The 70,125-nt window shown below is 51.5% G+C and overlaps 1 protein-coding gene across 2 annotated transcripts; it reads left to right on the top strand.

The window, feature by feature from the left end:
- Nucleotides 1-21,205: 21,205 nt before the first annotated feature.
- Nucleotides 21,206-54,553, top strand: OLFM1 (olfactomedin 1). Of its 2 annotated transcripts, none has more exons than XM_056505296.1 (6): nucleotides 21,206-21,757; nucleotides 35,122-35,271; nucleotides 41,443-41,598; nucleotides 43,833-44,052; nucleotides 49,927-50,033; nucleotides 53,840-54,553. In XM_056505296.1, exons 1-6 carry the CDS (start codon nucleotides 21,692-21,694, stop codon nucleotides 54,512-54,514), a joined length of 1,374 nt encoding a protein of 457 aa, XP_056361271.1. In that variant the 5' UTR covers nucleotides 21,206-21,691; the 3' UTR covers nucleotides 54,515-54,553. The 2 variants fall into 2 exon arrangements, with proteins under 2 accessions (XP_056361271.1, XP_056361270.1); XM_056505295.1 differs by lacking the exon at nucleotides 21,206-21,757 and adding an exon at nucleotides 32,800-33,300.
- The last annotated feature ends 15,572 nt before the right edge of the window (nucleotides 54,554-70,125 follow it).

Raw genomic sequence — 70,125 nt, 5'->3', positions numbered from 1 at the left:
AAAATTTGGAGGGGAAAAATAAAAAAAAAAAAAAAAGAAAATTAAAAATAAAAAAAAAAAAAAAGGGAGGGCAGGAGAATGAACTAAAATGGATTTTCAAATCCACAGATTTTGCATTTTCCTGAGCTGATGCTGCCCTGACTCCCAGGCTCCCCTTTCCCTGGCTGTGAGGTGCCACCATCCCTCGCTGACAGCATCTCTGGGCCCGTGGGGGGTTTGTGTTTTTTTGGAAAGAAGAGTTTTTCCTCGTGCAAATCTCAATTTTGACTCATCCTGCAAGATTTCCTCCTGGTTTTGTCCATCTGCTGCTGCTCAGGTGGTTGGAATTGCTGCTGCTTCTCCTCGGGAACACTCAGAATCAGGCACAGGGAAAACTTGTAATTATGGGGGAAAAAAATCAAATTTCACCAATTCTTCTTGGATTCCTCTCCCTTTCCTTCTTCTCTTTGTTTCTGAGCCATTAGCTGTGGCACTGCTCATGTTTTTCCACTGAAGGCCAACATGAAAAGCTTTTTTCTTTTTTTTTTTCTTTTTTTTAAGTGAAACGTGTGATTCCCAGGTAACAGCCCAGCCTTGAAGCTGTGGGTTTAAAAAAAAACACTGAACACCTCATAAATCACAATAAAAACCCTACCAGGGATCAAAGCAGCTTGGGCAGATTATTTAACCTTGAAAAAAGGAAAATTCAGGAGAGGTACTGAGGAAAATTCCAGGTGGGAATGGCTGGCTGGAGATGGGACTGAATCCACGTGCCCAGGGCATGGAATAAAATTCCTTTGCCCTCTGTATTTTAAGGTTGGGATGGATTTTTTTGCTCTGTGTATGTGAGATGAGGGATAACACTGGATTTACTTCTAGTATTATTTTTAGTAGTAGCAATAATGATAATAATAATAATAATAATGGTAATAATAATGATAATTATAATGATAATTATAATGATAATTATAATTATGGTGATGATGATGATAATAATAATAATAATAATAATAATAATAATAATAATAATAATAATAATAATAATAGTATAGAACTCTCCAAAGCAAAATGGAGCCCAGACCTGTGGATATAAAAATTCAGGAGTCCCCGAGGCTGAGTTTTGGGGTGTCACAACCCCACTGCCTGCTCTCCATCCTAAAGAAACCTGGGAGTGAGGGCAGTGCTGGCTCTGTCTCCACCAGCAGCAAATTCCCAGGAGCTGCTTCTTCCCAAATTCTCCCACCCAGCAGGAGCTCAGCAAACTGGGAGAACTCCTCCTGGCAAAGCCTGATGTCCCTGGGTCACCTTTTTCACACAGAACCTGTTGGGGTTTTGCTGTAAAACCCCAAGAAAATGCAAAAGAGGGGCCAGACCCCAAGGCTTGAGCTTGATTTAATACTTGATTTTATACTTTTTATACTTTTTAATACTTGATTTAATAGCTGCAAACATCCAAACTCTGGCTGGGGCTGGTTTTAATTAAAATGATAAAATAGGGCAGCCATGGGGATGAATTACTGAAGGAACCTGTGATATTTCCCTCCAGCCTGTTTAATTAAAAAAGGCAATGCATCAGGCCTGAAGGGCTTGTCCCCTGTGCCAAGGCAGGAAGGGCAGGGCTGGCACAGCCCCTGTCACCCTCTGTCCCCAAGGCCACTCTGCCAGCTCCAGAACCCTCCAGTGCCTCCACCTGGCTGCTTTTGCTGCAGTTTTTTCCCCTCACTGCCCTTTTCTCTGGATAAATTCACACTTCCCCCAGGCTCAGACGTGTGAGATGCTGAAAGGAGGAGGAAAAGCAGGGAGTGACTCCTGTGCCCAGGTGCTGCTCCTGGGTGGCCAGCACTGGTGACAGGTTGGTGACAAGAAGGTTTTTTTTCATCCTGTTTGATTTATTTGCCTTCTGCATCACCTCCAAGCTGGCAGGAGCCAGCATTTCCAGCCCCAAACTCATTGGGGTCTTAAATATTTTGTTGGTTGGTTTTTTTTTATTCTTGTCAGAATCCTATGGCTTCTTCCCAAGGCAATTTTCTGACTCTTTTTTTGGGAGCAGAACAGTTTCTCTGGATAAATAATTCTACACCTGCAGCTTGACACCCAGCTGAACCCCAGTGCACGAGCTTGAGCTCTCCAGAGCCACCTGCTATTAAAAATCCCCATTTTCACCTCCACCTTGGCTCTGAACTGCCAGGATCAGCTGGCTGAAGGCAGCACATCCCATCCCTGCTCTCCTGCTCCTGGATGTTCCCCCAGCCCTGACACCCCTGGGTGTTGCTCCCTCACTCATTTCCATGCAGGAAAGCTCTCTCAGGTGGAGGCAGGGGCTTGGCAGGGCTCCATCAGATGGCACAGAGTGTCTCGTGGCTCCTGCACCACGCTGGAGGATGAACTCATCTCTGAGTCAGGCCAGGCGTGGCTGCCAGAGCTCTGCAACCATGGTGACAGCGTGGAGGTGCTGGGATATTTGGGGCAGGAGGTAATTTTGGCATCTCCAAGAGAGGAAGGGGGATCTGCTGGTGTCTTGGTGTGAGGGACAGGTGTCTGCCAATAAAGGCAGGAGCTTCTCTTTGAAATGGAGAATGTAAACATCTTCCCTCTAAATTATTATAATTTTGAAGTTAAGGGGCTCTCAGGCAAAGATATGGGAATTAGCAATAACAGTTCTTTACTAGGAAAATTAAAATAGCAATGCAGTATTACACAGAACAATCCCAACCCTGCCAGAGTCAGAATCCAAGCTGACACCCGTCAGTCAGTCAGGGTGTTGGCACAGTCCCATTCAATGGTGGCTGCATCCTCCTGCAGGGGCAGATGTGGTTCAGCTGGAGCAGTGCTCCTGGAGAAGGTGCAGTTTCCTCTGAAGCTCCAGGGATGATGTGCAAAGGTCTGGTTTTCCTCTGGAATCCAGTGGGAAGAAGGTTCCTTGGTGTCCCAAATCTCAGTTTTTATCTGGGTAGGAAAGGCTTGGCTCCTCCCCTGGCTGGAGCATCTCCCATGGGATGATGGAATTTTATCAGTCATGCCCTGGGACTCAGTGGCCATGAACAGGAGATATCTCCTGGAGGGAGGATGGGCTGTGGGAAGATAAAGATGATTGCCCAGCTGGTTTAAAGATGGCCCATGAGCAGAGAATGTGTGCCAGGAGATCAGGGGCACTGCCCCAGCTGGGTTAACAGATGGGACAGAATTCACATTGCTGGGCACATCCTGTGTTGAACCCAAGACATGCCAGAGCTCTGCAGCCATGGAGGTGCTGGGATATTTGGGGCAGGATGTAATTTTGGCATCTCCAAGAGATAAAGGGGGATCTGCTGGGAAAGGCTCCTGCTCTGGGGGTTTGGGGGAGGGAAGCTGTTGGGGTTTATGGTGACAAAAATCCATGAACGGCGCCTTGGTGCCCAGCAGCATTTGCTTTTTTATTTATTGATCACCCTTAAATGCTCAACAGAGGACTTTTCCTGCAGGCCAGGGGCTCTGATGGGGAATTACACCCAAATGACCCACTTGGACCTTGCTGGTCACATTAAACCCATCCCTGAGTGCCACAAGTCCCACTTGGCACAGAGGGGTGAAGGAAGCTGCTCCTGGAGCTGGGAATTCTGTGCCACCAGTTGATTCAGAGATGCTGAGCCAGGTCGATAAAGAAGCCAGGCTCCAAAAATGGAATTAAATAATTATTCTCACTTTCTTTGACTCCAGGAAGATCCTATTAGAGCAAAGAGCCTGGATTACTGGCTGGCTGACATTTTCCTCTGAGCCTGTCTCCACATTGGATTTAGCTCTTTTATCTCCTAATCCCCAGAGCTTTTTAATGTAGAAAGTAATGGCATCTAAAGACAAATTTAATTTTGACAAGTAATCTGACTTCCTTTCCTTTTCTGGAGCCAGCTTTTAATCCTGTTTGCTGTCTGAAGCTGCATTACATGGATGTATTTCAAATCCTCTCCGCTCCAAGATCTTTCAAAGGAGGAGAAAAATAAGGGGAGCTGCAAGCCTGGGAGCAAGGAACAGTTCCTTATCAAACATTTCAAACATTTCATTGCTGCTGCTTTCATTAACCCCTGCACTCCCCTTCTCTTGGCTCTCTGATTCCTTCTCTCCTCCATTCCAAGGGATGGAATCACCCAAGGAATGGGAATTCCAGGTTTTCCCAGCTCTGCAGTTTGTGTTGGCAGGCTGGGGGTGGCCCCTGGGTGCAGAGGCTGTGACCCCTCAGGGGATGTCCCTTTGTCACCAACACACCCCAGGATGCTGCACTGGGCACCAGCCAAAGCCAAAACACCCCTAAAGCAAATTCCCAGGCACAGGAGGGTAATGGAGATTTAACTCTGATGTCAGCAGAGAGAACAGAATTTTGTGCTGTTATTCCTTTTCTCAGGTGCCAGAGGAGCAGCAATCAATTGATCATTGATTATTTCCAACATCCCAACACCTCACCCTGTGCTGTTGCCCAGATTCACCCAACCCTATGTTTGTTTGAAAATCTCAGATGTAAATAGAGTTTGTCCTCTTGAAAAAAAAACCTTTTTTTATTGCTTGGGCCTGTTGTCCTCTGCAGAGCCCCTCTGCAGGCCTCAGCTGATTCCAGCACAGAAACACCAAAACCCAAAGGTGCAGCTGGAAAATGAAATGTGTGTCTGCCTCATCCCAGCCTGGGTTAAACAAAAACACCTCAGCAGAAGCAGGGATGGGCTGGAAATGCAGGGATTTGCAAATGTCAGCAGGGAGAGGAGGAGGAGGAGGAGAACTTGGGAGCCTGGCAGGGATGGGGAGGATTGGCTCACACTGAGCTCAGAGGAGCTCAGAGGAACAATGGGGTTTGCTGTGGGGTTTTTGGTGATGGAGAAAATTGGGGAAGGCAAATCCCAGCCCAGGTGCCAGCACATTCCATCAGGGAAGTGTGCAACAGCTTCATTCAGCAAGGGCTGCAGCAGCAGGAGCACTGCCCTCTGCAGCTCCTGAGGGCTCCTTCCCCTCTCCTGAGCCACCAATCCATCTTGCTCAGGGAAATGGATGGTGATGGAGAGGATTAGCAGAGCTCCAGGGGTGCAGGAGTTAGGAGCAAGGGAAGGACATTTGAGCTCTCTGAATTAAACAGAGCTTTTCCAACCTCTCTTTTTTGTTTTTTTTTTTTCCTATGGACAGCCCCATAGAAAATGGGCCATGCCCTACCTGCATCCCCTCAATGGACACAATGAGGGGCTCCTGGTTGGAAAATGAGGATTAAGAGTAAGAAGCTGCTGCCCTGGTGCAGCTCTAACCACCCCAAACTTGATGGCCAAGCCAACATCTCCACCATGGACCAGTAATTTGGGTCTGTCACTGCTCTGTTGCTCTTTGTTCATCCCAAAAGGGAAAAGCAGGAGCTGCACCCACAGAGATGCTCTGCCTGGAGTAGGGAATACTCTGGTGTTAGGTTTTTTTGGGATATTTTTTATTTTATTTTATATTTACACATATTTATGTACACAAAGACCAGGACAGGAATGCTGGAGCAGCTGTCTCAAAGCTTTATTCCATCACAACCATCAGTCTCATTTCACAGAACCAAGCAAGGGAGATGGAACAGCTTCAGCTGCTGGCACAGCAGACAAAATTCTCTTTGTCACAAACTCTTTTAACAATTTTCTAGCCAATAACACAATATTAAAAGCTGACAAGTGTTTGCTCAGGCCAATTAATAAAGCCACACATACATCTTGCTTTGAACAATGCTTGCTTGTAATAGCTTAAAGAATGGATAAAGCTTCATTATTAAAATTACATATTTCTACTCTTGTTTAACATATTTTCCTGACAGCTCCCAGCCCTATTGTTCCCTGTCCTTGCATCTTCAGCATTCCTGCATTTCCCCACTCTGAGATTTGCTTTCACACATCTTGCTGAGAGTTCTGTACCTTCACTATTCCCCACACACTGGGAACCACAGCCAGCTGAGCCAAAATGGGAATTTGGGCAAATTGGGAACTCAAGGCACCAAATCCTCGTTTAGCAGCTCCCACTGTTAGTGCTGGAACCCACAGTCACAGGATGATCACATGCAGGTGCTTTTATTGAAGAGCTCTGGGAATCAGGGGCACAAACCCAAATCTGACTCTGACATTCGAGATGGACATGCTTTTATACCCTTTTCATTATATAACTATATATTAATTATTAAACCCATATTCTTCTATTGTATACATCTCTTATCCAAGCATGAATTCTTGTAATTTTCTCCAGGTGCCCCAAACATCCTTTCTTATAATTCTTGTTATGATTACATCATTTCTCATTATTTTTATTATGATTAAACAATAATTATTTTCAATTACCAAACAATCATATCATTTATCATATGATGATTACGCAGGTGCAGTTTCACATGATCTAATAAAGACAAAGCTCAACATTCATTCACAGGCCTACCAGACCCAACCTTTCCTTCCACCCCTGAATCCATTGTGCACAATTCCCATGATTTTAGAACCATTTTATCCCTCTATCACCACCTTGGCTCCTCCTAGATCCACAAACCAGAGCCCACTGGGATGCTGCCAGAGCTGCCTGGTGCACAGGGCTCTGCACAGGGGGATGTGACAATGCTGAGCCCTGGCCATGTGTTTTGTCAGGGGATGAGGAGCAGCTGAGCCCAAACACCAGGCAAGGCTCATTTCCCTCACCAGGCAGATCGCTCAGGCGTGAGGCTCTGCATGAGTGACCCCAGCCAGTGGAACAAACACAATTCTTCCAGAAATGATCTGAGCAATCCAGCTCAGGCAGTGAGGAGAGGAGGGGGAACACTGTCCCAGTGCTGGTTAATGTTTTTTTTTCCTTGTTTGGGTGTGACATTTCCACCCAGCTCACATGTGGAGCTGGGGATGATTCACCTCAGTTCCAAACCCCTTTTGTCACAGCCAGCCCAGCCCCCAGCTTTTGGAGCTGCTTCTCCAAAGCTTTTCCAAGTGTTCTTTAGCACAGACCAAACTCTCTCCCTGTGTGATGTGTTCTTCCCTCTGTGAGTGTTGGGAGAGCTGAGGAGCACCCCATAAATACAAAAAATCAGCTTACAGCATTTAAAAACCTGGAATAGTCCAAGGCAGATTTAGAAATAACCCATTTGTTTATCTCTAATAGGTGAGGGTCATTATAAACTGTTTGTTTTTTATCTCACTTGCTTTATCCAAACACAAAGCTCCCAAAACATCTCTGCCCATGGGGAAACTGCAGGGAGGGACCTCATGAGGATGTTCCTTTTCCCTGGGAGGATGGGGAGGCCCTGGCACAGGTGCCCAGGGAATCTGTGGGTGCCCCTGGATCCCTGGAAGTGTCCAAGGCCAGGCTGGACAGGGTTTGGAGCAGCCTGGGACAGTGGGAGGTGTCCCTGCCCATGGCAGGGCTGGAACAAGGTTTTTTTAAGGTCCCTTCCAACCCAAACCATTCCATGATTGCAATAATTCAGCAAAATTCAGGAAAATGATAACTGGGGTAATAATTCTGCCTTGCACCTCCTGGTTTGTGTTTTCAGGAATGTGGCAGGTAGCTGGGTTGGGATTTCAATCCATCTGCAGCAAATAGAGATTTCAGCTGGACAGGTCAGTGCCAAGCTTCTACAGAGGACAAGCAGTGGCAATCAAGGGTGAAATGGATAAGAAATAGAAATATTTTAGATGAAAACCAGAGGATAACCCCCAAATCATTGCTGATCCAGGATCTGTTTGCCATCAGTGCCTGTGGAGAGATCCTGGGCTCTGGCTGGGATATCTGACACTTCCCCAGCTGTTCAATAACCATGCAGTGACCAGGACCAGCCAGCCCCAATGCCTGCAGCTGATCCAGGGATGGAATGGCAAATCCAGGGATTCATCAGAGCAGGGCTGTGAAAAGGAGAGGCCACTGCCTCTCGGGACAGATGGAGAGGAAAGGGAGACAGCAGGAAAAAGCCACGACTGCAGCCAAGCCATATGGCCAGGCCCCCATCCTCCTCCCCTCTGGCATTGGTGCCAAAACAGCACGTTCTGTGGAGCTGAGAAAACCCTGCCAGGGCTGGGACCTCACCCTGGCACACCCAGACACGTCCCTGTGCTTGTGGGAGCAGTGACAGACAGCAGAGCCCGTCCCCTCCATCCACAGCTGCCTCTCCATCCAACCTGGCTCTCCCCACCTTCTCCTTGCCTCTTTTTCATTTTTGTTGTAATAACTAGAAATATTCCCATTCACCTGGTTGAGTCCAGGCTTTACAGATTTCCCCGGGAATCTCTGGGGAGCAGCAAGGAGCAATATTTGGATGGGAAACTCCTGTCCTGCAGCACTGACACACATTTCTGCAAAGCTCTCTGGAGAAAGGCTGGGAAAGCCCCTCCTGCTTGTCCCCCCCGCTGTTATTTAACGATTTTCACGCTTCATTAATGCAATGGCAGCGCTGCCACAGCCTGCCCAAAGCAGCCAGGAGGGTCCTGCTTGACCTGGGCCCTCTGCTCGCTGCAGATGCCCCAGAGGATTTGGAAAACAGTGATTTGAAGTGATTGAATCAGATAAGGACATTACTCAGTGCAAATACAACTGGATGCAAGCATTTAATTTTTAAAAAACACGGCTCTTCCCAGTGCCTTTGAGGCAGTGGAGCAGCAGTTCAGCTCTTCGTGGCCTCAGCTCTTTATCCTCCCTGAGGACAGGGAAGGGAAGCAGGACTAGTGAGAAACTGGAGAGGTTTTGGCAGGTGGCTTGGCTGGGATTGCTCTGGAATCTCTGAGAGCTCTTCAGGTGCCACCCTGGGGTTGTTTTGGGTGGCCCTGGGCTGCTCCCCCTCCCCAGGGAAGCTGTGATGCTCCCAGGAAGATTGCTCCCAGGATAAACCATCACTGGGGGGATTTTTTTATTTGGGTTTTTTTTATTGCTCCTTTTGGGTTATTGGGGAGCGAGGGGAAGAGGAAAAGGAGATGGTTTGAAGTGATGGTTGCACCATAAACAGCAGCAGCTTTGTCTTGGTTTAGTTTAGGTCTGGCAATTCTAATATACTTAATTTCTGTTGCGAGATAGGATTAGGAGCAAAAACAAGGCAGGCTTAAAACTTAAAAGGGTATAAAGGAAAAATTTTATTAACAACACAGAGAAAATAAGAAATTCAGGATAAGATTTTCAGACCACTCTTTCTTCCCTCCCACCTGCCACATTTTCTTAACAACAACATACAGACACTTCAGCCAGTTTTTTACTAAAGTTTTTTTTTCCACTTTGCTTCAGGGAAAGGAGTTTTTTCTTGTTTTGCTATAGGGATTTTTCCCAAGAGAAAAATAAAGTTCTAGGCTGTCAATTACTAAATCAGTCTTCAGTTAATTCACAGAGGAAGTTCTCATGGAAAAACTCCTGAGTGTGCCCTCCACTTCAGGTTGCCTTCAATGCAAAAACAGCACAAGAAACCCTGTACAGGATCCAGGATTGTGAACACACAAGGGAATGATGAGAACATTCCCCAATTCTCCCAGGCTGAAGATTCCCTGGCACAGCTTGGGTGGCTCTGAGGAAACATTTCCCTCCTCAAAGTTTATTAAAGAGGCTCCCAAAAGGAGAGGGACAGGTCCCTTGGGGACATCAGCAGCTCTGGTTCCACATATTCAGATGTTTTCTTTGCCTTTTTCACCCCAAATGGGAGCTGGACCCCAACAATTTGAATCCCCCAAAAGCCAGAACTGGTTTCTTTACATCCTACAGCCACTCCTGCATTAATCTTTCTCCCACCCCCTAAATCCTTTAATGATCTACACAGCTTTTCCCATCTGGGCATCTCCTGATTATTTCCACACAAACCCCATCGTTCCAGTCCGTGTTTCTGGCTCCCCAGGCTGCAGGAACCATGGCTGGCTGTTCTGGCAGGCAGGAATTTCCTGGGGAAATAAGGACAAGGAGACTTCACCTCTGTGCCAGCTCCACCCCAGGATCCCTGGCACCATCAGAGCTGGAGAGGGATTCTGAGGTTATTTCCTAAAAAAAAAAAAAAAAAAAAATAAAAAAAGAAACAACAAAAACAACCCCTTGGGGCTGGATTGAAAGCCCCAAGAGGAAGGCTCCATTCTCTGACACCTAAAGGTGCAGCCTGCTCGTGCACACCAAGGGATTTTCAGTCTGGCTTTGGGATGGCAAAAGGCTTTTCACGAGGAAATGAGATGGGGAGAGTGGAGCCAGCTGTCCCTGCAGCCCTGGGAGGATGTTAAAGGCACATCCTGGTGGGTCTGAGCAGGGAGTGAGTTTGGGATCACCCCCAGCAGCTTCTGGCTGGCTCTGAAAGGCAGCACTGAGCCCACTGCAAAGGGCTGCAGACACTGGAACACTTCTCCATCACCCCAGTGTTTATTAATTGCAATATTGGATCTTGCTCCTTTTCCAGCAGGTTCCCAGCAGCGGGCACACAGCCAGCTTGGCTCTGGGTTTGTTTATTTTCCAGCTAATGGAGCAGCAGGAGCAGCTCCAGAGAAACTGGGAATGTCAGGAAGGCTCTGTCCTGCTCCCACAGATAATTTGTGACAGGCACCTGGCAGACAGTCGTTAGCACTGTAATTAATCCAGGCATGGAAAGCCTCAGCAGCAGGAATGCCCTAAAAGCACATTTGCCCCCTTGATTATCTCTGGCTGCTGGCTGGGTGGGAAAGTTGGAAAGAGGGTAAAAAAAACCACACAAAAATTCAGCTGGAGGTGGCATCACTGTCAGGTGTCCCTGAGTTCAGAGTGAGAGTCCCAATGGAGCTGTGACCAGCTCCCTGCTCATCCCTGGCTGTCCCACACTCAGATTGGAGATAAATCTTTTTTTTTTTTCTATAATCCCACCACTCACACCTGCACTCCCAGCCCTGCTGCGTGCTCTGGGAGGAAAAAACAACCAAAATCTGGAGAGGGAAAATAAAAAGGGGCAGGAGAAGGCCAAGAGTGAACTAAAATGGATTTAAAAATCCACAGATTTTGCATTTTCCTGTAGTTTGATTTCACCTCTGTGGGGTCTGCAGGGCAGCCCTTGCCTTGCACCAACTCCTCCCTTTCATCTCCTCGCCTCCCTCTTATTTTTAAATATGCAAATGCCTCAGAGGAGCCTTTCAAATTCCTGGCTGCAAATAGATCCGAAGAGCTGTCGAGCTTCTGAGAGGCTCCTGCCTTCCCCTAACCCAGGGAACAGCCCAAATCCATGGATGCTCACGGTGGATCTGCCAGCATCACCCAGTTCCTGAATCTGGGAATTTTCTGGGGTGCAGAGTGGGACATTCCCCTTTTTACCCCATCCAGGGTGGGGTCAGCTCAGTTCCAGACAGAGGTTTTGAGGATGATGAGCAGAGGGAACACGAGGCTTTAACTCGACAGCACCGAGCGTGAGTCATAATTCTCCCAAAAAAAAAAAAAGGGGACAAATAACAACTCCACGCCAGCTGGGAAGCACAGGGCTGCTGGAAATCTCTGATTGGCTCTGATTGAAGCATTCAGGGCTGCTGGAAAATCCTGAATGAAGGAGCTGAGGCCCGGATTTGGCTGAGCACACCAAGCACCCAGCACTGTGGACAAATCCACAGCAGCAGAACTGGCTGGAGGAAACCCCCAAACCAAGTGATATTTCATTTTTCTCTGCATTTACCACTCAGCCAGCTTTTGTTCATTTATCCCATTGTTGTTTTTCACTCTGATTTAGATGGTGAAAAATCGAGGCTCGTGGAGAATTTCTGCCTTGGGAGCCCCAGCCTTGCCCACCCCTCCTCTCCCTGCCTGAATTCCCTATTTATGGCACTCTGTTTAGCACCAGAAACCTTAAAAGTGCTAAATGCTTCCAAGGTTTCAGCTCAGATTTGATCCCCAGGCGACCTGTGGTGTACAGTTAAATAAGGCTGGTTTATGTATGCTGCACCCTAAATCTAAAGGTCAAGGGTTTGGTGGCCATAAATATTCAAATCTCACAGGCTGGGTCTTTTCAACCTCCTTTTAAATATTTATGACAGTGCTTCCATGGCTGCAGGAGAATGTTATAATAGTATTAAGAGGGGGGGGGAAAAAAAAACCCTTCTCCATCTAAAAGCTCAGCATGAGCCATTTTCATATATTATGCATCACTAAGTGCTGTTTATGGCCATTTTTGGCACTGGATCCCAGCAGAGTTCATGAATCTGGGGCTGGGCAGGGCTGTTGGCATCAGCCTGGGGTGGGTCATGCCACAGACCCATAAAAATCTTCCCAAAATTTGAGATTTTAAGAGCTTTGCCCCAAGCTCTGTGGATCTGTGAAGATGCCACCGTGGCTGGTGGCAGCTGGGGGTGGCTGCTGCCTCTTCTCTCCAGATTTTTGGCTGTGAAGCATCGGGGGAGTGCAGAGCCCCAGCAGCACCAGCTGCAGGATTCTGTTCCCAGCGTTTGTTCCAGCCCAGCTGTGCCCTGCTGGCTCCTGGCACAGCTCAGCTGCTCCCTGCAGCCAGGGCGTGGGGCAGAACTGGGTAAAACAGCAAAAAGGATCTGGGATTGCCTGGGTTAAATAACAAATGCCAGGATCTGGGATTGCCTGGGTAAAACAGCAAATCCAGGATCTGGGATTGCCTGAGTTAAATAACAAATCCAGGATCTGGGATTGCCTGGGTTAAACAGCAAATCCAGGATCTGGGATTGCCTGGGTAAAACAGCAAATCCAGGATTTGGGATTGCCTGGGTTAAACAGCAAATCCAGGATCTGGGATTGCCTGGGTTAAACAGCAAATCCCAGGATTTGGGATTGCCTGGATTAAATAACAAATCCAGGATCTGGGATTGCCTGGGTTAAATAACAAATGCCAGGATCTGGGATTGCCTGGGTTAAATAACAAATCCCAGGATCTGGGATTGCCTGGGTTAAATAACAAATGCCAGGATTTGGGATTGCCTGGGTTAAACAGCAAATTTCAGGATCTGGGATTGCCTGGGTAAAATAGCAAATCCAGGATCTGGGATTGCCTGGGTTAAACAGCAAATCCAGGATTTGGGATTGCCTGGATTAAATAACAAATCCAGGATCTGGGATTGCCTGGGTTAAACAGCAAATCCCAGGATTTGGGACTGCCTGGGTTAAATAACAAATCCAGGATTTGGGATTGCCTGGGTTAAACTAATCCCAGGATCTGGGATTGCCTGGGTTAAACAGCAAATGCCAGGATTTGGGATTGCCTGGGTTAAACAGCAAATGCCAGGATTTGGGATTGCCTGGGTTAAATAACAAATGCCAGGATTTGGGATTGCCTGGGTTAAACAACAAATGCCAGGATTTGGGATTGCCTGGGTTAAACAAATCCCAGGATTTGGGACTGCCTGGGTTAAACAACAAATCTGGGATTGCCTGGGAGCAGCATCATCACTGGAGTCTGGGGAATGGAATGGGAAGCAGAGGATGAGCCAGCAGGGAGGTCAGCAAAGCTGAATTCCCTCCTGGACTTTATAATTAAAACTGAGATGGGTTTTGTCCTTGGGTAGAGCAGGATGCAGCCTGGCTGATTTTTGGTGCTTCCTACCCTTATCTCTTTCGTTTTCCAGGAGTGGTTTAAGGGAAAGTGCTGGGTCAGCTCAGTTTCCCTGGACTCATGAATTTGTATTGTAAATTAATCTCCCACATGAAGTCATTTGGGGAGGGAAAAATACTGGATTTTCCCCCATTCTGTTGAAACAGACCTTGGAGCTCTGAAAAAAAACCAAAAAACCAGGAGAATGATGGCCAAGCAAATGGACACCCAGCATCCATGGGCAAGCATCCAGAGTGGGATGTCACAGGCTTCATTTCCTCAGGAAATCAGGTCTCAAATTAAGGCTAATCAGAGTTAAAAACCACTGCAGTTCCCCCAGCCCAAACGATGTGCTCAGTATATTATACCCTCAACAGCAAAGCAGCATCTGCTCCATAAAATGAAGTGTGTGTGTCACCATATGCAGGCAGCATAATGTGGGCTCAAATTAAATAAAAACATTTCGGGCTATATGGTCCAATCTGCAATCTGGGCCCTGGGAAAGGCTGAGATTTACTCCAGAGTTCTCAGCAGGTGGCTGAAAAGCTGAGCCCAAACCAGGGCAAACTTGGGTTTTCATCAACAGAAGCTGCACTCTGCACTTTCCTCCCTCTGAGCCAAAATACTTCTGGAAATTCAGGAATTATTGGTCATGTCTTAAATTTTTTTTTTTTTTAATTTTTCTTTTCTTTTTAAGCTGTGGCCTTTTGCACCTTTCCACTACTTGGAAAATCTCCGAGGTGGCAGCAAATCCTGCTTTGCACCCAAGAGCTGCCCTCCAGAAATACCATGGAAACTCAGAGAGCTCAGCAAGCTCTCAGCCTCTTATCTGTGCACCACAAATAAAGAGGTAAATTCTGCTAAACCACTCGAGTCTCACCTTTCTCACCTCTTTTTTTTATTATTATTTTTTTTTCCCCCACTGAAATCTCTCCCAAGCAAGGGAGATGCTATTTTAGAAGAGATCAGGGGAGCTGAGCTGCACAGCCCAAATTCCCTGGGTGGCTCTGGGCTCTCTGAGGCTCTGCTGCTTCTGACCCTCCTTGACCCCATTTATTAAACAAAAATATGTGGATTCCTTCCCAAAAACCCGGGAATTCGCTGGTGGTGCTGTTAGGGAAGCAGAGTTTGTGGTGGTGATGATGATCCCTGTGTTCCTTCAGGGCTGCTGGGAAGATGCAAACCCTTTAAGAGCTGTTAATGTGGAATTCATTTCCTTTCCAATGGGCAAAAAAAACAACTTTAAATTGCCAGGCAGGGAGGGGATGTTTGCAGAGGAGCTGCCTCAGACAGGTCAGGTCTGCCTGGTGTGGGGTTTTATCTCTCTTGCTCAGGTCCTTGAATTATTTGGATAATGAAAAGCCCAGGAAAAGCAGAGTTCTGCTCTTCAGAAGCAGCAAAAACAAGATTTCCAGCTGTGAGGCTCGGACTGAAGCATTTGATGAGGGGGAAAAAAGCACAAGTGGAGCAGGAAGCAAAGGGAATCACAGCAGGGCCGGTGGAACTGGAATCTGGAAATCCAGGATGCACCTGGGAAGGGCTGGGATGGCACTGGGACACAAGGAGGGATCTGTGAGCACAAAAAAGGGGGAATTTGAGGGAGATGACAGGGAGAGGAGTGTGACAAATCTGTCCTGGGGCACTGGTGCTGGGAGCAGGGGGTGGCTGAGGCTTCCTGTGGCACAGGGAAAGGATTTGGCACTCCCAGAAATTCGGGATTCCCAGAAATCCTTGGCTGCAGTGCCAGGGCTGGGTGTCACCAAATTTGGGTGTCACCAAATCTGGGTGTCACCAAGGCTGAGTGTCACCAAATCTGGGTTTCAACAAAGCTGGGTTTCATTAAATCTGGGTTTCACCAAGGCTGATTCTCACCAAATCTGGATGTCACCAAGGCTGGGTGTCACCAAATCTAGTTTTCACCAAATCTGGGTGTCAGGATGGCTGGATGTCATCAAGAATGGGTGTCACCAAATCTGGATGTCACCAAAGCTGGGTTTCAACAAAGCTGATTGTCACCAAAGCTGGGTGTCAGCATGGCTGGGTGTCACCAAGGCTGATTGTCACCAAATCTGGGTTTCACCAAGGATGAGTGTCACCAAGTCTGGGTTTCAACAAAGCTGGGAGTCACTAAATCTGGGTGTCACCAAAGCTGGGTTCCATCAAATCTGGGTTTCACCAAGGCTGATTCTCACCAAATCTGGATGTCACCATGGCTGGGTGTCACCAAATCTAGTTTTCACCAAATCTGGGTGCCACCAAATTTGGGTGTCACCAAGACTGGGTTTCACCAAATCTGAGTGTCATCAAATCTTGGTGTTACCATGGCTGGATTTCACACAATCTGTATGTCACCAGTCTGGGTGTCACCAGTCTGTGTGTCACCCAGTCTGTATGTCACCCAATCTTTGTGTCACCAGGCTGTGTGTCACCCAATCTGGTTGTCACCCAGTCTGTGTGTCACCCAGTCTGTGTGTCACCAATCTGTGTGTCACCCAATCTGTGTGTCACCAGGCTGGGTGTCACCAGGCTGGGTGTCACCCAATCTGTGTGTCACCAGTCTGGTTGTCACCAGTCTGTGTGTCACCCAATCTGTGTGTCACCCAATCTGTGTGTCACCCAGTCTGGGTGTCACCAGTCTGTGTGTCACCCAATCTGTGTGTCATCAGTCTGTGTGTCACCAGGCTGTGTGTCACCCAATCTGGTTGTCACCCAATCTGTGTGTCACCCAATCTGTGTGTCACCAGTCTGTGTGTCACCAGGCTGTGTCACCCAATCTTTGTGTCACCAGGCTGTGTGTCACCCAATCTGTGTGTCACCAGTCTGTGTGTCACCAGTCTGTGTGTCACCCAATCTGGTTGTCACCCAATCTGTGTGTCACCAGTCTGGGTGTCACCAATCTGTGTGTCACCAGTCTGTGTGTCACCAGTCTGTGTGTCACCCAGTCTGGTTGTCACCCAATCTGTGTGTCACCAGTCTGGTTGTCACCAGTCTGTGTGTCACCAGGCTGTGTGTCACCAGGCTGTGTGTCACCAGTCTGGGTGTCACCAGTCTGGGTGTCACCCAGTCTGGTTGTCACCCAATCTGTGTGTCACCAATCTGGTTGTCACCCAGTCTGTGTGTCACCAGGCTGTGTGTCACCAGTCTGTGTGTCACCCAGTCTGTGTGTCACCCAGTCTGGTTGTCACCCAATCTGTGTGTCACCAGTCTGGGTGTCACCCAATCTGTGTGTCACCCAGTCTGTGTGTCACCAGTCTGGTTGTCACCCAATCTGTGTGTCACCCAATCTGTGTGTCACCAGTCTGTGTGTCACCAGTCTGGGTGTCACCAGTCTGTGTGTCACCCAATCTGTGTGTCACCAGTCTGTGTGTCACCAGTCTGGGTGTCACCAGTCTGGTTGTCACCCAGTCTGTGTGTCACCAGTCTGTGTGTCACCAGTCTGTGTGTCACCCAATCTGTCTGTCACCAGTCTGGGTGTCACCAGTCTGTGTGTCACCCAATCTGTCTGTCACCAGTCTGTGTGTCACCAGGCTGGGTGTCACCAGTCTGGGTGTCACCAGTCTGTGTGTCACCAATCTGTGTGTCAGCAGTCTGGGTGTCACCAGTCTGTGTGTCACCAGTCTGGGTGTCACCAGGCTCTGTGTCACCAATCTGTGTGTCACCAGTCTGTCTGTCACCAGTCTGTGTGTCACCAGGCTGTGTGTCACCCAATCTGTCTGTCACCAGGCTGGGTGTCACCAGTCTGGGTGTCACCAGGCTGTCTCGTTCACCCGCCCATCCTCCCCAGCAGCCTCTCCCTGTTCAGTGCAGCACTGACAGCTCCTGACCCGAGTCAGCCTGGCCAGGGTTGGTTTTTCCCCCTCCTTCAGCTCTGTTTTCCCCAGTTCCCTTCCTGCTCTTTGTCCCTGCACCTCATTTCCTCTCTTTTCCCTTTTCCCATTCCCTGTGCACCCTCCTGGATCCTGACCTGCTCTCCCTGAAGCTCGTGTGGATGGACTGAAGTCTGGCAGTGTCTGCTCCTCAGCTCCTGAGCAGGGAGGTGAAGAGCTGCACAGAGTGGGAGATGTTGGCTTTAAAAAAACACAAAACAAAAACCTTCCTGTGTTTCCAGATCTGTGTATGAACCTTGCTTTTCACCCCCATCCCCTCTGCCCTTTGGGGGCACTTTGAATTCCCAGTGCTGGGGGACTGGGTGAAAATGCACGGAGGTGGCTTTGACTCCAAACCAAGAGATCAGGTGATAGAAAAGGTGATAAATCCGTGGAATTTGCCTGAAATCAGCTGAAATTGCTGAATTTCAGGGTATGGGTGGATCCTGTGTCACCTTTGCCCTTCCCTGATGTCCCCTGCCCTTTTCTGCCATCCCCTGCCATCCTGTGATGTCCCCTGCCACATCCTGATGTCCCCTGCCATCCCCTGATGTCCCCTGCTACTTCCTGATGTCCCTTGCCCTTCTCTGCCATCCTGTGATGTCCCCTGCCACACTATGATGTCCCCTGGCACTCCCTGAGGTTCCCTGCCCTTCCCTGATGTCCCCTGCCCTTCTCTGCCATCCCTGCCACTCCTTGATGTCCCCTGCTGTCCCCTGCCCTTCCCTGATGTCCCCTGCCCTTCTCTGCCATCCCTGCCACTCCTTGATGTCCCCTGATGTCCCCTGCCCTTCCCTGATGTCCTCTGCCATCCCCTGCTGTCCCCTGCCCTTCCCTGATGTCCCCTGCCCTTCTCTGCCATCCCTGCCACTCCTTGATGTCCCCTGATGTCCCCTGCCCTTCCCTGATGTCCTCTGCCATCCCCTGCTGTCCCCTGCCCTTCCCTGATGTCCCCTGCCATCCCCTGCTGTCCATCCCTGGCAGCTGCTCCAGAGGACAGCAGGATCTGGAGAGCCCAGCCCTGGCCTCCATCTCATCCTATCCATCAAGAAGAGGAAGCAGATGTGGCTCTCTCTCCTCTCCTCCATCACACAGCAGGAATTCCATGGAAAAAACCCTCTCCTCTCATTTCTGGAGGAGCAGGGATGCAGCTCTGGGCAGGGCTCTGGTTTATCTGGTGCAGAGGGCACCGTGCCTTCAGCTGAGTTATTTCACAGCCTGATTATCCTCCCCTGAAGGAACAAAAAAACCACAAAAAACACAAACCAGGCCCTATTTCTACTCCAAACTGTGGACTCTTCCTTTCCCTTTTTTTTTTCTTTTTTTTTAAGAAGATAAAAGAACTTCATGTACAAAAAGCTTCCCCTGGGCAGCTCCTCCCAGCCCTCCCTTTTCCCAAAGAAAACCTGGAGCCTCTTTAGTGGCACTCCACGGGCAGAGGTTCTCCAGACCTTGAACTCCTTCCAAATTTCGAGGAGGAGTTTTTCAAAGTCTCAGGAAGACACCATGGGAATCAAAAGATCTGTGAGCTGTGCTCCCACTGGGTGATTTTTTTTTTTTTCCCCCTTTTATTTCTCTTGGTTTCTCTGATTTCTGTCCTGGGAGTGGAGCTCCCTGGGGCAGGCACCATGCAGGGCCTCCCCCTCTCCCAGTTCAATAATGAGGCTGTGGGTACTAATTCAGAAATACTTCAAAAGAAGATTAAATTAAACCAACTGCAGGCCTGATGCTTTTGCCCAAGCCACAAGGTCAATAAATCTGGATGTGTATAAAACCAAAGGAGGGGTTGGAAAAGAGATTCCCCTTTGGTGCCTTGGGAAAAATCCATTTCAGAATCTTGTGCAGAACAAGCTGGGGTTTCTTCTTCTTTGAAATCACCCTCCATGGGCACAGCAACTTCCAGGTGAAGCTGAGCTGGTTTTTTTTGTGTAAAATGAGCCCTCATTGCTGGGCTCTGCCTCTCTCCAATCTATTTTAAGCCCTGGGAGCTCCAGCTGCACCTGAGCTGCATCACATCGTGGCCCAGGGTTTCCAAGGTGCTTTAAACAGTGAAATTCCCCCAGAGCCACGTGGAACTCGCTGCTCCTCCTCCTCCCTCTGAATTTGGGATTTTTTTTGGCCCTGCTGTGATCCCTGCCGGGGGGAAGGTGGTGCCTGTGGCAATCAAACACCTCCTGAGGTGCCAGGGGAGGAGGAGTTCAAACCCTGCAGCTCCACTGATGCCTTTGGCCTCGTTGTGCTGCTCTGGATCAAGTCAAGAGGAGTTTGATGCTTTTTTTAAAAAATCCTCAGCTTTTATGGCTGAGAAGGGGATGGGGCTATTCTGAACTGCTAAACCCCTCCTAGGAGCACTGGGACAACTTTCCCTTAAATATCTGCTGATGGAAACACACAGAAAGCTTTTCCCAGTTTGTTCTCAGCTTTTGTCCCCACAGAGGCTCAGTCAATGCTGAAAATTTTCCAGTTCCTGCTGAATTCTGCTGATCCCAGAATTTGGAAAGCATCAGCTCATCCTCACACAGACCCCACGTCCTGCTCCTCTTCCAGGAGCTCAGGGTGAAGAAACCCTGGAGAAATCAAGGGGGAAAACCCTCTACTAACTGTGGCCAAGGAATTTCTGTTGTGTTATCAAATAATCACCAGGAGATGATCTCTGGAGCGCCACACACTAAAATATCCCATAATATTTATGAGGTCCTGGCTGAAAATGAGGTTTGGAAAGAGATTCAGGGAGAAAAGAGGGGAAGAAGCTGAGCCTGGAGGATGCTCAGAGACAACATCCCACATCCTCCTGCTACCTGCAGGTGCTGTGGGGCTGAGCCTGGGGCTGGGGGTTGGGGTTTGGGGTTTGGGGGGAGCAGATCCCTGGGGTTTGGGGTTTTGGGGGAGCAGATCCCGGGGGTTTGGGGTTTGGGGTTTTGGGGGGGAGCAGATCCCTGGGGTTTGGGGTTTGGCATTTGGGTTTGGGGGAGCAGATCCCTGGGGTTTGGGGTTTGGGGTTTGGGAGGAGCAGATCCCTGGGGTTTGTGGTTTGGGTTTGGGGGAGCAGATCTCTGAGGTTTGGGGTTTGGGGTTTGGGGGAGCAGATCCCTGGGGTTTGGGGTTTGGGAGGAGCAGATCTCTGGGGTTTGGGGTTTGGGGGGAGCAGATCCCTTGGGTTTGGGGTTTGGGGGAGCAGATCCCTGGGGTTTGGGGTTTGGGGTTTTGGGAGGAGCAGATCCCAGAGCATTGGGGTTTGGGTTTGGGGTTTGGGGGGAGCAGATCCCTGGGGTTTGGGGGTTGGGGGAGCAGATCCCTGGGGTTTGGGGTTTGGGGTTTTGGGAGGAGCAGATCCCTGGGGTTTGGGGTTTGGGGTTTGGGTTTGGGGACAGATCCCTGGGGTTTGGGGTTTTGGGAGGGAGAAGATCCCTGGGGTTTGGGTGGAGCAGATCCCTGGGGTTTGGGGTTTGGGTGGAGCAGATCCCTGGGGTTTGGGGTTTGGGTGAAGCAGATCCCTGGGGTTTGGGGTTTGGGGTTTGGGTTTGGGGGGAGCAGATCCCTGGGCACCAGAGGGATCCCCGGAGATCGGGGGAGCACAGGGAGGGGGTTAAGGATGGATTAATGATGGGATTAAGGATGGGATTAAGGATGGGATCAAGGAAGGGTTAAAGACGGGAATTAAGGAAAGGGTTAAGGGTGTTTTTAACCCCCTGCTCCCCGCGGGGTCCCCGCAGCCTCCCGCGCTCCCGCTCCTGCTTTTCCCCCTCTCCCTTTGCCGTGTTTAGTTAAATTTCCCCCGCCTCACTTGATGTCACATCCTGTTCCACAGCCATCCCCTGCTAGTAGCCAGCCCTACCAATTCCTTTCTTTTTCTTTTTTTTTTTTTTTTTTTTTTTAAATCCCCTGTCCTCTCCCCATCACCCCCCTTTTCCAGGCAAACTTTTGGCAATAGCAGAGATAATCGCTGCGTGCTCCGCTGAATTTCTCCTCGCTAATGTCTTTGGAGCAGGGGAGCCATTAAAAAAAAAAAAAAAAAAAAAAAATTAAATAAATTACCAGACAGCCAGCACCGAGAGCAGAGGAGAGAAACTGGGATCCCAATAAATATGCAAAGTGAAGGCTCTGCTGAGCAGATTTCTGGCATCGCTTCCCGAGGGTGCTGAGAACCACCCGCAAAATCAGGCTGGGGCTTTTTTTTTTGTTTTGTTTTCATTGATTTTTTTTTCATAGCGTTTCGTTACCTTTTTTTTTTTTTTTTTTTTTAATTTTTTTTTTTTTGGTCTATAAATTAAAATATTGATAAGAATAAAGGAGTGAGGAGGCAGCGAGGCTCGGGGACGGCGCAGGGGAGGCTCGCCCGGAGCTGATCTGTATGCGAGCTGCCTAGAACGGGCTGCGAGAGATGCAACCGGCAAGCAAGCTGCTGACCCTCTTCTTCCTCATCCTGATGGGCACAGAACTCACCCAAGTAGGTCCAGCTCTTCCTTTCCCCACTCCTCCTCCTCCTCCTCTCCCTTTTTCCCCAACGCCATTTTCTGAGAGCAGCGAATCTGGGATGCTGCACCTGCCGAGCCCCTTCCCCCGGGCATCACCTGTGCCAGCCCCACCTGGGCATCACCCGGGGTGGGGGTCCGGGCTGGGGGACCGGGGGTGGTGCAGAAGTTGGGGTGGCTGCCGGGGACACCTCTCCTGGTCGCACCCGGGCGTTGGGGCTGTCCCGGGTGTGTGCTGTCCCTCCTGCTCCTCGTCTGGGGGTGGCTGTGCTGCTTTGGGGTGACATTTAAATGTCCCTTGATGTTCCATCTGTGACAGCCTGCTGGGAGACGGGAGTAGATTATTTATCCCCCTTCTCTCCACTCCACCTGATTTGGTTTTTTTTAATTTTTTTTTGCCTGGATTTTCATGCTTTGCCTTCCCGTCCCAGCCCCTGTGCTGAGTGAGTCGTGGGGGGAGGAAAGGAGGCACCCAAAAACCATCTCTTGCAAGGAATTAAAACTCCATTTGACTTCTCGAGGGTGGCTGGGGAGAGGCAGGCAGGGTGGATTGCCTTTTGTTGGTTCGGTTTGTTGTTTTTTTTTTTTTCACCAACCGCTGAGGAAAGGAAGAAAAAAAGTAATTGCAAGAGGATGCTCTAGATTGTGGGGTTGATTGTGGTGCTGCCTGGAAGCACAAAAAAAAAAAAAAAAAAAAAAGGAAAGAAAGAAAGCAAAAGCAGCTATAAATAGGAGGGGAATGGAGGCTTCTTAGTGTAGGAGCAATTAGCAGCTGGGCTCTCATCCTGGATGTTTATGGAGATCATTTTTCCCTTTCTCCAGTGACAAAGCTCTCGCTGTCACTGCCCTGGTGCTGAAGTTTGAGCCGCTGGAGCCTTCTGGAGGATTTCTGCTGCCCCCAGCAAGGGGAGCAGGGAGCTGCTTAAACTGCAGAGAGGAGGGCTGAGCAGGAACGGGGGGCAGGGAGGCTGAGGGGTGAAGCAGAGGATGAGGATGGCGGGAGGAAGGAGGAGAGCCCATTGTGTGCGAGGATGCTGAGGCCGCGCATGCGCCGCGCTGGACAAAGAGCCTGGACCACCCGGGCAGGGCTGGCGGTGGCCACACGCCGGGGGTGCCGGGGATGTCACCTGGTGTCCCTGCAGCTGCACACAGCGGCTGGCCGCTGCCGCCCCCCGCTCGGCCTTGCCAGCGTGGCTCCGCTCCGGGAGGGTTTTCCAACATAAAACATGGAAAGAACAAAGGAAAAAACAAATCTGGCTGCTCCCTGCTCCCGCTGGGGCTGCAGCACCTCGACTTCGGCAGCAGCTTTGGGTGGGGTGGGCACGGGGAGCGCGGCTCTGGGCAGAGCCTGAGCCCCTGCTAAAGCCTGGCTTAGCTGAGCCGCCCTGCAGTGCCCACCTGTGCAGGTGTCCCCGCTCCATCCCTGCAGTGCCCACCTGCCCAGGTGTCCCCGCTCCAGCCCTGCAGTGCCCACCTGCCCAGGTGTCCCCGCTCCATCCCTGCAGTGCCCACCTGTGCAGGTGTCCGTGCTCCATCCCTGCCGTGCCCACCTGCCCAGGTGTCCCCGCTCCATCCCTGCAGTGCCCACCTGCCCAGGTGTCCCCGCTCCATCCCTGCAGTGCCCACCTGCCCAGGTGTCCCCGCTCCATCCCTGCAGTGCCCACCTGTGCAGGTGTCCGTGCTCCATCCCTGCCGTGCCCACCTGCCCAGGTGTCCCCGCTCCATCCCTGCAGTGCCCACCTGCCCAGGTGTCCCCGCTCCATCCCTGCAGTGCCCACCTGGGCAGGTGCCCCGCTCCATCCCTGCAGTGCCCACCTGCCCAGGTGTCCCCGCTCCATCCCTGCAGTGCCCACCTGGGCAGGTGACCCCGCTCCTGCCCTGCAGTGCCCACCTGTGCAGGTGACTCTGCCCCATCCCTGCAGTGCCCACCTGCCCAGGTGTCCCTGCTCCAGCCCTGCTGGCTCTCCTGGCACACAGATCTCCTCGCTCCGCGGTCCCCGTGCCCGATGCAGTCCCCGACCCTCCCTCCAGCCCCGCTCCGTGCGCTCCGGGCTGCGTTCCCTGCCAGGATCGTTCTCCGGGCCTGGGGCACCCCGTGCCCGGGGGGTGCAGGGGTGCAGGGGTGCAGGGGTGCAGGGGTGCTGGTTTGGGCAGCTCTCCCTGCTGCTGCAGGAGCTGCTGCTGTCCCCTCCTGTCCCTGGCCGCAGTGCCAGCCCCGGGGAGGGCAGGATGGGGGCTCTGAAATGGGGCTGGGGGTGCTGTGCTCGCTCTGGGGCAGCTCTCGGGGGGTCCTGCAGCATCCCGGTCCCCCAGGAGGGAGGAAGATGCAGGGGGCCCCTGGCTGAGGTGGGGGTGGTTTCAGCTGCCCCTAAACCCCCCGTTCTTTGCGCTGTGCCCCAAGGGCAGGGCTGGACCTGCACAGCGCTCTGGGATTTTCTCTCCCCGAGTTGCTTCGTGCCTTGCCCGAGCTCTGCACGCTCAGAACCACACCCCGCTGCTGGGGCAGGGTTTGGGGCGCTCTGGGCACCCCGGCTGGGCACTGAGCCCTGGGCTGGGCCTTCCCGGGTGAGGTGTGGGGGCTCCTGTCCCTGTCCTGGCTGTGGGGACACCCAGGGCAGCTCTCCTGCTGCCCCTGGAGGGGCAGAGCCAATTCTGCTCTGGGGGATCTGCCAGAGGGACAGCCGGGACTGTCAGCAGAGAGGGGCTGCTGTCTGTCTGTCTGTCCGTCTGTCTGCCTGTCCTCTTGGCCTTTTGCTGGGGTATTTCAGTGCAAACCTCCTCAAAGTTTCCTCAGGAGCTCTGGTGCTCCCACATCCAACAACCCCCCCCAGTAATTTTGGGAACCACACAGGAAGCCACACCTTCCTGGAGCAGGTGAAACATTTAGGGCTTCTGCAAGAGGGTTAAAAAAAAAAAAAAACAAACCTAAAAATATTAATTCTGTTAATTTCCCCATTGATTTTCCTAAAAGAAAAGGGAAGGGAGAGCCCTGCCAGGGCCCAGTGATGCCCAGCCCAGCTCCCTTCTGCCCATGGAGAACTTCCCAGTGCCCAATTTGGTGCCCAGGCTCTTCCTCCCCCTGCCAGGGAGACACGTGGAAAGGGGGCAGGATTAAGCTGCAAATCTGCAGCCTGGAACAGGAGGCAGCTGTCTCATAAACCAATTTGTGTCTCATCTCACTCACTTCAGCTCCAACCAATAAAAAAAGAGAGGTAATTTCCAGCCCTGGGTTGTATTTATTGCTGGAGTTATCAGTCCTTGTAATCAGTATTAGCACCATACGTAATACAAAACTAATTACTATCAGAGGGAATTAAAGAGAGGTGCTGGCAGAGGGGAAAGCTCCTTCTGGAGCTGGGAGGGGGAATTGTCACCTTTGCTGTGCTGTGCTGGAGCTGCCACCAAAGCTGGGACAGCCCAGGGGTGCCCATCTGGGATGTGTGGCTTTTTTGGGATACCTGAGGGGATGGCTCAGTCAGGCAGGGCGAGGTGGGCTTGGAGAAACAGAGACTCAGAGCTGTGCCTTGGTGCCAGCAAATCCCAAATGTGGGGCAGGAGCAGCTGAAAATCCTGATTTTCCTGTTTTTGTGGATTGTAGCTGATGGTTGTCACTGCTCTCCTGGAGCTGAGCCCTGCTCCCACCTCCAGCTGGAGTCCTGACCCTTTTTCCCTATTCAGAACCCTTTTTCCCTGCTCAGACCCTTTTTCCCTGCCCAGGATCCCCTTTCTCTGCTCAGGGACCATTTTTCTCTGCTCAGGACCCTTTTCTCTGCTCAGGATCCTTTTCTCTGCTCAGGGATCCTTTTCTCTGCTCAGGGATCCTTTTTCCCTGCTCAGAACCCTTTTCCCTGCTCAGAACCCCTTTATTCTGCTCAAGAACCCATTTTTCCCTGCTCAGGATCCTTTTTCTCTGCTCAGGACCATTTTTCCCTTCTCAGAACCCCTTTACTCTGCTCAGAACCCCTTTTCTCTATTCAGAACCCATTTTTCCCTGCTCAGGACCATTTTTCCTTGTTCAAGAACTCTTTCTTTCCTGCTCAGAACCCCTTTACTCTGCTCAAGAACCCTTTTCCCTGCTCAGGAACCCATTTTTCCCTGCTCAGGGATCCTTTTTCCCTGCTCAGGGACCATTTTTCCCTGCCCAGGGACCCTTTTTTCCCCTGCTCAGAACCTATTTTCCCTGCTCAGGAACCCATTTTTTCCTGCTCAGGGACCCCTTTTCTCTGCTCAGAACCCATTTTCTCTGCTCAAGACCTTTTTTCCCTGCTCAGGATCCTTTTTCTCTGCTCAGGACCATTTTTCACTGCTCAGGGACCCTTTCTTTCCTGCTCAGAACCCCTTTATTCTGCTCAAGAACCCTTTTCTCTGCTCAGGGACCCTTTTTCCCTGCTCAGAACCCCTTTACTCTGCTCAAGAACCCTTTTCCCTACTCAGGAACCCATTTTTCCCTGCTCAGGAACTCTTTTTCCCTGCTCAGGATCCTTTTTCTCTGCTCAGGACCATTTTTCTCTGCTCAGGGACCCTTTCTTTCCTGCTCAGAACCCCTTTATTCTGCTCAGGAACCCATTTTTCCCTGCTCAAGACCCTTTTTTCCCTGCCCAGGGACCCTTTTTTCCCCTGCTCAGAACCTATTTTCCCTGCTCAGGACCCCAGTCCTGTTCCCAGCCCACCCTCCCCATGCTGACAGGGGAACAATACTGGTCAGGAGCAGAGCTGTGTTTGCTAGAAAGCAGCACACAGAGCAATCCTCCCCTGGGAAGTCACCCTGGCACTGGAGGTGTGTGCCTGACCCAGGGAAATGTGCCAAAAAAAAAAAAAAAAAAAAAAAAAAAAAAAAATCCTCATCCCCACCAGAGCATCCAAAACCAGGAACCTGGGCTGGTTTGAAGGGGCTTTGCTTGGAAATCCTGAGCTTAATACAAGAGCAGCTTTAGCTAAAAACAGATTTAGGCACCTGAAGCCCCATGAAGGGGATGTTTCCCTCCAGAGCTGTTTCTCCCAGAGGAAAGGAGAGATTTCAGAGTGGTTTTCACACAGGACTAGGCAGTGTCCAGAGCTGGGAGCTCATTTTCCAGATCTCCTTGTGCTGCCTGATCCCAAAATGTCTCTGGAGTCAGCCCCAGTTTTCATACAGAGCTTTACCAGGAGCTGCCAGGGATCTCCTTCATCCTGGCCACTCTTTGAGCTCTTAAATTGCCTCTTTCTTTCCTCCCCTCACTTTTATTTTCTGCCTTCCCACGGTGAGAGGAAAACTTGCTCTGTGATGTGACAGCATCCATCTCCTGGAGTGAGGCTTGTGCAGGTGGTGGTGGCAAAAAAGTGACAAAAACCAGGCAAAAACCTCGTGATATTCGGAATTGTGACCCAAAAGTGAAGGAGAAAAGTGAGGCTGTGAGCTGCTGAGGGGCAGCAGGAGGCTGTGCAGGGCCCAGAGGGGATGGGGACAAAGGGTTGGCTCCCCCAGGACAGGCTGCAGGGATTTTGGGGTTTTTTTAATTGAGAGAGGGATGGGAAATCTCGTCCTTCTGGCCAGGGCAGAGCCCAGGCAGTCCCTGTGTGTGGGCTCAGAGCCCTCTGTGTGCCCAGCCCTGAGCATCAGCAGCCACAGGAGCTGTGTGGTGCAGGGGCACAGCCCCCAGCCTGGGGTTTAGGGGATTTCTGGGGTTCTCTCCTCCCCACAGCTCTCCTGTGTGCATCCCTGGCATCAACCAGGGATGCAGGAGGGATGGGAAGAGCCCGTCCATCAGGGAAATCTCAATCCAAGCTTGTGGGCAGGATCCCTGAAATTCCACAGCCAGACCCCAAAGCGTGCAGCCCATCCCACAGCTCGCCAGGGTGGGGAGGAGGAGCTGGGGAAAGCAGGATTTGGGCTGCCACACCCCACAGAGCAAATCCCCGAGCCCTGGGAGGGGCGCTGGGCTCATGGGGCAGCCAGCTCAGCTGGGCTGGTGTCACCGGGCTGGTGTCACCCGGGCTGGTGTCACCCGGGCTGTCCCCAACCCCCCGAGGTTTGGGGCTGTCACACCCGGCCGGGTGTGGTTTGCAGCATCGTGCAGAGGGAAGGAATTCCCTGTTTGGGGAAAACTCGGGAGCAGGAGGGGCTCGGGCACCTCGTGTCTGAGCCAGCCAGGAGAGGGAGACAGTGACCGCCGTGTCCCCGCGCTGCCACCCGGGACCGTCCCCGCCGCACACCCTGACCCTCCTTTAGGCGCAGGATTCTCCCAGCAGAGGAATTTTCCACCCAGCAGACCCTGCTTTTTATCTCCTTTTCTCTAGGAATGCAAAAGAAAAAAAAAAAAAAAAAATCTTTTGTTCCTCGAGCAGCTTTTTTTGCAGGAGAGGGATGGAGGGGACAATCCTGGAATTGGGGCACCCCCTGCTCTCGTGGGACAACAAAAAAAAAAATGACAGCAGCAGAGTTTTCTTGTTTTTTTTGTGCAGAAACCCCCAAGTGACCAGGAGGAAGGTGAGCTCCACCAGTTCAGGGGTTCCTGCAGATGTGGTGATTTTTAAGGATTTTCCTTTTTAAGGACCAGTATCCAGCTGTGCTCTGGGGAGCCCCATCAGGGAGTGGCTCAGCAGAGTTTCTTCCTGGCTGGTTTCATGCTGGTTTCTGTGCTGTGCTCCAGCAGGAGCAGAGGCAGGTGTCCCACATGGAATTAATTGGATTTTTGCTCAGTTTATTTATTTTTTAACCACGCTGGGCTTTTAAAACCAGGCAGATGATGAGGGTGAGGCATGTCAGCTGTGTCAGGCAGCGAGTGACAAAAGTCATTTTCCTGCCCCATGCACCTCATCCCACTGCAGCAAACAGCAATTCCTCCCTCTGCACTGCCCTGCACCCCAAAAAAAGGGAATCAGCAGCTCCTGGAGCCTCTTTTTCCATCAGATTTCTGCTTTGAGGCAGCTGGAATGGGTTCAGCTTCCATGGTCATGCCTTGGGGAAGGGTTGTGACCCCCTCCCTGCCCCTGGCAGGTTATTAATGCATTAAGAATTTTGTAAAAAGGTCTGGAAGAACGTTTTGATGTCCTTTCCTTAACTCCCTTAATCTTGGCAGCAACAAAAAAAAAGAAAAAAAAAAAACCAAAAAAGTGCTGCTTTTGATTCTTTCAGAAACACTGAAAGCAGGCGAAAAAGAAAGAAAGAAAATCCCCCAGGAATTCTCTTTTCCCCCCATTATTACAGGTACAGCTCCTCTTTCAACTGACATGAAGGGGTTTTCTCCAGGGAAGCAGAGCAGCTCTGCCTGCCTCCCCCTGCACAAACCCTGGGGAAGATTCCCAGGAATGGGCCCTTAGCAGGGACCTGTGGCTGCTGCTCCTCTCCCTCTGCTTTGCTGTTTGGAGCTTTTACCACTGGGAGGGAATGTGAATGAAATCACCTGCTGGGAAATGAGGTTTTAGCCCAGGTGGGATGCAGGGCAAGGCACAGGAGAGGGTTTTTAACCCACCAAATCCAGAACAAGGCACAGGAGAGATTCTTATTTAAATACTGGAGCATCCATAGGGCTAGTTCCCATGTATGTGTCTGGAGCAGACAAATGTGAGGGATAAACTCCACTGACAAATTCCCAAATGAACCTGGGGATGGTTTGTTGTTTGATGCTGAGCACAGCAGCAGCACCTGGGAGAGCAGGGAGCTGCAATTCCTCTAAAAGGTGGAAGCCATTCAAGGTTTTTCTGTTCCTGCCCTGATCCTGAAGCAGCAGCTGGGTGTGACCCCACAGATCCCCCCCTGCAGTTTTGCTGAGGAAGGAATTTGGATGCCTGGGCTGGGAGGAGCTGATTCCACGCAGTGGGAGCAGTTTGTGCCATCCCAGACAGGACAAAGTGTGGGATCCTGAGGGCAGCAGGGTTCCCTGCCAGGTTCCTGCAGCTGGATTGGAGCTGGGCAGGGATGGGGAGCAAGGGAAGGGATGGGATTTGAGCTGCCAGTGCCCTGCTGTGCCACGGGTTTGTCACAGGTTCGGGATGTGCCCTGGCAGCAGCTCCTGCTCAAACCCATCTCCACTTCTCCACCTGCTGGAGCTGCTGAATGTGCTCTACCGCAGAGATCCCTGCAGGAACAGCTCCTCTGTCCTGTCCTGCTCCCTCTGCCCAGCCTGGCTGAGCTGGGATGATCCCACACCCCAGTGAGGGACAAGCCCTGGGGAGGTGGGACAGGCCAGCTCAGCAGCTTTTGCGTTTTGGGGCTTGCTGCTGGGATGTGCTCTGCACATCACCTGGGTGCTGGATGTGATGGGTCAAGGTTTTGGGGCAGCAAAACCTCCAGAGCATGGGGACAGCAGCTGTGGAGGGGTCAGCTCTGGGGCTGGGCTGACCCCAGGGGGAATGTGGTGGCTCCCAGGGCCAGGCCAGGCTCTCCTGCACCCATGGCAGGGTCGGGGCTGTGCCACAGAGCCGGGGATGGCACTGCTGTCCCCTGGACAGGGACAGGGATTCATTCCTGCGTGCTTTGCACAGGGAGTTCCAAGCTGTGGAGTTCTGCTGGTCTGAGATTTTGGCTCTGAAGTCACGGGGGCAGTTCTGCAAATGGCTTGGGGACACCTGAGTGACACCCCAGGCTGGCTGGACAGACTGTGTGTGCCCTTTGCATCCCTGGGCAGGGATTCCCTGCGCTGGGAATGAGGCGGGAGCCGGGACGGGGCGGGCAGGGCTGGCAGCCCCGCGCTGAGGAGCTGCGGTGGTGGCAGGAGGTGACAGTGGGGAGTGCGGGATGCTCTGACAGCCCGCGGGGGCCTGGCGACCACCGGGGACACTCAGGGGTCCCAGCCCGCGGCTCAGTGCGGGAGGGGTGCGGTCCTTGCGGGTGGCACCGCGTGAACTGCTCCGGCGGCTTGGTGCTGGCACGGCCGCTATCACCGCTGTGTCACCGCTGTGTCACCGCTGTGTCACCGCTGTGACCCCGCTGTGTGACCACTGTGACCCCGCTGTGTCACCGCTGTGTCACCGCTGTGTGACCACTGTGACCCCGCTGTGTCCCGGGTCCATCCCCGCTCTATCCCCGCTCCATCCCCGCTCCATCCCGCTCCATCCCCGCGCTGTCCCCGCTCCATCCCAGCTCCGTCCCCGCTCCATCCCCGCTCCATCCTGCTCCATCCCCGCTCTGTCCCCGCTCCGTCCCCGCTCTGTCCCCGCTCCATCCCCGCTCTATCCCCGCTCTGTCCCCGCTCTGTCCCCGCTCTGTCCCCGCTCCATCCCCGCTCTGTCCCCGCTCCATCCCCGCTCCATCCCCGTTCCATCCCCGCTCCATCCCCGCTCTGTCCCCGCTCTGTCCCCGCTCTGTCCCCGCTCCATCCCCGCTCCATCCCCGCTCCATCCCCGCTCCATCCCCGCTCCGTCCCCGCTCCATCCCCGCTCTATCCCCGCTCTGTCCCCGCTCCATCCCCGCTCTATCCCCGCTCTGTCCCCGCTCTATCCCCGCTCCATCCCCGCTCCGTCCCCGCTCTATCCCCGCTCGTTCCCGGATTTGTCCCCGCTCTATCCCCGCTCTGTCCCCGCTCCATCCCCGCTCCATCCCCGCTCCATCCCCGCTCCATCCCCGCTCCATCCCCGCTCTATCCCCGCTCTATCCCCGCTCTGTCCCCGCTCCATCCCCGCTCTATCCCCGCTCCGTCCCCGCTCCGTCCCCGCTCCATCCCCGCTCTATCCCCGCTCCGTCCCCGCTCCATCCCCGCTCCATCCCCGCTCCATCCCCGCTCCATCCCCGCTGTCCCCGCTCCATCCCCGCTCTATCCCCGCTCCATCCCCGCTCTATTCCCGCTCCATCCCCGCTCTGTCCCCGCTCCATCCCCGCTCCATCCCCGCTCCATCCCCGCTCTATCCCCACTCCATCCCCACTCTATCCCCGCTCTGTCCCCGCTCTATCCCCGCTCTATCCCCGCTCTGTCCCCGCTCCATCCCCGCTCCATCCCCGCTCTGTCCCCGCTCTATCCCCGCTCTTTCCCCGCTCTGTCCCCGCTCCATCCCCGCTCCATCCCCGCTCTGTCCCCGCTCTATCCCCGCTCTATCCCCGCTCGATCCCCGCTCTGTCCCCGCTCTATCCCCGCTCTATCCCCGCTCCATCCCCGCTCCCCGCTCTATCCCCGCTCTGTCCCCGCTCTATCCCCGCTCTATCCCCGCTCTGTCCCCGCTCTATCCCCGCTCTGTCCCCGCTCCATCCCCGCTCCCCGCTCTGTCCCCGCTCTGTCCCCGCTCTATCCCCGCTCTATCCCCGCTCTGTCCCCGCTCTGTCCCCGCCGTGTCCCCGCGGTCACCGAGCGCTCCCGGCCCGCAGCGCCGCCCGCAGCCGCCAGAGGGCGACACAGCGCCGCAGCGGGGGAGCCGCGCCCCCCAAAATCCTTCAGCCTCCCCAAAATCCCTTACACCCCCCAAAATCCCTTACATTACCTCCCCCAAATCCCTTCCACCTCATCCCCAAAATCCTCCCACCTCCCCCAAATCCCTTCCACCTCCCCAAACTGCTTCCACTTCCTCCCCCAATTTCCCCCCTTCCTCATTCCTCTCCCCCATCCAATTTATCTCCTAAAATCTTCTTCCCTGTCCCCAAACCTTTCTCTCCCTTCTCCACGCCTGTTTGCTTCTGCTCAGTCTCTCCTCCTCTCTCCAATTATTTTCTTTCACCCCAAACCTTTTCTCCCTAATTCTTTTACCTCTCCACAAACCTCTTCACCGGAAACCTTTTATCCCCAATTCTTCCCCCTCTCCGCAAACCTTTTCTCCCCAAATCTTTTCTCCCCATATCTTTTTTTTTTTCTCTCCTTCCCTCCACTTCCCTGTCCCCAAATCTTTTCTCCCCATAATTTCTTCTTCTTCCCTTCACTCCTCTTTCCCAAGATCTTTTACACCCAAGACCTTTTATTTGGAGACCTTATCTCTCCAAATCTTTTCTCCACCAATCTTTTTTCTCCCTCCTTCCATCTCTCCACTCCCCTTTCCCCAGACCACTCCTCCCACTCTCTTCTCCCTAAACCTTTCCTCCCCTCCCTCCCTCCCTGCGCTCCCCCCATCCCCAGACCTCCCTCCCCGCACTCCGCTGTCCCCTCCCTCTCGCTCTCTCGCCCACCGCAGTGTCCCCGGCTGGGCTGGGCGCTCCCCGCCCCTCTCCGGTGCCGCCTCCTGCAGCCGCTCGCTCCGGCTGGGGCGCGCCCGGCGGCGGCGGGCGAGGGACCCGCTCGGTTCGGGCGCAGCGGGCACAGCGCCGGGCAGGGCGGCGGGGAGGAGGAAGAGGAGGAGGAGGAGGAGGAGGAGGAGGATGGGCCGGCGGCGAGCGGCGGCGGCGGCCGGGCGGCTGGCGCAGCCCGAACCCAGCGGCATGGAGCCCGGCGCCGGTGCAGAATGAAGGGTGCCTGCCGCCCCCCCCGCAGACATGTCTGTGCCTTTACTCAAGATTGGAGTCGTCCTCAGCACCATGGCCATGATCACCAACTGGATGTCGCAGACGCTGCCCTCCCTCGTGGGGCTCAACACCACCAAACTCACGGCGGCCACGGGCGGCACCTTGGACCGCAGCACGGGAGTAAGTGCGGGAGGGGCGGCGGGGCACGGGGAGGGATGCCCGGAGCATCCCGGAGCATCCAGGAACATCCCAGGTTCCTGAAGCATCCCCGGCTCCCGGAGCATCCCAGTCTCTTGGAGCATCCCAGGCTCCTGGAGCATCCCAGGTTCCTGGAGTATCTCCGCATCTCGGAGCATCCCAAGCTCCTGGAGCATCCCGGAGCGTCCCCGAGCATCCCAGAGCATCCCAGAGCATCCCCGCTTCCCGCATCCCGGAGCATCCCCGCATCCCGAGCATCTCAAGCTCCCGGAGCATCCCCGGCTCCCGGAGCATCCCAGTCTCTTGGAGCATCCCAGGTTCCTGGAGTATCTCCGCATCTCGGAGCATCCCCGCTTCCCGCATCCCGGAGCATCTCAAGCTCCCGGAGCATCCCAGGTTTCCGGAGCATCCCCGCGGTCGCTCGCCGCCGCCGCCCTGTCCCTCCCCGCCCGCCTGTCCCCCTCTCCTTGCCCAGCTGTCCCCGTGGCCAGCAGGGTCCCCCCTGCCGGAGCCGCAGCGCCCCGGGAGGGGCAGGATCGCGGCCGAGTGTCCCCGCGGAGCTGCGGGAGCGGGGATGGGGCGGGGATGGGGACAGGGTGCTGGCAGGAGCTGGGGTGACGGTGCAGGGAGCATCTCTCCCTCTCCCCTCTCCTCGTTCGTGCCTGGGGGAGACTCGGGTGCCCCCCGCAGCCAAAGGGATGCGAAGTTTCCCTGGTGGCCGCTCGGAAGCCGCGGGGAGAGCGGCTGCGGGTCCCGGGAGGTTCCTGCGCTGCGATGGAGACGGAGCCGGGAAACCGCCCTGTCCCTGCTCTGCCGGGGGGCTCGGGAATTCATTCCAGTCCGTCTGTCTGTCTGCCCTGAGTTGGAAAATCGGGCACCTTTCTCCAGCAGGCTGCACGCCTCTGCTGCAGCTCTGCTCTGCCCAGACTATTCCGTGTAGTGCTTGTGCTGCTGAGTGAATGAAGCTGGCATTTATTTTATTTTTTTTTTCCGCGTTGTCAGGGTTTATGAGATCCATTTATTACTATTTTTTTTTTCCCCGGTTGGTTTAGCCAGAGAATCCAATTGCGCGTCTGCCTGGGCATGTCTGTCAACGTGGGCATTTGCAAGGTGATTTGTTCTGGAGTGAGGCGGTGGAAAGAACATTTCCACTTCTGCCTGGGGACGCCTTCAAAGTGCTCCGAGGCTGGGTTGGGATTAAATAATGGATTATGCCGTGAGATCAAAGGAAAATTAAGATCCCGAGGGGGATGTGCTGTCCTGGACCGCATCCCATCCCTGCTGGAATTCTGCACTGAGGGAGGGAAGCGGCTGTTCGGGGAGCTCCTGGCGCCCGGGGGATCTGCAGGGAAAAGGGAACTGTGGCTCAGAAAAGGAGTGAAAAGCGGTGTCCGCGCACTCGGCTGAGCCGAGCTCAGCGCCCGGCAGGAGCCTGTCCCTCCCCGCGGGCTCGGCTCGTCCCTGTCCCCACGCTAAGGACACTGTGTCACCACAGCAGCGCTCGGGGTCCCTGCCCCGATGTGCTCAGCACCCGGAATTCTCACAGTTCTGCCTTTCCACGTGTCCACGCTTCCCCACTTGTGTTACCTTCCCCTTTTCAGCTCTTGCTCTCCCTCCCAGACCTTTCTTTGATTCGTCCCCAATCCACATTTTTGCATTCCAAGTGAATTTTTGCCGGCTGGGCTCTCGGAGGAACCTCCAGCACATCCATCCTGCTCCCTGCACCCCTCCAGCTCCCACAGCCCTGCCAGGCTGTTTAATTAACCCTTAATTAACTAACCCATCTCTCCCCGTGTTAACCAGGTGTTGCCTACCAACCCAGAGGAAAGCTGGCAGGTGTACAGCTCTGCCCAGGACAGCGAGGGACGTTGTATATGCACAGTGGTGGCACCTCAGCAGACGATGTGCTCGCGTGATGCCAGGACAAAGCAGCTGAGACAACTCCTAGAAAAGGTAAATCTGGCCCCTTCTGGCAGAAATGGTTTGGTTTGGGGTAAAAATCTCAGCTGAGCCTTGCTTTTTAAGGGAAGACCCCTTGGGGTGGCTTTTCCGTGCTGTGTGTGCAGCTGCAGGCAGGAGGAGAAATCTACTAAGTGTTTTCTGAGAGGAAAAGCTGCCCTAAGGTCGAGGGAAAAGTGCTGAGATCAAAGCACCAATATTGAACCATATCTCTAAAAAAAAAAAAAAAAAAAAAAAATTTAAAAATAAAATTAAAAAATCCCCTTTTTTCATTGTGTTGGCACAAGCAGTTTCAAAGCAGACTCAGCAACAGGAGAGAGAATTAAAAGCCCAAAGCCAAGCTTTGCTAGGCAAGGTGGCATTAAAAAGGTCAAGTAAAACCCTGCAAGCTGTCACCAGCAGGTAGCACACAGATGACACTCAGTGGTTTTCTTCCTAACGTTGACATCCTCTTGATTAGTTTTTAATAGTCTGCTGTCCAAAAAGATCAAAGAATCTCATTAGGGAAACATCCCAAATAACAAGAAATTTTCCAGATAATAGATTTCAGTGAAGAAATGCTGTTTCATGTGAAATTGTGCTCTCCACTTGCAAATATGAGCTGGCTCCAGTGCTGGATATATAATTAAACCCCATCCCCTAATGCTATATTGGCCTGTGCCGTGCATGACAAAAGAATTTTCATCCTGCTGCTTTGGGGGAAGCTGCTGTATTAATTCCCTCTAACAATATTAAACCTCCACTTTCCTGATTTCCCCATGTGCTGAGGACAATAAAGGCAGCCAGGAAACATTCAGCCCTAAAACAATTCTTTGGGTTGTCAGAAGCTGCTAAAAATAATCCCAACTCAAGCTTTTCCTTCTTGCAGCAATAATGCCCTGGGTGCATTTGCTCCTGAGATGCAGCAGGATTTATGAACAGCTCACAGGTGCTCCCAGAACTCTCCATCCACTCTAAACAATCAGGATTTGACCCAATGCCCTCTGCTGATGGGCAGGAGTTGGGGATGGGAGAGCTGGGATAACAGCAGGAGGGTGGAAGTGCTCAGTGGGGTTTTTTTTTAATGCAGCTCTCTGGCTGCCAATGGGTAAAAAGTGAGGGAGGAGCAGGATCTCTGGGCATGTGTTGTGGGATATGTTACCTGCCTGCTAATCTGGCTGCATCTCACTCCCACGCTAACCTAAATGAAAAACCCCAAAATAAGGAACAGGCTCTTAGTGCCAGACATCTGATCTTGATGGAGGCTGAACTCATAATCCCTGGAGGTGAAAACAACTGCAGAGCACAGCTCCCAGCTTCCCAGGAAGGATTTCAATCCTGAAAACCTCCTTCCCTCAGCTGGCATTCTAACCCTGCCTTTGTGATGGGGGAAAAAAAATTTCAGCTCCTGCTTTCTCCCTGGCAGCAGAGGAAGCAGCACAATGTGTCAAGGAGGGGATTGAGCTTGGATTTTCCAAGGAGCAGGTGTGGAATTTATGTATGGAAATGATGAGGTGTGCACACAAAGCAATTACAGCCTCTCCAGGGCAGATCTCCATGCAGAATCTGTTGGAATGTTGAGGTTCAGAGCTGCCAGCCTCCCATGTTTGTGAGGATCTGGGTAGGGACTGCAGCTCCCGTGGCTGGAGAGGAGGGCTGGGCAGCCTGGCAGGTGAAGGAGGGGAGGGAGGGCAGGCACAGAGTGTTCAGCCCAGGTTTGGCTCTCTGAGCTCATCCTTGGCTGGGCCACGCCGAGTCCTTGCAGCCTCACACGTGGCAGGTGCTGAGTGCAGACCTTGGACTGCACCCAGACCAAGACATCACCTCAGTCCTGCTCGTCATCACATTCTGCTTGATCTCCAGACAGAGCTTTATTTATTTGTTTATTTGTCCTGGCCCTGTTAGCAGGGACAACTTCCTCCTCTGATGGTGAAACCATTTCTGGTTTCCTGCCAATCCTTCCTCTCAGCCAGTGCTGATTTCCAGATTTAATTTTTTTTTTGTTCCTCTGATGATCACTCCCAGGTGTGGATAGGGGGACATCACAGCCATCAGTGCTTCCTTCAAACCTTATCTGATGAGCTCTACACACCCTGAACCATCAGCTGAGTCCATTTCTCTGCTGATTTTTCCCCTTGAAAATCTCCCTCAAGATTCCTCTTGCTGTTGCTGCATCACTTTGTGCAGCTCAAACCCCAAAGCTGGGCTCAGAACAGCCTTTTAGGAGCTGGCAGGAAAAGCTGATCCACAGGGAAGCTTGAGCAGGTTTTAAACCATAGCTTTGACCTTATAAACCTCACTGAGGTCACCAGGCCAGTATTGACTCCCTGCTACTCTGCTTTAATTGTGAATCAGCTCATCAAACAGGATGACAAGAGCAGCACTGCAAGCTTCATTTGTATTAATTTCCTATTTCAACTGCTAAAAATAACTCTTTTCCCCCAGACAGCCCCAGGTATCTGTCTCACATTATCTCGGTGAAAATGAGGTTTCAGGCTGAGAGAGGAGGCAGAAAAGGCATTTCCAGGCAATGTTTGAGGGCTGCAGCTGATGGATGGAGCTGAGGGAATTTAAGAGGCACTATCCTTGGGCCTGAGTTCATTAGAGCACTTCTGAACATGCTTCAGCCTGAGCTCCAACAGGCTCATTGAAACCTAATCATGTGCCAAAGCTCTTCTGCTGGATCAAGGGCATAATATGCTAATGAGGGGAAACGAGCAGATCCTCAGCTGCTGGAGCACAGGGGCTGTCAGGGATCCCACATCATTCCCTGCAAATCTGGCCTGGATCTGGCCTGATGGAAAACAGGCAACAAATACCCACCCTGGGCTTGTAAAATCCACCCCAGAATAGCACAGCTGCTAATTTTAGGCATCTCTGTGCAGAGGCACGTGAGGAGGTTATTTTCCTGTGCCTCAGGGAGGAGCAGAAACACTGCAGAGGTGTTTGAGGGCAGCAGCCTGAGCGAGATGCTGAGAGCAGAGCATCTCTCCCTCCCCACCCCCAAGAAAGAGCCCCCCAAAATCCCACCCAGCAGACTCAGATATTGGTCTGCCGTCACAGAAATGCTCTTTCCTGACTATTTGCAGCCAGGGTTAGGCACTAGTGGAATAAATGGGATTAATTTTGCATGAGCCCTACGAGTCATCCCTCTGTCTGCTCCTTGGAACAATTCTGCTGCTGCTCTCCAAGGATAGCTGGAGAACTGGGATAAAAGGAGCTTGGCAGCCCAGTCAGGCTTGTCTAAAGCTTCCCTTCTCCTGCCTCAGGGCACAGAGAGGGCTTCAAACTCCTCCACACCAGCCCAGGTGAATTAACACCCACTGAGAGCTCACATTCCCTGCGGGAGGCACAGCTTAATGGGAGCTGACCAGGCTGAGCTCAGGTTTGCTCTTTTCTCCTCCAGACCTTGTTCTGCACTTCCCTGCTCCTCACACCTCCCTGGGCAGGTCCTGGAAGGGGTCAGGGTGGTTCTGAGGCTCAGAGACTGCAAATGGCTTCACCTTTGCTGAGGAGCAGTTGTACAGAACTCTCCAAAGGCTGCTGGCCTTTGCCATACAGGTCATCCACACATTTTTAGTAGGTCCCTGTGATAGTTCCAGTGCCATCCTGCATGAGCAGAGGGCTTTGGGATGGTTTTTCCAAGCTGGAGCTCCCACAGTTGCCATTTGTGGCACAGGTGTCCTGCCATGCCCTCGCTCTGCCACTCCAGGTAAGTCCCAGATCCTCACAGTGGGATTTGCCAGAGGAAATGTGGCACCTGCACCACTCCTTCCTTCCTTCCTGGTATCCTTCTGGATATCCTGGATATCCTGGATATCTGGATAATCCTGGAATCCTTTCTTCCTTCCTGGAATCCTTTCTTCCTTCCTGGTATCCTTCCTTCCTTTCCTTCCTTCCTGGAATCCATCCTTCTTGGAATCCATCCTTCCTTCCTTCCTTCCTTCCTGGAATCCTTCCTTCCTGGAATCCTTCCTTCCTTTCCTTCCTTTCCTTCCTTCCTGGAATCCATCCTGGAATTCTTCCTGGAATCCATCCTTCCTTCCTTCCTTTCCTTCCTTCCTTCCTTTCTGGAATCCTTCCTGGAATCCATCCTTCCTTTCCTTCCTTTCCTTCCTTTCCTTCCTTTCCTTCCTTTCCTTCCTTTCCTTCCTTCCTTCCTTCCTTCCTTCCTTCCTTCCTTCCTTCCTTCCTTTCCTTCCTTTCCTTCCTTTCCTTCCTTCCTGGAATCCATCCTGGAATTCTTCCTGGAATCCATCCTTCCTTCCTTCCTTTCCTTCCTTCCTTCCTTTCTGGAATCCTTCCTGGAATCCATCCTTCCTTTCCTTCCTTTCCTTCCTTCCTTCCTTCCTTCCTTCCTTCCTTCCTTCCTTCCTTCCTTCCTTCCTTCCTTCCTTCCTTCCTTCCTTCCTTCCTTCCTTCCTTCCTTCCTTCCTTCCTTCCTTCCTTCCTTCCTTCCTTCCTTCCTTTCCTTCCTTTCCTTCCTTCCTGGAATCCTTCCTGGAATCCTCCCTGCCGTCCCCGTCCCAGCCTGGCTGTGGTGAGGACAGGGGCAGGAGGGGCTGTGCCATGGGGACAGGCTGGCTGGGTTTGTCTCGGTGCTGGCTGTGAGCAGGCTGGAGCCCGCCTGGCTGTCCCCAGGGTCGCAGCAGGGCGGTGGCACTGCGGGGTGGCACTGCGGGGTGGCACTGCGGGGTGACACTGCGGGGTGGCACTGCGGGGTGACGGAGCAGCACAGCCGTGGGCTGAGCGCTGCCGTCAGGGCTGTGCTCCCCTGTGCCAGCCTGCGAGCAGCAGGGAATGTCTCCATCGATCAGAGGGCAGCCAGCCTTCAAAACCAGGCCGAGCCCGGCCGGCGCTTCCCGCCCCTCCTCGCACTCGCCCTCTCGCTGCCAGCCCAGCCCAGCTCCTTGCACCATTCCCTGCTCCGGATGGCTCGGGGTGGGAGCAGCTCTGGCAGCTGAACCTGCTGGCCAGGAGGGCTCTGCTGGGGTTCTGGCCATCCCTGGGGCTCCCCAGCTCCACATCCCCTCCCTGGCTCCAAATACCCTCCCCAGCTCCAGGATGCCCTCCCCAGTTCCAGAATACCCTCCCCTGGCTCCAGGATCCCCTCCCCAGCTCCAGGATGCCCTCCTGACTCCAGGATACTCTCCCTGGCTCCAGGATGCCCTCCCTGGCTCCAGGATGCCCTCCCTGGCATCAGGATACCCTCCCTGGCTTCAGGATACCCTCCCCGGCTTCAGGGTACCCTCCCCAGCTCCAGGATGCCCTCCTGACTCCAGGATACTCTCCCTGGCTCCAGGATGCCCTTCCTGGCATCAGGATACCCTCCTCAGCTCCAGATACCCTCCCCAGCTCCAGGATGCCCTCCCCAGTTCCAGATATCCTCCCCAGTTCCAGATATCCTCCCCAGTTCCAGATATCCTCCCCAGCTCCAGAATACCCTCCCCTGGGTCCAGGATCCCCTCCCCAGCTCCAGGATACCCCCTCTGACTCCAGGATACCCTCCCTGCCTCCAGAATCCCCTCCTGGCTCCAGGATGCCCTCCCCAGCTCCAGGATCCCCTCCCCAGCTCCAGAATCCCCTCCTGGCTCCAGGATGCCCTCCCCAGCTCCAGGATGCCCTCCCCAGCTCCAGAATCCCCTCCTGGCTCCAGGATGCCCTCCCCAGCTCCAGGATGCCCTCCCCAGCTCCAGAATCCCCTCCTGGCTCCAGGATGCCCTCCCTGGCCCTGGGTTTGTTGTGGCAGGTGCTGGCTGGGTGGATAAGGGAGTTCTGCAGGCAGGGAATGAGGTTTGCACTCAGGAGGAGATGGCAATGTGCACCTGGGCTGAAGCTTTTCCTCCCAGCCAGGTGTGCTGCTGTCACCTCTGTGTCACCCCGTGCCACTGGCAGAGAGGCCAGCCTGAGAAATGCATTTTAACCTCAGCTACACCCCTCATTTCCATGTCAAATTGCTGATTTTTCAGCAGAGAGAGAAAAAAAAAAATGTTTATGAAACCGTTTTTGCTGTGTTTTAGAGCACAGGGTCGTAACCTGGGAGCTGCTGTTGATGAAGCAGTAAATAATGCATGGGCTGATTGCCCTTCAGCTGTGCTGAGTGTGTGGAAAAGGTCAGCCTGGGGGTGCAAGGGGGGCTGCTCACAGCTGGCAGCACCTCCTAATGAGTCCCTTCTCGTTTGACAGGTGCAAAACATGTCCCAGTCGATAGAGGTGTTGGACAGGAGGACTCAGAGAGACCTACAGTACGTGGAGAAGATGGAAAACCAGATGAGGGGACTGGAATCCAAATTTAAGCAAGTGGAAGAAAGCCACAAGCAGCACCTGGCAAGGCAGTTTAAGGTAGGTCTGATTTCCACACTGCTCTGGGAGCTGAGCCAGGGGGTCCTGGGGGTGGGCAGGGCACTGTGGCCCTGCTGCCCTTCAGGGGAGCAGCTGGGGGGTCTTTCCTGGCCAGAGCACATCCTGCATCTTGTTACGGGGTAAAAGCACAAATCTGTGTTCCACACCCACCTGGGTGCCTCGGGGTGAGGTGGGGTCCCCTCTGAGGCCAGGCAGCTTCTCCAGGCCATGCCCAGCACCCATTTCTTGGGAAAACCCAGGAACTGGGGCTCCCTCCCCATTCCTGCAGCTGGTGGCAAACCACAGTGACCAAACCCCATCTGCCCTGGGGAGGGCTGGAGAAGGGATTCATCAATCAAACACCATCCCCCTGACAAAAAAACAGAAAAAAAACACCCAAAATTACAATTATTACAGCTGTCCACTGCACATCTCCAGGATTTTGTCCAATTTTGGGTGCTGGCACCCTTCTGATGGGTTTTGTGTGGTGTCCTGGTGTCCCTGGAGTGCAGCTGGCACTGGAAGCAGTGGCCAAACCCTCAGGAAGTTGCTTGAGGATGAATGAAATTGCCAAAAAGATGTTCTGAGCAATGCTGGGATCTTCAATTTTGAGCAGTGCTGTGGGTTAATGGATATAAAAAAATCCAACAGAAAAGATTTCTGGTGGAATTTGGGGATTTTTCTGAGCAGCTGATCCCCACCCTCGTTTGCAGGCAGCTGGCTGGTATTTTAAAGCAGATTTTTTTAAATGCTAAATACTGAAATACCACGATTATCTCATAAAATCTGGGAAGATGGTTCTCAAAACTTTTCACCAACTCCACCTCCTCCGCTCCCCATCTCCAGTTACTGCAGGACCCTAAATTTAGCTCTGCAGTCTGGATGGAAAGAATTGAGCATGAGTTTCTTTTATTTAATTATTTCTTTATCTCATTTATTATTGTTCCCCCCCTCCACCATTCTGGTGAGTTCAACCCTCCCCGTTGCCTGCCAAGGAAGTTAAAATAAAATAAAAATTCAGGTGTTCCCCACATGAAAACACAGGAGGGATAAAACCTCGTGGATTAAATAGGAGGGGATGGATGGGAAGGAGGCTGAGGAGGAATTGCTGATCCTGTTCAGCCCCAAAAAGCTCCAGGACACAGGCAGGTGTCCCAGCCCTGGGTGCTGGGAACTTGGCCACTGTAATTTGAGCAGCACCAGGGATTTTGGGTGTTCTAACAGGCTTCATTAATGGGTAGGTGCATGCATATTAATGTCTACTCATTAACTGCTGGAGCAAAGCATCTGCAACAAAATGCTGCATTCTGAGCCTTTAAATGAGCAAAAAATAAAAAAAAAAATTAAAAAAAAAAATTAAAAAAAATTCGTTTGTGCAAAATCCATCTGATAATGAATTTTTCTGTTCCGTGCTTGAAACCAGTGAGGAATTTTTTGTCTAATTTGCTGCCAAAGCAGCATTTGAAAGAACAGCCACAGCATTTTGTTCCTGCTAATGCCAGCATTAAAGTGTGAGTGCTTTGGAGCTCTTGTGTTGGTTTTTTTCTCTCTCTAGTGCCGTATTTGTCTATGAATGGCTATCTATATAAGGCAGGTTAGTGAGCTAGATCCTCAACAGTATTTCATTTTCTTGCTTACAGGGCTAACTAAAAAGCAAGTTTTTTCAATGCTGCAGTGACTGAAGAAGCAGTTCACTCCCATGTAACCATGAAAAGAGGGCCACAGAGCATTTTGCACCATGCATTGATTTTTTTTTTTATTATTTTCCAAATTAGCACCATATCTCACTAAGGAACCTTGAACCACACAACCGAGATCTTCCTTTGCATGCAATTGTAGATGCATTTCATGAATAGTTTGAAACCCTTGTCAATGCATATATATCTTTACTTTCTTTTATTTTTTTTTTTTTTTGGAAAGAAAAAAAAAGAAAAAAAAAAGAAAAAAAAACAACAACTCTTTGTGTATGTGATCTGAAGCATGTAACCCTAAGATGTTGCATTCTAAAAATGACAAATAAAGGCCTTTCCCAAATATTTTGGTGTTCTGCAGCCTGTTTAATATGTTCTTGCCAAGACATCATTCGGACCAAAACTAATAATTGAGCTAATTTTAATGCTAATAATTGTGGGATTTGTGAACATTTCGCTCCCATAGGAAGCACCCAGGTCAAGGCAGAGTGTTGCAGATTTTTGCACGCATAGCACTGAACCGAGCTTATTTTAACCTTGCAGGCAATAAAAGCGAAAATGGAGGAACTTAGGCCTTTGATACCAGTGTTGGAAGAGTACAAAGCCGATGCCAAATTGGTATTGCAGTTTAAAGAGGAGGTCCAGAATCTGACGTCAGTTCTAAACGAACTCCAGGAGGAGATTGGCGCCTATGACTACGAAGAGCTTCAGAACAGAGTGTCAAATCTTGAAGAAAGGCTTCGTGCATGCATGCAAAAATTAGGTAGGCTGAGAACCACCCTGGTGGCCCCAGCGCACGCATCCCGGCCGGAGGCAGAGATGCCCCGCGGGACACCGCACGCCGCCAGGGGCCATCCTGCCAAGGCTTCGGCCACCAGCACATCCCCCCTGCCCGCAGCCCTGCCCAGGACTGCGGGCAGGGGCGATGCTGCTCGTGGGGTGAGCGCTTCAGGATGCCGCCCCGCCCGGCGCTTGCATAAGTGGCAGCTCAGGCTTATGCAAAGCCAGCACTTGCACCCCCCTTTTCGCTTCTGCATCCCTGGAGCTGGCCCGTCAGCGAAGGGCTCTGCTCGTGGTGGGGGGTGTGGGCTGTGCCTCGGTTTCCCTCGTGTTTTGTTGATTTTTTTTTTTTTTGTTTTGCATCTTGCCCGTGCCCCCGTGCGGGCGCGGATCCTCCCTCTGCCATCCCCGGGGGAGCAGGGAGCCTTTCCCACCGGGCTGAACCACCAGGGATTCATCATCATCTCAGGATTTCCATCCTGGAAGCTCCTGGGGCTGTTGTGGGAGGCTCAGCTGTCGCCAAACCCACCGTGTGACCCCAAACACGAGGGGAAGGAGGAGGGCGCTGCCTTCCTCAGCTGCAAGGACTCTGCACCATTTGTTGGGCCAGCTCTGACTTGATTTAATTTCTCCTTCCATTATTGACTTTCTTGCCACGCCATTTAGATAATCCAAACACATTAACTGCTCTGCAGTCTATTTTGGTAGCACATACGAAATTACACTCTCAGGTAACTTCATGGAAGATCAGATCTCTTCTGAGCACTTTATATCCTTGGCAAGGTAATGCTTTGTTTCTCTCTTGGCTCTGCTGCTGGGGTTGCTTTTGCCTGTTTGTAGATGCCTCCACACTCTGAGCAGCCTCCTCCCTCCATTCCCTCTGCATTTCCATCCTCTGGTTCCTTGGACATCCCTTGTAGGTTCCATCTCACTCAGAGAGTAAAATTCCCATTTAAATGTGGGTGCTCAGATTATTTGAAGTCAGGCATCAAGGTACCCCTGGGACAGGTAAAACCCCTCTGGCCATGAGAGATCAGAGTTTGATTTCTCATTAATTAAGAGTGCTGGTGCCCCAGGGTTGGTTTGAGAGCAGGACAGGCTGGGTTTTCTGCCCATTTCTGTCCCTCTCCTCACCCCATGATGGTCACAGGCTTGGGCATGGAGGCAAATTCTGACCTTGCCCTCCTTCCCCCCAGAGCCTGATGGGCACAGGGATGAGCAGGGCTGGAATGATTTCATCCCTAATTCCTGGAGCTTTATCAGGTGGGCACCGTGCAGTGGGAAGATGAGGAGGGATGAACAGATGAGAAAGAAAGATAAGAAAGGAGAGCAAAGCCCAGGAGGGTGGGGAGGAGCAAGGGCAGCTCTGATCCTCTCATCCAGGAGGAGAAGGTGCCCAGGGAGGGATCCCCTGGCTGTTCCCAGAGCCTTCAGCCCATCCCTTGAGGATGAGGAGGAGCTGTGGGTCACAGGGACAGGAAGCAGCAGCAGGAGCTGGGATTTGAGACTTTAAACTTGGGGACAGTTCTTTAAACAAAGCCATCCTGGCCCTCAGAATCCTCCCACTGACCCTGGGCGGGCTTTAAGGAGCTCCCAAACCATTCAGCGCTCCAAAAAAATAGAATTTGCTCTTGGACCATTAACCCTTTCTGTTCATTCCATCCCCTCCTGCCCAGGTCCAGTTGGGACCAGTGGCCCAGGTAAGGACAAGGCATGTAGGGATGCTGAGCTCTTGCAGGTAACCTTGTCTAGAAGCTTTTGGGTGTTTTTTTAAATCTTTTTGAATCTTTAGATGGGTTTTTTTTGGCTTCCTCCTGCCCGTGCTGTCTCTCTGGGGTCAGGGCAGCTCTTTTGCAGCAGCCCTGGCTCTCACAGAGTTGGACTCTGTTCCTCCCAGAAGCTCATCCCAGAGGATTTGCTGCTCACTCAGGATGGTGATTTATTTGGTCACTTAAAAGAAACAGCACGGATTGAATTTCCAATGCTGTTTATCTCTCTGGTGCCAGCCACTGGAAATGGTTGCTAATTGAGTTAAACTCAGGTAACTGCCTTACAAATGCTTTGCTGCCACACAATGAGGCCCTGATTGCTGAGGATTTCACTCTGCTGCAGGTTTTCTGCTCAGCTGGGCTCACTGATGTCTCAAGGAGAAGGTTTTGTGGGATTTGCTGCTGCCCTGGAGTTGTGTGTGTGCCCCAAACCGGGCCAGGGAGCTGCTGCAGCAGGCACAGGCCAAGGGGAGGGAGGGATGTGCCACATTCCCACCCAGTTCTGCTCTCCCAGGCTGAGCCTTGTCAGTGCACAGCCTTTTCCTCAGCCAAGGCCCTGCTTTGCATTTTGGGTTTCCTAAGCATTATTGATGGATCAATAGTGAAAACACTTCCTGACCCTGGCATGTGTGTGGAGGGGAAAAAAAAAATCAATGATGGCAGCTCCAATCTGTGTTTCTGTTTACACTCCTAAAGATCCCTATTTATACAGGGATTTTAGCTTTTGCATTAATGTTCCTAAGAGGAAGTGCAGGGCTTGTCACTCCTTGGATCAAGGGGGAATTTAACTCAGGCAGGACAAGATTTCCTTGGGAAAAGTCCTGGTGTGGGAATGAGGATGGAGCCACATCCCTGGTGGTTTGGGGCAACAGAGGCAAAATCCAGCCCCATCCCTGCTCTGGAGGGATTGGGATCAATGCTTGACTGGGATGGAGGGATCAGTCCTGGATTGGGATGGAGGGATCAGTCCTTGGATTGCTGGATTGGGATGGAGGATTAATCCTTGGGATGGAGGATCAGTCCTGGATTGAGATGGAGGGATCAGTCCTTGTTTTACTGGATTGGGATGGAGGATCAGTCCTTGTCTTGATGGGTTGGGATGGAGGATTAATCCTTAGGATGGAGGATCAATCCTTGGGTTCTGCATTGGGATGGAGGATCAGTCTTTGATTGGGATGGAGGATCAATCCTTGGCTTGCTGCATTGGGATAGAGGATCAGTCCTGGATTGGGATGAGGGATCAGTCCTGCATTGGGATGGAGGATCAGTCCTGCATTGGGATGGAGGATCAGTCCTGCATTGGGATGGAGGATCAGTCCTGGATTGGGATGAGGGATCAGTCCTGGATTGGGATAGAGGATCAGTCCTGGATTGGGATGAGGGATCAGTCCTGCATTGGGATGAGGGATCAGTCCTGGATTGGGATGGAGGATCAGTCCTGGATTGGGATAGAGGATCAGTCCTGGATTGGGATGAGGGATCAGTCCTGCATTGGGATGAGGGATCAGTCCTGGATTGGGATAGAGGATCAGTCCTGCATTGGGATGATCAGTCCTGTCCTGCTGGGAGGCCAGAGCAGGGAAAGGCCCTGGTGCAGCAGGCTCAGAGCCCAGGGCTGGTGCCTGTGCGTTGGTGGAGGAGCTGCTGGCAGCTGCCAAGCAGGAGCTGTGGGCAGGATCTGGATCTGGAGCGGAGGTGTTGGCATCCTGGCACGGCTCTCACTTCCCTGCTGGAAAATTCCTGCTGCAGCTGAAGGAAGGGGCTGTGTGGGGATGCATTTGTGGCAGAGTGCAGGACAGAGGGATGGAGGGACACTGGGGAAGAGGCTGATCTGTGTCCAGGAAAAAGGACCTGAATAGTGCTGGCCAAAGAGGAGTGAAAGCAGCTCCTCTGTGAGGCCCTAAAATCTGCTCCTCACAGGTCTGCCCTGTCCTGGACTCCTGAGTGAGCACCAGGATGTGCTTTTTTGTGGCACAATTGTCCCTGGAATTCCCACAGCATCCCATACCCCTGCCATCCCAACGGGAGGAGGGGTTTGCAAAAGGCTCAGCTGCTGATATTCCAACTGTGCTGTGGATCTCCTCAGGTGGGTGAGGTTCCCAGGGGCTGCAGCTGTCCACGGCAAACCCAGCAAAACTAACTGGGGACCTTAAAAACCCCGTGTTAAATTGCCCCAGCAGCTGGGATGGGTTTGGAGCAGGAGAGAGAACACGGTGTAAGCACAGCCCTCCTGCACTGCTGAGAGCTGGGCTGTGTGTGCCTCCAGCTAAACGTGTAGGAGATGTTGCAAACAACACTGGTTTACCCTTATCAGCTGCTGCTGCTTTTTTTTTTTTTTTTTAACTGTTTTTTTTCAATCAATGAGCTTTTATACCACGCTCCTCTCCAGGGAAATGGGAGGAAGAGATAAAGTGACAGCAACGTAGGGCTGTGATAATGGAAGACAGCACTGAGCAGATCTGGGATTAGGGGAAAGCTGGACCCCTGCACGACATTAACATTTGTTATTTTAACCCTTTGCATCTCTTTTCCAGTGCTCTGCTCTCCCTCTGAGCTGAGAGGTTTTTCCTTGTGTCTCAGGAAAGCTCTGCTTTTTGGTGGCATCTCTGAGTCTGCAGGCTGTGGGGGCACTGATGGGGCCCTTGGGCATGTCCTGCTGCTGCACATCAGGAATATCTTCCTCTGTTCCCTGCCCTGGGCTAAGGGGATCCCTCTGGCCACAGCTCAGAGCTGAGGCTGGTGGATGTGTCTGATCAGGAATTAAAATGCAGGTGAGAACAGGGCAAGGAGAGAGAGAACTGAGGGGCATTGCAGACTTCTGGAAATGCTCAGGGTGTAAAATCCATGATTCTCTGAAGGTCAGGTTGGACAGAGCTCTGAGCAACCTGATCTGGTTGAAGACATCGCTGCTCATTGCAGGGGCTGGACCAAACGACCTTTAATGGTCCCTAATAACAAACCACCCTGTGATTTTACTTGGTAATTTGGAGCAGGATGTCCTTGTCCTGAGCTGGCAGAGCTCTCCCCGTGCTCCAGCAGGCTCCCACCTGCAGCCCAGCCCTGGGTGGTTCTGCAGAGCAGCTCCAGAGCACCAGAGCAGCTTCTCCACCCCAGCACTGCCTCCTTCCCCTTCCCCAGCCTGCCAGAGGCTCCCACACCAAAGAGAACTCAGGAAACACCTCCTGAGCTCCAGGTGCTGGCTGTCCCCCGCTGCCTGTGCCCTGGGTGTGTCTGGGTTTTAAATGAGCTCTCCCTGCCCAACAGGACATCCCCAGCAGCCCCAGTCCCTCCTGGGGCACCTTCACCTCCTCCCTGTCCCTCCTGACTGCACACACATCCAAACCTGGTGAGGCAGGGAACCAGAGCAGCAGCTTTGCTGAAACTCGGGGATGTTGTTGGGAAAAGGAACTTGGATGTGGCTGCAGCATCCCAGATCCACGGGGGACAGAGCCAGGGCTGGCAGACGAGCTGGAGGAGAGCTGCTGCTGCTTCCCCTCATGTTTAGGGCTTGAAAACCCAGCAAGGCTCCCTGGCAGAGCAGGTCTGGAGCAATGACCTGGCTCTGCCCCTGGGAGGATTCCCGGGGCAGCTCCTGAGGGATGCTCGGGATGCTCCCACCTGCATCCTGCTGCCTTTGGCTTCCAGCCCCAGAGCTGGAGGCTCCATCAGTGAACAGGGGAAGCAGCTGGGAAATTATCTTTGCAAGGAGGAGATTTATATTGTGTGCCATTTCCCACCTTCCTCTTTTTTCTCCTCTGCACAAACCTGTAACAAACGCGGGTTTCCAGCAGGGCTGGGGTAGCCACGGCTGCTTTTTTGTCTTGGCTGGATCAGAGCAGCTCTTTCAGCTCCTTCCTCCACCTGGCTGCAGCTCTCATTCCCAATTCTGTGCCTTTCTCAGCTCAGCAAAGCTCCTTTTCTTGGGGACAGCGATGAGGACAATTGTCATTAGGAGGTGTGAGACAAACACCCGACACTCGTTCCTGACCCGGTTCCCTGTAATTAAACCAACCCTCAGCAGGGCAGAGGGTGGGCACAGAGGGCTGGGTGGGACCCGCGGTGCTCACCAGCCTTCCCCTCTTTTCCAGCCTGTGGGAAGCTGACGGGAATCAGTGACCCGATCACAATTAAAACCTCGGGGTCCCGCTTTGGATCGTGGATGACGGATCCCCTGGCTCCTGAGGGAGAGAACAAGGTAAGAGTGTGACAGCATCATCCCTGATGGCTGAGGGCAGTGGATGCTCAGACTGTGCCCTGGGGAATCTCCTCACCCATCCACGGGGCTCTGCTGGCTGAGAGGATGAGGAGGATGAGGAGAAGCTGAGCAGCCCCTGCACTGGTCCCTTCCCTGGCCAGGTGAAACTCACTGCAGCAAAGAGGCTCAGAATTATCACCACGAGGTCTGTGTGGAAAATAATAAAAAAAAAAAAAACAACAATATAGGGTTTCTAATCTGTGTTTTGCAGGCAGGAGGGAGCTGGGGCTGAGCAGAGGGATCTGTGGTGCTGCTCCCTGCTGCTCTTGTGCTGCCAGCACCTCTGATAATTTCATCTGCCTGCATTTGCCCTCCATCCTCCACCCTCATTGTTGTGAGGAATTAACTGACTGCAACCAGAGAGAGATTTGTTTTGCTTTGTTTTGGTCTTTTTTTTTTCCCCATTCAGACCATTCAATTTTGATCCTGAGGAGGTAGGAGGCCAATAACTGGCTGAAAATCAATCCCAGCTCCCCATGACTGATGGAATGGAAAATATCTCGAATGTTTGCCGAGGATTTGCAGGCAGCAAAACAAAACGAAAAGCACAGAGCTTGGCTGCCTGTAATTCCCTCCTGCATGCAGCATCCTTCGAGGGATAAAGGCACCAGCAAGGGCTGGATCAGGGCACCTATTTTGGGATCTATGCCCTGGCACCAGCTCTGGAGCTCAGAGAGGACCAGGGATGCTCTGGAGGAGTCACCCCTGGGTGGTTCTTTGAAGCTGATTTGAGTTGTTGGGCTCTTTCCCTCCAGCAGCCAAGTGGTTGGCACTGGTTCCCCAACTCAACACCTCCATATTTCACAGTTATTAAGCAAAATTTCACCTCCAGCCCAAATAAAACCTTGCTTAGAGGTGAGATGGGAAGGTTTTCCCCACATCACATCTCATTTTGCTCAAGAGAGGGGACAGAATTGTCCCCTTCAGGCTGTGTTTGCTGCTTCCCTTGGCACTAAGAGAATTTTCAGCTGAAGCTGGTGCTTCAGATGCTACAGATCCTCCCATATCTTCAGAGAGGTTTGCCTTAAACTGCTATTTTTTGATATTTTTTTTCAGCCATGCCTTTTTCTGCAGTGTATTTTTGTTGTACAACTAGGCTGCAAACTGGAGCTGGAGCTTCCCAAGCCTCTCTGTGTATTTAATATATAAAACCTGCTGGGAATTTTATTAGGAACACACCATTAAGTGAACTTCAGTGGCTGCTCAGCAGAGTGAGGACGGGCAGGGAGGAGCAGTTCATCATCCCCAGCCCCTGTCCCCGAGCCCCAGGAGGTGTTTGGTGTTTGTGTGATCATTTGTTCATGTCATGAAACCATGGAGCACAGATTTGTGAGTGCTGTGGGATGCTGAGAGCTGGGCTTGCTGTGTGTGGACAGGAGGAGGCTGCTCAGAGCCAGCTGATGATGGGACATTGCTCATCCATCAATCTCTGCTTTTCCAGAGCTTGGAATGCTGTTGGCTCCTGCAGCCCCTGCCTGGTGACACTGCTGGCCTTTAAAAACCGAGCACAACACATTTGCATGTTGAATTTTTAATACCAGATAATGAAATGGGAGCAGCAAAGACAGAGTGGTGTTTGGGATATTTTTTTCCCCTATAATTTCCCCAACTGGTTCAGCTGAAGCTGAAGTTTCATTTCCAGCTCTGGGTGTTCTCTGGTGCTTTTGCAGCCACCCCCAAGCCCACCAGAGTTGGGGGCTGAGGGTCAGAACCATTTTCCCCATTTTTTTTTTCAGGGAGGTAACGCTGCAAGGCTGAAATTCCCTGCAAAGTTTTTGGAAACCCCAATTGACTTCCCAAAGGCAGCAGCCAAATGTTGGGCTGCCCTTCTCAAAGACTGATGATCACACTCCAGACACAGAGCTGTCAGATTTTGCAAGGGGTTTGCAGAAGAAATCTGCAATACATCACCCAAATCTGCAGCCTTAAAGGCTTCCCTCTTGCTAAATTTACCTTTTCTCCTTCCTAAATTTACCTTTTCTCCTTCCTAAATTTACTTTTTCTCCTTCCTAAATTTACCTTTTCTCCTTCCTAAATGGCTCTTACAGAAAGCAGCTCTCTCATTTTCAGGCAGCAACTGCATCCAGAATGTCAGTGGCTGGCTGGATATTTCTTGTGGATATTAACTGCACAGCTTGGTCATTTGCCTCGGAATTGGTTTCATATAACAAAAGCTTTTTTTTTTTAGGAGTCTAGACAGTGTCCCCAGTGAACTGGCACTTAAATGATGATCTAAAATCTCTCCCCAATCCACCCAGAGCAAGATTTAGATGTCTTTGCCTCTTATATTTCAGCAGCCTCGCTTTAAGCTTTTGCTGCAGCAGAGTATGATTTTTAAACCAATATGGACTTTTTGCCTGAATTTGCCTGACAATGAGTGATTGCATCCCTCGCTCCCACATTCCAAATTAATGGAGTTGAGCACAGCAGCTGCTGTAATTTACTGAGTGCTACCGCGGGGAGCAAAAGCAGCAGCACGCTGGGTTTAGCCAGGAAAAGCTGCTAATTGCCCTGGGGAAGGGAGGGTGGTGCCAGCCACCAGCACTCCCTGGGGAGCACTGAAACCAAGGAGACAGCAGGTTGTCCCCCAGGGAAAGCTTCTTGGCTGATTTGGGGGCTCAGAAATTTGGGTTATTTCTGGATGTAGGTGGCAGATGCAGGCTGGATTCAAAGCCAGATTGGACAGGATTTGGAGCAGCCTGGTCTGGTGGAAGGTGTCCTTGGCAGGGATGAGTCTTAAGCTCCATTCCAAACCATTTCATGACAATTCCATGATTCCGGGCTGCAGATTTCTCTCCTAACCCAATTCTCAATGTGATCAAGAGTTTTAAGTTCCATTCCAAACCATTTATGACAATTGCAGGATCCCTGGCTGTGGATTTCTCTCCCAGCCCTGTTCTTGAGGTGACCAAGAGTTTCACACAGCATTCCAAATCATTTTATGACAATTACACGATCCATGGCTATCAAGAGTTTTAGTCTTAATTCCAAACCATTTTATGCCAATTGCATAATCCATGGTTGTGGATTTCTCTCCCAGCCCTGTTCTTGAGGTGACCAAGAGTTTTAAGCTCCATTCCAAACCATTTCATGACAATTCCATGATTCCTGGCTGCAGATTTCTCTCCCATTCCAATTCTCAAGGTGACCAAGAGTTTTAAGCTCCATGCCAAACCATTTTATGACAATTGCACGATCCCTGGCTATCAAGAGTTTTAATCTCAATTCCAAAACATTTTACAATGAATTCACAATCCCTGGCTGTGAATTTCTCTCCTACCCCAATTCTCAAGGTGATCAAGAGTTTTAAGCTCCATTCCAAACCATTTATGACAATTGCAGGATCCCTGGCTTCGGATTTCTCTCCCAGCCCAGTTCTCAAGGTGATCAAGAGTTTTAAGCTCCATTCCAAAACATTTTATGACAATTGCACGATCCATGGCTATCAAGAGTTTTAATCTCAATTCCAAACCCTTTTACGATGATTTCAGGATCCCTGGCTGTGGATTTCTGTCCCAGCCCAGTCCTTGAGGTGACCAAGAGTTTTAATCTCAATTCCAAACCCTTTTACGATGATTTCAGGATCCCTGGCTGTGGATTTCTGTCCCAGCCCAGTCCTTGAGGTGACCAAGAGTTTTAATCTCAATTCCAAACCCTTTTACGATGATTTCACGGTCCCTGGCTGTGGATTTCTCCCAGCCCAGTCCCTGAGGTGATCCCTGACCCGCTGTGTTTGTGTGCCGCAGGTCTGGTACATGGACAGCTACCACAACAACCGCTTCGTGCGCGAGTACAAATCCATGGCGGATTTCATGAACACCGACAACTTCACCTCCCACCGCCTCCCCCACCCGTGGTCGGGCACGGGCCAGGTCGTCTACAACGGCTCCATCTACTTCAACAAATACCAAAGCCACATCATCATCAGGTTCGACTTGAAGACGGAGACCATCCTCAAGACGCGCAGCCTGGACTACGCCGGCTACAACAACATGTACCACTACGCCTGGGGCGGCCACTCGGACATCGACCTCATGGTGGACGAGAACGGGCTCTGGGCCGTCTACGCCACCAACCAGAACGCCGGCAACATCGTCATCAGCAAGCTGGACCCCAACACGCTGCAGAGCCTGCAGACCTGGAACACCAGCTACCCCAAACGCAGCGCCGGCGAGGCCTTCATCATCTGCGGCACGCTCTACGTCACCAACGGCTACTCGGGCGGCACCAAGGTGCACTACGCCTACCAGACCAACGCCTCCACCTACGAGTACATCGACATCCCCTTCCAGAACAAGTACTCCCACATCTCCATGTTGGACTACAACCCCAAGGATCGGGCTCTCTACGCCTGGAACAACGGGCATCAGATCCTGTACAACGTCACCCTCTTCCACGTCATCCGCTCCGACGAGTTGTAGCCCGGCTTTGGGTTGGAAACTTGGGTTTGGGGAGGGGGGGGAACAAACAAACAAACCAACAAATAAATAAATAAATGTGAAAATTTAAAAAAAAAATATATCAATAATTGAAAGGAGAAAAAAGGGAGAAACTAATTAAAAAAAAAAAAACGCTAATAAAGAAACATACTTTAAAAACATACTTTAAATAAGTAAACGTATAAACAGCTGCCAAAATTAAGACCAACGTCATGGAGGATTATTCAGCATAAACCTGACAGATCAGCATTACCTCTACATTTCTAGAAGTCTGGCCCTGTGTTATAGACTCACGAGTAACCGTGTACTGCAGCTGGAACTGCACTCAGAGAACCACTTCAGTTTGGGGTTTTGTTTTGTTTCTGTTCCGATAGCAAACCTAGAGAACATCCTCAAGCAGTAAGGCAATGACTGTTGGAAGTTCACCCTCGGGAGCCTCGCTCTCCTCCGTGTGTGGGTTGCATGGACATTCCCCCGGCGTCACGGGCAGCTGTGATGGATGTGTGGAAAGGAAAAGCAGGAAAAGCAAAGCAGGAAAAGCTGACCCGTGAGGAGCTCTGGCTGTCTCAACAAGACCTATCACAGGTTAGTTTTCTTTGCCTTCCATTGCAGCTACTGTCTCTCTCAACTGTGTTCTTGTCACTTAGATTAACTGTGCTGAGACCTGAAGTAGCTCATGGATCTGTGTCTTAGTAACTTATTAAACACGATGGTTTAAGTATGTATTATGAACAAGTTGTTGTACCCATATTGTTTGAACTTATGTATTCAGCAACTATATTGTATAATGTATGTCTGTTATTTACCAGAGGTGGCAAAACTTTGTATGTCCAGTTTATGCAATGAATGTTGTAAATGCAATGATGTAGTTTGGATTTAATAAATGATGGTTTTTTCGTTTCTAAAAAGGCAAAAAAAAATAAAAAAAGGTCAGTGTTCACCCTTATACACAGGTAACCAAGTTCATGTTGATAATTACAGGAATATTCTCTTACTGTTATACTATCTACATAGCATTATGGTGGTTGGAAATCGCTTCTGTGGAGATTCTGTGGCAGCAGATTCCCATGGGAAGCCTTGTTTATGGAAGTGTGAAGGTAATTAAATTTTTTTTTAAGAGGAAAACTTTGTACTATCCACAGTTATCTAAGGAACAATAAAACTATTAGGAGACTTCCCTGCTTTGTTTGTTGTCTTCTCTGTGTGAGTGAGGGAGTGCAGGGGAGGGAGAACAGGAATTTTGGGGGGTAAATCCTGAGCAGCCGTCCTGAGTTTCCTTCCAGGGAATATTCCCTGATGTGTAGCTGGGGCTGGGAGGGTGGAGGGTTGGCTCTCTGCTCCGTGGGGATTCCCTTCCCATTTTCATCTGGAGCAGGAGATAAAATCCTGCTGCGGGCAGGGTCCAGCCACCCCCTCAGGGACTGGCAGTGCCTGGTGTTGGTGCCACAGCAGGAGGAAATCTCACCCTGTGCCACCTTTACTGGAGCTGCAGACACTGCTTTGGACAGCTGGATCCCATTCCTTCTTGGGTTCTTGCAGTTCTCCCCACCCTGAGGGTGCTACAGGCTTTTGCAGGTAAAAATCTTCTTTATTTAACTTGCTCTAAAGAGTGACTGTTCTAAAGTGTCACTGCTGGGGGCTGGGCACCAGCACCATCAGCCCTGCTGGTTCTGCCAAAGCAGGGCCCTCACAGGATGCCCACCTCCCTCTGGGGTGAGATTTGGGGTCCCATCTCTCTCTGTGTGAGATTTGGGGTTCCATCTCTCTGTGTGAGATTTGGGGTCTCATCTCTCTTTATGTGAGATTTGGGGTCTCATCTCTGTGTGTGTGAGATATTGGGTCTCATCTCCCTCTGGGGTGAGATTTGGGGTCCCATCTCTCTCTACTGTGAAATTTGGGGTCCCATCTCTCTCTACTCTGAGATGTGGGGTCCCATCTCTCCCGTGCACCACCAGAAGAACAATATTGAGCAATTCCCACTCCAGCCAGCTCTGGATGAAGGGACAGCACCTTTCCCACCCATCCAGGGAGCCCCTGAGCTGGATGTGGGGGCAGCTGGGGCACAGTCCCCACAAAGGGCTTGCTGGGGTGGCACTGGGGCTTTGCTGCCTCTTCCCCCCCAGACTGGCCATCTTTAGCACCACCAGGAATGCCAAATTTTCAGGCAAGTGGCCCAGTGAGGCTGAGCCTTTGGGCTCAGCAGATGGATGGTTTAGGGCCCTGGGAAGGAGCAGGGATCAGCAAGGTCAGGAAATTGAATATCAGCAATCGCTGCTTGCTGCAAGCTGCACAAATGGATCTCAACCTCTCAGCCTCTGCAGCAGCTCCCTGCTGGGCTCTCCAGCAGGAGGAGGGAAAAGGAAAACAACCAAACAGTGTAATGTGGTTTCTCTGGGCTGGATTAAACCACAAGCACCGAGCAATCCTCCCTCCCTGTGAGGAGGCTGCAGGCAGCTCCGCGGGGCTGAGGCTGCCCTGTGTCAGCACTGCTGCTCTCGCTGAAGCCTTGGCTGGCTGCAGAATGGGGACAGCTCTCTGAGGACTCATTCCTCTGCTGCACTCTGTAATTCCAGCTCTCTGGACTGCCAGGTTTGTGGAGAACTTCGTTATTTAGCAGTGGTTTTCCCTCCAAGATGCTCCAAAAGGATGCTGGAGACCCCGTCGTGTAATTGGCAGCAGTATTGATCCTCGATGTGCAGGAGAAATCTGTTAAGCCAAAAAGGCAGAAAGGCACCTGCAGCCATTTCTGTTTAATTAATGCATTTCTTCAGTGCAAGCTCATTGTAGGGCAGCACACTGTTATTGTAGGGTCAGGCTGGGTCCAGGGGTGCTGCAATCCATGGGACAGAGGCTGATGATGGCACCAGGGCTGGGCTTTGCACTGCAGCTGCTCCTGCCCAGCTCCTCCAGGGCCTCAGGGTGGAAAAGTGTCTGGGAACTCTGGCAGCACCTGCTGGATTGATTTTGGGTTATTGTCCCACAGCCAGGCCTCGTGTCCTCCATCCTAGAACACATTTAATGAGGAGGTTCCTCTCCAAGACTTAAAAGAGAGATGAGACTCCACATCCCACAGCAGAGAGAGATGGGACCCCAAATCTCACAGAGAGAGATGGGACCCCAAATCTCACACCAGAGAGAGATGGGACCACAAATCTCACAGAGAGAGATGGGACCACAACTCTCACACCAGAGAGAGATGGGACCCCAAATCTTACACCAGAGAGAGATGGGACCACAAATCTCACACAGAGAGAGATGGGATCCCAAATCTCACAGAGAGAGATGGGACCCCAAATCTTACACCAGAGAGAGATGGGACCCCAAATCTCACACCATGGAGAGATGGGACCCCAAATCTCACACCAGAGAGAGATGGGATCCCAAATCTCACAGAGAGAGATGGGACCCCAAATCTCACACAGAGAGAGATGGGACCACAAATCTCACACAGAGAGAGATGGGACCCCAAATCTCATACAGAGAGAGATGGGACCCCAAACTTCACACCAGGGAGGGATGGGACCTCAAATCTCATATATAGAGAGATGGGACCCCAAATCTCACACCATGGAGAGATGGGACCCCAAATCTCACACAGAGAGAAATGGGATCCCAAACCTCACAGCAGAGGGAAATGGGACCTCACATTTTACAGCAAGAGCTCTGCAGGTGCTGACAGAGTTTGTCCCAGCCAAGGTGCCCAGTTTTGGGGAGGGGCTTTGAGCAGAGCACAGCACGTGCAGGGCACCACTGAACCCTGCAGACCCACCCAGGCACCCTGTGCCAAATTCCCCACAGCCAGCGTGGGCATTGGGCAGGAGCTGAGGGCAAAAGAACACACCTGCTTCAAAACATCGATCTGCAAAAATAAATCGAATTACAGAAAGGCAAAATAATGCTGTTTGCTTTAGGGCACGGCTACATTTAGATTCTAATTTTCCGAGTGCAATTCATTTAAGACAAAGGCTCCAGAGCACAAAATGTCCTTGAACACAGCAGAGCCAGAGCAGCTCCTGTGTAACATGTACCCAAAGTTAATGAGATGAGAGAAGAGCTTTGAGGGGTGTACCTTTGTCCTATTTGCCTGTAGTGCAATATTCTATAAATGGATGCCATATGGCCGTGCACTTAATGGTATGGATTAGATTGGAAGTGGAGGAGCCACTCAAAGACAAGAATGTCCCAGAGGATTGCTTTCTATAGCCTGTGACTTAATTATTTGATGCACGAGGCTTGTTGGTCCAAATTTAGTCCTGGGAGTCAGTGAGCTGCCTCAGAGGAGCATCTGACCACAGTTTGTGTGTTTATGTGCTGCTCACATTTGCCCAGGTGTTCCCTGGGAAGCTCTGGGCTTGGGAATCTGCAGAGGCCAAGCTGCTCCCAGCCCCACCAGCAGAGTCCCAGCTCCACAACTGGGACAGATTTGATGGAAAGGGAGTTTTTATGAATGGCTTAAACTGAAATAAGGGAGATTTACATGAGATATTTGGGAGAAATTTGTCTTGTAAGGGTGGGCAGGCCCTGGCACAGGGTGCCCAGAGAATCTGTGGGTGCCCCTGGAACCCTGGAAGCGTCCAAGGCCAGGCTGGATGGGGTTTGGAGCAGCCTGGGACAGTGGGAGGTGTGGGATGAGATGCTCTATAAGGTCCCATCCAGCCCAAGCCATTCCATGATTTAATTTTGTCTCCATCCTGAGCCAGAGGGACCATGCCCTCCAGCTGGGGCACTCCTGCCCTGGGATGAAGGGGGCACCTGGTGGGATTTGCTCTCATTCCTGCTCTTACCAAGCCATGATCCTGCCCTGCCCTTGGCTCTGATCCATCCCCCTTCCCTGGAGCCCATCCAGGGGATCCTGCCCAGCTCTGGGCTGGGAAATGCATCTTTGGGTTATGAAATGCAGCTCTGGGCTGTGAAATGCAGCTCAGGACAGTGAAATCCATCTTTGGGCTGTGAAATGCATCTTTGGGCAGTGAAATGCAGTTCTGGGCTATGAAATCCATCTCTGGCTGTGAAATACAACTTTGGGTTTTGAAATCCATCTCTGGGCTGTGAAATGCAGCTCTGGGCTGTGAAATGCAGCTCAGGGCAGTGAAATCCATCTTTGGGCTGTGTAATGCAACTTTGGGCTGCAAGGTGCATCTTTGGGCTGTGAAATGCAGCTTTGGGCAGTGAAATGCAGTTCTGGGCTATGAAATCCATTTCTGGGCTATGAAATCCATCTCTGGCTGTGAAATACAACTTTGGGTTTTGAAATCCATCTCAGGGCTGTGAAATGCAGCTCTGGGCTGTTAAATACAACTTTGGGTTTTGAAATCCATCTCAGGGCTGTGAAATGCAGCTCTGGGCTGTGAAATACAACTTTGGGTTTTAAAATCCATCTCTGGGCTGTGAAATGCAGCTCAGGGCTGTAAAACCCATCCTTGGGCAGTGAAATGCATTTCCCAGAGCTGTGCAATGCCCCCCAGCCTGTCCCAGGAATGAAATCACTCAGCAGTGCCCCAGGAGCCAGGCAGAAACCCTGGCTGCTGTTTAGCATCATCACAACTCTGAGAGCTAAAAATTCCCCTTTTTACTTTGCTGCTACTTCCCTGACCTTCATTAGTCCTGCAAGCAGCGAGTGCTGAGCCCATATGGAGACAGTTATCATAAAAAACTGAATCCTGGCCCCTTAATTAGCTCCTCATTATCGGAGAGCTCCATATTGGAGCGTTAAGAACTCGCGGAGCAATTTGTTGAGTTTCCAATTAAAAACTTTTTTTTTTTTTTGAGAATCGTTGAGCCTTTTAATACTTTGTGTTTACAAATGGCCTTGGACCCACACCAACACACACATCTCCTTCACTGGGGAAATACAAGTGAGGAGCTGCTCGTTTTTTATGTGAAACCCCAGGTTTTAACACAGCCATAAACCATGTCAATGAGGCTGCTCTTTTCATACCTGATACAATAGAGATGACTCTGAATGAGTGCAGAGGAGTTAGAATCATTAAGAGGGCAATTAGAGGCTGATTTCCTAATAACTCCACTTTTACAGCACTGTAAAAACAAATGTACACATCCCTCTCTATATTAATTTACCTTGGGTGTGCTCCTGCCTGCTGACAGGTCCTGAGACCCTCAGTTCCAGCACACTCAGCCTCAGGACCATCAGGAGTAAATAAAAGCCAGCTGGGCATGGATTATATTCAGTGGATCACACAAACTGGGAGCTGGAGGAAGCACAGGAGGAAAATTCAGTTTCCTACAAAGCACAGATGGGTCCATGGCCGGATTTATAGTGGAGGCCAAAAATTTGGGGAGGTGAGTGACCACTCAACAAGCCCAGGGATGAGCTGTTCCTAAAATCTGCAGAGCAGGGGAGCAGCAGTGGCTCTGCTGGCCTGCAGAGGGATGAAGGGATGTGCTGCAAACCTCCCAAACATTTTGGGAGGGATGGCCACGCTCCCATCGCATCCATGGGGATAAAGGAGGGATGCAGCAGAGCAGGCACCAGCCCTCAGGGGTTTGACTCACCCCAAACAACTTCTTCCTCCTGAAAAAGAGCCAGGAAGAAGAGATCCACGGCTGTTGTGTAACCAGGAGTGGTTTTGGGGTGTGGCAGAGCTGTGGCAGCCCCAGGAGCCACAACCTGAGCTGGGCTTTGGTTCTCAGCGCTTGTGCTGGTACATTTATCTTCTCTGGGATGTTGTAAAGCCAGCAGCTGATCGGGATTGAACATGTCATTTGTATTCCCACGCTGGTTTTGAAGCAAATCTGTCAAATTAAGCCAAAAAAAGGAACGAAAAATTAAACCAAAAAGGGAACGAAAAGAGGGGGGATTGCATAAGGAATTGTCTGGGCATGCAGCTGTGTTCAGTGGCTTTGGTGTCCTTGGAGAGGAGGCAGAAGTGACCCTGAGGAGCAGGGGTGGGACAGGGGCAGCACCCCAGAGCAGCTGGAGCCCCCACGGGTTTGTTCCCTCACATCCTCCCAGCTCTGGGAGCTGAGCTTTGTCTCACCCTCCTTCTGCCTTTCCGACCTGGCTTTTAGAGAACTCCACACCCCGGGGAGAATTTCCCCATTTATCCCATTTTGGCACTTTCTGAGCTGCCAGAAAAGGAGTCTGCAGGCAGAGCAGCACCGCGGGCCCCCAGCACCAGAGACCTTGGGGACAGGAAACACAAATGTGCCATCTGTGACAATTTAACATTTACCAGCCGTGCTGCACCAGGGCCCTGTCACTCTGAGTGAGTGTTTGAGCTCCTGCCCTCCATGGCCTGAGCAGAATCCTGTCCCCATCTGTCTTGGTCTGCAATATGGGATGTGTGACCAGAAATGTGAATTCTGTCCCCTGCTGAATCAGGTGTGGCAGTGCCCCTGATCTCCTGGCACACATTCTCTGCTCATGGGCCATCTTTAAACCAGCTGGGCAATCATCTTTATCTTCCCACAGCCCATCCTCCCTCCAGGAGATATCTCCTGTTCATGGCCACTGAGTCCCAGGGCATGACTGATAAAATTCCATCATCCCATGGGAGATGCTCCAGCCAGGGGAGGAGCCAAGCCTTTCCTACCCAGATAAAAACTGAGATTTGGGACACCAAGGAACCTTCTTTCCACTGGATTCCAGAGGAAAACCAGACCTTTCCACATCATCCCTGGAGCTTCAGAGGAAACTGCCCCTTCTCCAGGAGCACTGCTCCAGCTGAACCACATCTGCCCCTGCAGGAGGATGCAGCCACCATTGAATGGGACTGTGCCAACACCCTGACTGACTGACGGGTGTCAGCTTGGATTCTGACTCTGGCAGGGCTGGGATTGTTCTGTGTAATACTGCATTGCTATTTTAATTTTCCTGGTGAAGAACTGTTATTCCTGATTCCCATATCTCTGCCTGAGAGCCCCTTAATTTCAAAATCATAATAATTTAGAGGGAGGGAGTTTACATTCTCCATTTCAAAGAGAAGTTCCTGCCTTTATTGGCAGACACCTCCAAACCAGGACACCATCAAACTGGCCCTGGCATTCTGTGATAAACAAACACCCCGTGGCTGCAGAGGTCACCCCGAGGGGCTGGCACTGACCCAGGGAGGTCCCCTCTGCAAGGAGGAGCTCAGTTAAAGTTTTATTGCAGCTCTGCAGTGTGGAGGAGGCTCAGAGGCTGTGCTGGGGTTTTAAATGATCAGCTGGGCAGGAATTTGCCAGGAAGGAGCAGGCAGATGTGGGAGCAAAATCCATGGAAAACACACTGGATGAGCAAGGAATAGCATGGGATCAGCTGGCACAATATTGGAGGGGGAAAGGACAGATCTGCTGTGGGCAGGGACAGTGGTGGCTTTGGGAGATTTGAGAAGTGAGAGTTGGGTGAGTCCTGCAATCCAGGAGGATTCTGGATTCTCTGCATTCTTCAAAAACAAATATTTCTGCTCTCAAATCAAATTTCCTCTTGCCATCCCCAGCTGAGGGCTGGCAGCAGCAGAGAAATGCTCCCAGACATCCACATTTCTTCTTCCCTGTCATTTCTGTCACTTCCCCTGAAAAAAAGCCAACACAGGTCTCAGGTGCAGCAGTGGCCAGAGGGATTTGGGATTTGCAGGGGTTGGGATCCTCGGGGGGGCTGTGATGATGATGGTGATGATGGTGATTGATGATGATGATGATGATGATGATGATGATGAAGATGACACCAGGTGTGCAGCCCTGTCTCCTCACTGGACACATGAGGGTGCTGCCTCTCCTCTGGGGATTTTAGGATTTCTTATCCCTAGGAAGGAAACAGGATGTTGTGCAGGAGGAGATCCCAAATTCCTGCCGAGCATCCCCCAGTCTGTGGCACGGCCCAGGTGCAGATGTTTGCAGATGTTTGGGGTGTGTTTGGGGTGTGTTTGGGGTGTTTGGGTTGGTTTTGCAGGTGTTTGCAGGTGTTTGGTGTATTTGAGGTGTCTTTGTGGTGTGTTTGGGAGGTGTTTGCAGGTGTTTGGTGTGTTTACAGATGTTTGGGGTATGCTTACAGATGTTTGAGGTGTTTGTGCAGGTGTTTACAGGTGTTTGCAGGTGTTTGGGGTGTTTCTGGTGTGTTTGGGGTGTTTTGCAGGTGTTTGGGGTGGTTTTGCAGGTGTTTGGGGTGGTTTTGGGGTGTTTGGGATGGTTTTGGGGTGTGTTTTGGTGTTTTTGCAGCTGTTTCCTGCATTCCCAGCACAGCCCTCACTGTGCAGAGGAGGGTGAAACCCTCTAAACCAACAGGGCTCTGTGCCCAGATCCCAGCCACAACATTTACTTTGGATAACCCAATAAACCAGAAGGGATTTTTGCACAAGGGAAAAAAAAAAAAAACAAAAAAAAAAAAAAAAAAAAAAAAAAAAAAAAAAAAAAAAAACCCCAAACCCTGTCAGCCGTTTAATTACCAGCCCTCGTTAGTGCGTTACCGTAACGAGAGATGCTGCCAGATGTTCACATCCTGCTCCTCCCGGGGGCAGCCAGGGCTGGAGCCCCTCCCCAGGCATGCACAGAGCTGGGATAAAAACAGGGAAAGGTTCCAGCCCTGTGCAGCTGCAGCAGATGGGAGAAAACCTCAGGCAAAGCAACCAGTGAAGGGTCAGCAGGAAATTTGTCCTGGGGGTGGTGGTGCCTAATGGGCTGTGTGAGCAGCTGAAACGCTCTGCTGGAAGCAGAGGCTGCTGCTGGAAAGGGGCCACCAGAGCTCTAACGTGGCTTATTTAAATAATAAATGAAGTGTGGATGCTGGGATTGCCAGGCAGGGTTTTTGGGGGGGCTCTGAGAGGTGTTGGAGGTGCTCTGCCCACCTGGAGCCTCACAGGAGTCCTTAAAAACACAGAAACTCCTGATTTGGGTTGGGTTTGGTGGATTCCTGGATTGGTTTGATTGGAAGGTTGGCAATGTTAAATGAAAATGTTGATGAGAAATGAAGCCAGACACTGGGAAGGGGAAAAAAAAGTAAAAAACTTTGGATTTCAGTCTTGTGTTGCTATGAACATGACCAAGTGGGTTTGGAGTATAAAACAGCAAGGGATTGGTTTTGCTGGTGGAAAAAATCAGCAAATCATCCCCTTCCACCCCAGAGACTTTTCCCTTGCCCAGGTTGCTCCAAGCCCTGTCCAGCTCAGCCAGGCTCAGCCCAGCTGCATGAAAACTCCATGGGGGCATCAAACTGTGGTGGGTCATTAATTACCTCCTTCCCTAACGAAGGGAAAGGAGGACACTCCATGAGAACACCCCCAAAAAACACGAGGAACAAGAACTGCCTGGACATGGAAGGGAGGAAAGGACTTGGAGCACTTCATCCCATAGCAACAGGAGGAGCATGTTCACAGCAGAGCCCTAAAAAAGGAGCTGTTAAAATAAACATTGGCATATCTCACACCTCCCCCTCCCCTGAAGGATGCTCCCTGGAAACACACGTGGACAAACTGGGGAAGGGAGGGAAGGAAAACAGGGATGGAGGGGGGGGATGAGAGGGATTCTAATTAAGTGCTGAAATTAATCTCTGTTGTCTTCCAGTATCTCATAAGTTTAATGATTTGGTGTCTCTGTTGCTCACCAACATTGTTCTTACAGAGCATCTGGTCATGTTATCATTCTGCTTTTTATATCCTAAAATACTCCAGCAGTTCTGTGGAGCTTTTGCCCTACATTTCACATTTTAGGCAGGTAACCTCTCTTTAGACCCCGTGTCCTCTCTGCAATCACCCTTCAGACTTCAAGTCCAGCTGGTTTCCCCTGCTTTTTATGTGTTGCTGTGCTAGGTGGAGGGATAAAAAATCCCATTTTTCTTTTATGAACTGGAATAAAAATCCTGGAGCCTTTACAAGCCTGTGCTGGCTCTGCTTTAGGGTGTCCTGGGGTGGACACTTTGAGCAGCAAAGGTCTGTGCCCTGGGAAATCCAATTTCAATTCTGGGAAATCCATCTCAGTTCTGGGAAATCCATCCCCCCTCACTCTGGGAAATCCATCCCCCTCATTCTGGGCAGGCAGCCCCTCACAGGCACAGCTAGGAGGTCACAGATGCTTTTTGGAAATCCCAGAGTTTCCTACCTCATGCAGGTATCACACCCCAGACAAGCAGAGTCACTTTTGCACGTGCTGATCTCCCAGGAAAAGCCAGGATTATGGGATTTTGGAATTAACATCACACTTGCAGCTCCATCCCTTCCTCTTTCCCCTCTTTTTTTGGTTTTATCTTTGGGTCAAGGTGTGTTATCATCACAGCAGAGCAGCTGGAAATGTGACATGGTCAGAGAGCAGGGCAGTAATGAGACAGCACTGGGAAAACCACTGGGAAATAAAAAAAAATCTCCAATAAATCGAATTGTCCCTGCTGTGGGAGCAATAACAGCAGGTGGAGGGGGGAGTTTGCTCTGTTCCTGTTCCTGGGATGCTGTGACTGGGAGCTGGGCAAATTCCATCAGCTGAATGGAACAGCAGGGCTTGGGAATGTGGGAGACACCAGCTCTGGGAAGCCTCATTGCCACTGAACTCACTCTGTGCTGAAGTGAGGACTGTTCTCCACACTTTGGGATATCCACACTTTGGGATATTTCCCTTTTAGCCTGGCAATGGGTGTGATCTGACAGGGGGCTGCTGAGGAAAGCTGTTTGAAGCAGAATTCAGTGGGCAGCAGGAGCAGCCAGGTTTTCCTCACTCATCCACGTGGCTGTTACAGGCCCAGGGAAAAACCTTGAGGATTTTTTCAGTCTAACTTTCTCAGGTTCAGCTAGAGACCTTTCTCTAATACAAACATAAAGAATTATAACAAAAGATAAACACCTGCTGGATCTGTGAGAAAACCTGGGACGAGGTGTGTTGTTTCTCTGACCAGTGAGTCTTTTCTATTTTGTTTTGCTCAATCTCTTTTATTTCAAGCCATGCTTTTCTTCAATAAATTGCTCTTTCTTGCACCATGCATGAGGGGTCATGTTACTGTGTCCATTCACTGCCTGATGCAATAACACATCCATCATTTCTCATGGAAAAAAAACAGGTGCTGAGAGACTCCAAACCTTCAAAAAAACGAGCACTGAGTTGAATGAGGAGATGGGAGCAGGGTGGTTTGTCACCTCACCCTGGGGAATGTCACCAAGGGCCACTGCTGGGGGTGGCAGAGCCCTCCCTGCCCTCCAGAGCTCCAACCTGCTGGAGTCAGTGAGTCAGGGGTCTCTGGATTATTCAGAGAAATCAGAGAATTCAGGGATTGAATTAAAGCCTGTGGATGGGTTGGAGTGCATTAAGCACTCACACATAAAGGTGACATTTAAGTAAAAGTAAATCAGTAATTTTAGGGTGAGTTCTGCTGCTTTTAGTAAGTGAAAGGTTTCAAATGCCAGAGTAGCAGTGAGTGTTCTAGTGAAGGTTGGAACACACTGAAATCTTCAGTGGAGGCTCCAGGCCACAGATTTAGACAGGACTGAGACATAACAGAGCTACAGCAAGAATATTGCTGGCATTTTTCAGCTAGAACAAGATAGATTGTATGTGTAGTTCTATAGGTAACCTGGTGTGCTGAGAAACTGGAATTCTAACAGGTTAAGGAGTGGTGAGAAACTGGAATTCTAACAGGTTAAGGACTGGTGGAGAAACTGGAATTCTAACAGGTTAAGGAGTGGTGGAGAAACTGGAATTCTAACAGGTTAAGGACTGGTGGCTGAGTTTGTGTCTGAGCTCGTTGGGAAAATCCTGTGTAAGGGTTTGTACTGGGGAGAGTTGGTGCTTTTGGCCATTCCCTTATTGCCCCTGCATTTGCCATTGCTTTGCCATTGCCTGTGGAGACTGATGTGCTCTGCAATAAATAACCTTTTGAACTGTTAGCTGCTTTTTTTATTTAAGAAAACCCAATGAAGTAGGAGCCAAGAGCTCAGGGCTGGTGCCCCGGAGCACCAGAGGTCGAACCCTCCCACCAGCCCTGCAGACAGAGCTCCAGCCCAGCTCGGACACTCCTCCTCCTCCTCTTGCATAATCACCGAGCTGAGGGGGGAAAAGCACCTGATAAAACCTCCCACTCACACATCCAACCCACCGCCACCGGCTCCTGGTGGAACAGAAGATGCTGGGGCTGCCAGGAATAGGTGGCAATCAAATAATGAATGCTGCAGCCCACTCCCCATCTGCCAGGGAAAAAATCCGAGTGAAAGCCTCATCCTGCATCCTCCCCTGGGCATCAGCACCTGCTCCTCACTCCAGCAGAGCTTCTCCACCAGCCAGGAGGAATTGCTGGTTGAAATGGAAGTGCTGGAATGCAGACATCTGGCTGACACCGCTTCATAATACAATGTTGGCAGTGTTGTGTGAAAACATTGGTGGGAAATGAAGCCAGACACTGGGAGGGGGAAGAAAAATGTGTAAAACTTTGGAATTCAGTCTTGCATTGCTTTGAACACGACCGAGTGGGTTTGGAGTATAAAACAGCAAGGTTCTGCTGGGGAAAAATCAGCAAAAATCAATGTATAAATCAGGGTCCTTCACAGCAGCTGCACTGACACAGCTGTGGCTGCTCCAGGGGTGGGACCACGCTCAGATCCTGGTTTGGGGCAGACCAAGCCCTCCCTGAGCTCCTGTGTCCCCAGGCTGCCCTGCCCAGGTCCTTTGGGTGGCTTTGCTGTGACCTGGGTGGGGTTGGTGAGCAAGGTGGTGATGTCCCCACCAACCCCAGATCTGCAGGTGCTGCTGTGGGTCTGTTAAAGGGAGTTGGATAAATCACTTCAGCTCTCCATCTCAGAGGACACCTGGCTTGGGCTGGAGGGTGAGAGCAATCCCACGGGATTTGGGGAGGTGTATGGGACTGGGGACAACCAGGAAACACAAAATAAATAAAATAAAAAGTTTAGCACAGAAATCCTCTCCATCAGCTCTGTGCCTGACAAGTTGGAGCAACACAAGCTCCAGGTGGTTCATGGTGGGAGCCACAGGAGAGAGGGAGAGGCAGGAGCAGCTGCACTTGTGCTGCCCTGAGTGAGCCCATCCCTCCTGGGAACGGGATCATTCCTGGGAACGGGATCCTTCCTGGGAACGGATCATTCCTGGGAATGGGATCATTCCTGGGAACGGATCATTCCTGGGAACGGGATCCTTCCTAGGAATGGGATCCCTCCTGGGAACGGGATCATTCCTGGGAATGGGATCCTTCCTGGGAATGGGATCCTTCCTGGGAACGGATCATTCCTGGGAAAGGGATCCCTCCTGGGAACGGGATCATTCCTGGGAATGGGATCCTTCCTAGGAATGGGATCCCTCCTGGGAACGGGATCCTTCCTAGGAATGGGATCCCTCCTGGGAACGGGATCATTCCTGGGAACGGATCATTCCTGGGAATGGGATCATTCCTGGAAATGGGATCATTCCTGGGAACGGGATCATTCCTGGGAACGGGATCCCTCCTGGAAACGGGATCCCTTCTGGGAATGGGATCATTCCTGGGAACGGGATCCCTCCTGGGAATGGACCATTCCTGGGAATGGATCATTCCTGGGAACGGATCATTCCTGGGAACGGGATTATTCCTGGGAACGGGATCATTCCTGGAAATGGGATCATTCCTGGGAACGGATCATTCCTGGGAACGGGATCCTTCCTGGGAACGGAATCATTCCTGGGAACAGGATCCCTCCTGGAAACGGGATCATTCCTGGAAACGGGATCATTCCTGGGAACGGGATCATTCCTGGGAACGGGATCATTCCTGGAAATGGGATCATTCCTGGGAACGGATCATTCCTGGGAACGGGATCCTTCCTGGGAACGGAATCATTCCTGGGAACGGGATCATTCCTGGGAACGGATCATTCCTGGAAATGGGATCATTCCTGGAAATGGGATCATTCCTGGGAATGGGATCCCTCCTGGGAACGGGATCATTCCTGGGAACGGGATCCCTCCTGGGAATGGGATCATTCCTGGGAAAGGGATCCTTCCTGGGAACGGGATCATTCCTGGGAACGGGATCATTCCTCAGGATTTCTTTACCCTCTAAAGTGTTGCCTTTGCCTTTCAACCTCCCTGGCTGTGTTATCAAAGCTCTGGGAGCTTCAGGTCAGGGCAGACACAGCCCCCTTCACCTGCCAGGGCTTTTTGGAAGGTTGGGAATGTGAGTTTTGGAGGAGCTGGTCCTGACAGAGACCTTGCATGTGTACAGAGAGTGCTGATTCATCTGCCTGCCGCTGGAGACAACAGAACATCTAATTAAGTCACCCGTGGATAAATAAAGGCACAAGGTACAACCTCGGGAGCACAGAACAGCGCTGGAAAATCTCAGAAATGCACAATATGCTTTTCCTCGCTCTGCCAGGAGCTGGAGCTCGCCTCTGGGACCATATTTTTGTTTAGAAATATCAAGGAATGGGATTTTTTGTTTTATCATTTTTCTGCTGCAGCGTTAGTTTTTTACATCAAAATTCAGTAATTTCCTCTTTCAGTTCAGCTGAGTCTCAGGCACACCAATGCTTGGATAACCCTCCAAATATTCCGAGTAGGGTTCACATCCAAGGGTGTGTGGGGTGTGCAACCTTTTTTTTTTTGGAAAACGGGGAAAAACAACAGCAAGAAAAACAAGGAGCAATTAAGTGCTGCTGTAATTGCTGCCCTGATGGCCAGGCTGCTGTGCAGGC

The sequence above is a fragment of the Oenanthe melanoleuca genome, chromosome 17 (assembly GCF_029582105.1).
Source record: "Oenanthe melanoleuca isolate GR-GAL-2019-014 chromosome 17, OMel1.0, whole genome shotgun sequence".
In the NCBI taxonomy this organism is placed as follows: domain Eukaryota; kingdom Metazoa; phylum Chordata; class Aves; order Passeriformes; family Muscicapidae; genus Oenanthe; species Oenanthe melanoleuca.
Note: the sequence above shows the minus strand (reverse complement) of the source record. Positions and strands in the feature narration are given on the sequence as shown.

Coding starts and splice junctions, on each gene's coding strand:
- OLFM1 (XM_056505295.1), top strand. CDS start 33,151: ATGTCTGTGCCTTTACTCAAGATTGGAGTCGTCCTCAGCACCATGGCC. Junction 41,599..43,832: donor ACCTGGCAAGGCAGTTTAAG/GTAGGTCTGATT, acceptor TTAACCTTGCAG/GCAATAAAAGCGAAAATGGA. Junction 50,034..53,839: donor CTCCTGAGGGAGAGAACAAG/GTAAGAGTGTGA, acceptor TGTGTGCCGCAG/GTCTGGTACATGGACAGCTA.